At 41.5% G+C, this 72,089-nt stretch overlaps 3 protein-coding genes and 1 non-coding gene across 4 annotated transcripts in view; all 4 read right to left on the bottom strand.

The window, feature by feature from the left end:
* Nucleotides 1-9,872: 9,872 nt before the first annotated feature.
* RPS20 (ribosomal protein S20) lies at nt 9,873-10,922 on the bottom strand. Its single transcript, XM_065895403.1, has 4 exons — nt 10,847-10,922; nt 10,571-10,670; nt 10,231-10,304; nt 9,873-10,079 (listed from the first exon to the last, which is right to left on the bottom strand). Exons 1-4 carry the CDS (start codon nt 10,847-10,849, stop codon nt 9,897-9,899), a joined length of 360 nt encoding a protein of 119 aa, XP_065751475.1. The 5' UTR covers nt 10,850-10,922; the 3' UTR covers nt 9,873-9,896.
* LOC136137410 (small nucleolar RNA U54) lies at nt 10,371-10,437 on the bottom strand. The gene has a single exon (XR_010656742.1). It is a non-coding gene; the product is annotated as a small nucleolar RNA U54 (small nucleolar RNA).
* Nucleotides 10,923-28,555: 17,633 nt separating the features above from the next.
* On the bottom strand, nt 28,556-29,596 carry MOS (MOS proto-oncogene, serine/threonine kinase). The gene has a single exon (XM_065895709.1). The coding sequence runs from the start codon at nt 29,594-29,596 to the stop codon at nt 28,556-28,558; it is 1,041 nt and encodes a 346-aa protein (XP_065751781.1).
* A 42,020-nt stretch (nt 29,597-71,616) lies between these two features.
* The window catches only part of PLAG1 (PLAG1 zinc finger), a 2,030-nt gene continuing 1,557 nt past the window's right edge, over nt 71,617-72,089 (bottom strand). The window contains exon 2 of the mRNA XM_065895606.1: nt 71,617-72,089. This exon is cut by the window's right edge and continues 785 nt beyond it. Within this exon, the coding sequence (XP_065751678.1) occupies nt 71,617-72,089 (473 nt within the window).

A 72,089-nucleotide genomic window follows, 5' to 3' on the forward strand; every position in this document is an offset into this window, starting at 1 on the left:
AATTTTATGTGTCAACTTGACTAGGCCATGAGGTGCCCAGGTGCTTGGCCAAACATTATTCTGGGGGTCTCTGTGAAGTTGTTTTTGGATGAGATTAATAGTTAAATCTGTAGATAGTAAAGCAGATTGCACTCCCTAATGTGGGTGGGCTTCATCCAGGCAGCTGAAGGCCTGACTCTCCTGGCAGCAGGACTCTTAGCCTGCCTGACTGCCTCTGGGCTGCGACATGGATTTTTCCTGCCTTCAGACGTGAACAGAAACATTGGCTCTTCCTGGGTCTCCAGCCTGTTGGTCTTCAGACTAAAACTCTACCATTGCTTCCCCTGTTCTCAGGCCTTTGGGCTCACACTGGAGCTACACCATCAGCCCCCCCGGTCTCATGCTCCCTGACTCACCCTGCACACCTTGGGACACGGCAACCTCCACAATCACACTAGACAATTTATCATGCATTTCATACATTTCAATAAATTTGTTTCAATAAATTTCATATTATGTGTGTGTATATATATATATATATATATAAATATAATTGGTTCTATTTCTCTGGAGAACCCTGAATACATCACTACAGAATATAACCCCAAATTTCATAACCTATAACTACTTTAAATGTTCTATACAATTTACCCATTTCATTTTTCAGTTTGGGCAAGAGACTGAATATCATTTTGGGGTACACACATAAAATGTTTAAGACCGAGTGAATAATCATAGTCAAATATGACCACTTTTTAACCCTTCAAAATATTCCTGAGATTCATGACATAAACGGAAAGGTATTTAAAATCTGTGATTCTGCTTGGAGTGCCTTCATGAACTGGGTTCGAAGTCGTCTGCTACAATTCACGTTTAGACAAATACCAATTTCTCTAGACTATTTAAGGCTCTTCCTTCTATTCTTTCCCCTTTATCCCTCTCTCCCCGAGCAACTCAGCCATGGGTGCGACCCTCCACCCAGGGAGCGTGTCGCGCCCGCGCGGGAAGGTCTCAGTGCAGAAGGGGGGCACACTCGCAGGAAGCAGTCCTGAGTGGTGCTGCAGCCTGAGCAGGGTAAGGGAGGCGTCCAAACTACAACGCTTTGTAGCCTGCACAAGTGCCAAGGTCATGAAGGTCAAAGGGAGACTGGGCTAAATGATACTAAAGAAGCCTTTAACTCTGCGAGATGCCCAATTCTGGTCTGGATACTGTGCTCTAAAGAGCAAAATTAGGACAACTGGCACAACCTGAATGAGACGTGAGGATGAGATCAAGGTGAGCGTCCTAATTTTGGTGGCTGTATTACGGTTGTGTGTGTGGGAAATACACACCGAAGTATTTGGATGATGATGTCATGTTGATAATTGTCACCCAAATGGCTGATGAAATGTTCTTTGTACTGTTCTTGCAGCTTTTATACAAGTTTGAGATTGTTTCAAAGGAAAAATAACATCTTTAAGGACCATGCATCTGTCAACATCATTTTCTGACATCATGGCAACAACTGACTGAATTGGGATCACTGAGGCTTCCTAATTCTAGTGTAACTGGTTTATTTCTCCTTCCTGTTTTAAAAGACAATTTACTTCTTGCTCTCGTGGGTTTTCCCTCGTTTTCTTTAAAGGAAAGTTTTATGGGATTTGTCCTTGAAAAAGATTCCTGCTCAGTGTTGATGCTTTTAGAAATGAAAACACTTGAGACTTGATGATATACAATATGCGCAATCATAAGTGAATAATAAATGATTAAAAACACCTGACAAGCGCTTACAGGACAACAATGTCCGTAGTTCTTTTTTTGTTTAATACACCCTTGTTAGAACTTTTGCTGAATATTTTATTATGGTCTTTTTGTTGGGCTTTAAATAGGTAGTGTTCTTGCTTTCCTCCAGCTTTGACTGAAGTACTGTGAGAATGCAATGATTACCAAAAATAGAAGCAAACAGATGTTTGGAATCGTGTCACCGAGTTGCCTTTGCTGTGTCTTGTCCCTCTCTTCGCTGGCTGTGCGATAAGTTCATTTTAATTGCTACTGCGATGCCTGTGTGGCCTCTCAGGGACACACTTAATCCTTCAAACTTATACATTTACTTCCTATTAACTGCCTACTTAACTGCAAAAGCAGTCACCACGGAACCTAGTTGATTTTTAATCAGGAAAAGAAATTTCTTAAACCTCCTTGTATTCAGGGAACTGTTCCAGATGTGGAGACAAGAAATTAAAGGGGCCATATTTTCAGATCCATTTCATTTCTTGAAATTCAAAGCTATTCATTTTCAAACACTTAAACAGCTCCTACTCTGTCCCAACCATTGTCCTACGTATATTATTAACTCATGTCATTTTCAAACAATTCCATGAGGCATTTTCTACTACTGTTCTTATTTTATTGATGAGAAAAGTTAAGATACAGAAGTATAAATAACTCACAGCCTCAGCTAGAAAAGAGCAGATTCAATTTTTGAGGACAGACAGCCTTGCTTAGGAGCCTCTACCCCACACCACGTTACTCCACCTCTCTTGCTAACGAGGCGTGTCCTGGATGAGGAAGAATCTGTAAGTCCAATGACGCCTGGGAAAAGATAAAGTATCGAGTGTGACCAACTGTTGCTCTTCACTTAAGGGGTGTCTGTTGTGAGGGTCCCCAGTATAGCAGTTGACTCCCTATAGGTGGACCCTACTGGGAATTCCAGTCCATGGAAATCCTTCTAATGGTGAAGAAAGGTATATCAGAGAACCAGGTCCATCTACATATGAGGGAAAATCCAGACCAGTACCAGAAAGAAAAGCTTAATTATAATTCTTAATTATGAATAAAAGAAAACAAAGCTCCCCATAGTTTCAAAAGGAAAAGCCGAAGTAAATAGACAACTGCCCCCAAGAAATAAGAGATGCTTCTAAGACAAGTGCAGGCTGTCTCGGCTTTGCAAGGTTCTGGTAAGCACGAGCTTTGGTTATCACAGCTGAGGGAGACACCACCAGTCCCCACGAACACAGTTCCTGTTAACAGCTACTACAGTATATCATTTGTGAATAATTGCAGAGGATAAACTGTGGCTAGCTCTTCGGTCCACAATTCACTGAGTAAATAACACACACACACAGAACGTCATTTCTTTCAAAGTCTAGTGATTGGTCACCAAGCACGTGTTATTCAGTCTTCACAGAGGCAGCGAAGACAACAAAGCATGCAGTTGTGTTGCTGTGTCTCCCAGCAATAAACCCATGTGACCTTTTACAAAAATGGAGCTAGAACAGGAAATTGGCCAACAAAGACAAAAGCACAGCAAAGAAACAAGTGTGAGAACGATGGAAGTGAAGTGTGAATCAAATGTAAATGGGGTTATGGAACAAACAGTGGACCATGGGCGTGTTGACAGTGCAACACTGAGAGGCTCAGAGATGCAGCCAAAGGGACTTAGTGAAGACAGACTTACTGAGATGAATAAGGAAAGCTGTTGTGATGAGAAGGACGATGATGTCCCAGAGGAGGGATACCATTAAAAAGCTACACATTAAAAAGAATCCAGAAATGTTTCATGACCAAAGTTAGAAATACGACAACTCACCAAGGCATAGAAAAAGATGCTTGTAAGTTATGTGATGAGAAGGCAAGCACTGTTCAAACTATTAAGTTTGAGTTTTTGTTTTTTGCTTTTTTAACAAAGACACAGAATACTTTAATTCTCAATATTACTAATATTTTAGATGATAGTATATTAAATATAAGTTCTACTATTTTACATTTCCCTTTACAGTTATAACTGAAAGCAAAAGACTTAATATTTTGTAAAATTTTATAGGCACAGAACAATCATAATTTTTTCCTATTATTAGGACCATTTTGCATGTTTTCAGCTTGCGTGTTTATTTTCTCTGGTCCCATGCAAAGTAAGGCCTGTGTGTATTTAAATGATTTCTTAGATGGAAGGGGAACCACTAGGATCGAAAGAAATTTGAGAAACACATCAATCAGTTAGATCCCTATTCAAATAAATACGCAATAAAAACATTCAAGGAAATTTGACTACTACTGGATATTCAAGGATATTAAGAGATTACTGCTATTTTTAGCGGTAATATTTTGATTATATTTCAGCAAGAGTCCTTAGGGTGACGTCAGCAAGACAGAGGAATAGGAAGCTCCAGACCCTCATTCCCATGCAGACAACGACCTAGCAGGGATACACAGACCAGTGTCCTTGTGAGAACTCCAGAAACCAGGTAAGAGCTAAGAGCACAAAGCCAAGAAGAGCCACACAGGATGTAAGAACGTTCCTCGCATTTTGCCTGCCCTAGTCCCTCCCATTCCCCCAGTGAGGACAGAAGACCAGAAAACTCCCAGCTTCTCTCCTGGGAGGGAAAAAAAAGAGTGACACATGAGTCCAAAGTTTTGGCTTTTTGAGGGGCTGCCTAAGAGACTAGTTTCTGTCTCTCTGACTCAGGACACTGATGGGAAGGATGCCGGGTTGGGGGGCCCTTGAGAACAGTCACGCTCTGTCCAAGTTATACCGTGGGGAATGCAGTACCACAGACAGACACCAGAGGGAGTAAGAGACTGCAGGCTCCTGAGAAGAAAACAGTGGCAAGTCTAACTAGGAAATCATACACACAAGCCCAGAGAAGATGCATCCCCAGAAAAGGGTTGAAAGGTCCCCCAAATCTCTAGCTGAGATGACTTCCCCCATACGAGGCCAGTCCAGAGACTGGGAGAGGTGGCTGTTTTTCCAAATGCCCAATTCCCAATAAAAGATTACATGGCATACAAAGAAAAGGGAAACACAGCCCAACCACCTGATCAGAATAAATCTCCAGAAGCCAACCCTAGAGGAGAGATCTATGAATTACCAAATAATTCAAAATAATAAAAGGTGGTCGATGAGCTAAAAGAGAGCAAAGATAGGGCTTCCCTGGTGGCGCAGTGGTTGAGAGTCTGCCTGCCGATGCAGGGGACACGGGTTCGTGCCCCGGTCCGGGAAGATCCCACATGCCGTGGAGCGGCTGGGCCCATGAGCCATGGCCGCTGAGCCTGCGTGTCCGGAGCCTGTGCTCCGCAATGGGAGAGGCCACAACAGTGAGAGGCCCGTGTACTGCAAAAACAAAAAAAAACAAAAATAAAAACCAGAAAATAAGTGTTGATGACGATGTGGAGATACTGGAACCCTTCGTGGGAATGTAAAATGGTACAGCCACTAAGGAAAACATTAAGGCTTCTCAAAAAATAAAATACAGTTATACCCTATGATCCAGCAATCCCACTCCTGGGTATATATCCAAAAGACGTGAAATGATCTTGAAGAGTATTAGTACTCCTGTGTTCACTGCAGCGTTATTCACAAGTCAAGAGGTGGAAGCAAGCCAAATGTCCATCGAGGGATAAATGGATAAAGAAATGTGGTGTATGTATACATATGTATGTATGTGTGTGTGTGTGTGTGTGTGTGTGTGTGTGTGTATATATATATATATATATATATATATATGCACCATGGAATTAGCCTTAAAAAAAGAAAAAATCTCATGGCACAGGGATGAACCTAAAGGACATTATGCAGGATTCCATTTACATGAAATCGGAAACACAAATTAGAATGGTGGTTGTCAGGGCTAGGGGGAGGGGAAAATGGGGAGTTGTTGTTTACTGGGTATAAAATGCCAGTTTTGCAAGGTGGAAAGTTCTGGAGAGCTTTTGCAGCAATGTGAATATACTCAACACTACTGAACCGTTAAAAAAAAAAAAAAAGAAGAGTCCTTATGTTTTCGAAGTGAATACACTGAAAAATAAATGTGCATCAAAAATATGTCTGGGATTAAGTTCAAAATAATTTGAGGGTTGATTGGGGGAGAGGATGGAGTTATACATGAAATAAGACTGGCATCAGCTGACAATTCTTAAAGCTGACTGGGTTCATTATACCATTCCCTCTACTACTGCATATGTTTGAAATTTTCCAGAATAAGGGAATTTTTTTTAAAAAATTGACAACATGAAGAAAATCAATGAAAGTGCTAGATGAGAAAGTCCAAGAAATGTCCCACACAATGAAAGACTAGAAGAGCATATGAAAGAAGGCGACACACAGGACCTCCAGAAGGGTTACCCAATCAATAGGAGCCTCAGAAAGAGAAAATAAACAAATGCAGGGCAAAGCTAAAATAATGAGATTTTTTTTGTCCAGCAGATGGACATTACTGCATTTCCACTACTGGTAGGAATATAAATGGGCAGTCACTTGAGGGCATCCATTTCATAGTATCTTAAAGTTTCTTTTATCTAACCTAGAAAAACATTCATATACACACCCACAGTAAATGTTCTTTAATACATGACTTCCTAATTCTTTTATATCAGCCACTATATATAAATATCTACAATTCAATCAAAATTCAGAAATTCAACTTCCAGGAACGTATCTTATATACTTGTACAAGTGAACAAATATTAGAAACGTATTTACTGAAGTGCTTTTAATAGCAAAAAAGCGGGAAGTGTCTATTAAGTCCGTCAAGAGTCCAGTTAAATGAATTAAGGTGCACTCATACAATGCAGTACTCGCTGAAAGAAATGAGCTATGTGCAGATAGAGAAACATCTCCCGGATACATAAAGACAAAAATAATTTACAGAATGTTTAGTATTCTCATTTGTATTTTTAAAAAGGAGATACATTTTATATAGCTAAGAGGAGATAGATAAAAATCACATACACTATATTCACGTGAAAAGTTCTGAATATAGTATTAACAATACCTCTTGGGATGGGTTCTATATAAAGGAAAGCACTTTATAGGACAGAATGTACAGAAGGATCAAGTTCTTTCATTCTGCAAGTTTAATTTGCTAAGAAAGTGAAATATACTGTCCAGAGAATGAAGGAAGTTAAGAACTGACTTAGCTCCTTACTTTCAAAAGGCTGAAATTTTGGCTCTGCCAGGTTCTCCGGTAGAGTTAGACCAGCTCAGTCACTTTTTTGGTGAAGAAGGATGCAGTTAGAAAGGCCAGGGCCCTGGGGAATTCAAGTACACTTCTCAAAATGCCCTTGTAAGTAATCTGACCAATACCACTGGTCAGCAGTGTACCACATATCCTGTGGGAATCAAGGTCCCCGTGGGAGAAATCTATGCACTTGGCAAACCAGTCTTGGTTTTGTTGGAAAATGTCTCCCAGAGACAAAGGAACACCCAACACGCCCTCGAGATAGGCACAAGTACCTTCATTTTGCACATGAGAACTGAGGCTCCAAGAGGAATCTTATCAAGCCCACATATCCAGGCAATTAATTTTGGAACAGATCTGACAGCATGGCCAAGAATTCTACACTCCTGCCCATTCACTTGACATCCCGGATCCTGAACATACATACTTAGGGATGTCGGGTGAAAAATTCTGATCTAGCAACGCACAGCCTATGTTCCTGCCGCGTTTCGTGTAGCCACCGTGTCTAGAAGAGAAGTACTCTGTGACCCTAAAGGGAATGAGGTAAGGACCGCAGAGGCCTCCCATTTTCAACCTTCCTCTCCCTCCCTAACCCATACAAGCTGGCCTACGACACAGAATCACTGGCATCGTCGCCACTATGTAAACTACCTTTACTTTGGTTTGCTACTAGTAACACTTGAAGGCCCTGTAGGGGTTTTATTTCCAAGCAGGCATTTTGAGTGTTTAAGGGACTGAAGATAAGAGTTCCCCAAATCTTAAGTGCCGTATTTTAGCTGTATTAAAGGCCCCAAGTATTGCTTACAGCTTAAATACAACTCCGACTATTTGAGTGTGATAAATCACAATTTGTGAAGCATCAGTCACTTTGGCATGCCATCGGCTAAACTCCAGAACTGTATGAAAGCCTTCAGGCTGTTCTTTCAGTACCTTGACTTAATGATGGCATATTTTGCACAATAATCTACTCTTTACCCATAAGTAGCTTAGTTTTCACAGAACTGAGATCTTTTTACAGCCAGTTCTCAGGATATTGATCACATATTCCAAAGACTTCTGAGTTGCAATACCCTTACGAGTACTGAAACAAGCTTGTTGGAATTTCCATCTAGGGCCACACATTACCAGGTACTTGAATTTTAAAATGATCTTAACCACTACCATAATAGCTCTCTTTGCACTTCTAGTGCAAAGAATCCTGAAAATTGGGCTAGAGGACAAGTTAGTAGTTTTGCTGCCAGGCTGATTTTCTTCCCAACTTCTAGAGTTAAACTGAAAACACCAGCTTCTCTAGGAAAGGAGAATGGATCGCCGCTGGCCTGAGGAACTGAACCAGACTCCTGTCTAACTCTTACTGAAGTCTTTACAGCCCAATGTCTATAGAACAGTTACAACGAAACCTTTGATTCCTCCTGTTTCCCCAAGCTAATTAGTTTAATATAAGTCGATGATCTGGCTCAATGCTGTTACAAATGGTTAACCTTAGCATAGTTCTTCCCAGGTTCTGCGCCACTGAAATCCCTTTTCAAAATCCCATGTTTTGTGCAGACCTGCTAAGAGAAAAAATTAGAATCAAAAGGACCTGGATGTTGGAAAGAACCGTAGGAGGAGGGTTAAGGGATGAGAAGTGCCATTTTGAGCGGCTGTGTGGCACGTGGTGGCCAGGCATTGGGAGAGAAGACAGGAGGGTCTGTGGGCGCTGAGGCGCTGGTGCATGGCACACAGCCGGATGTATACAGAAATCTGAACACTGCACAGATGGTAACTGAAGCCAGTGGACAAGGCAGTCCAAAGTGGACTAGACCCCAGCCCAAAGGAAAGGTGGGAATCTCATTACTGTGATACTACTAAGAGTAGCAAATAGGAGGACATTTTCTGAGGAGAATTTTATCATTTGTAAAATGCTTATATACTTGTCAGAGACACTTCTTGAAATTTTCTCTAACAAAAAAACACGTATTTAGCAAATCCATCGGATTATAAACGAAAAGCAAAATTTTAATACTTTTAATGGGACATCAAGATGGATTCTCAACCCATGGGCCCACTGAAATCTCAGCTATGCTATTAAGCCTAGGACGCCGGGCAAGTTCAACCTCAAAACCAGTTCCTATGTCTACAAAATGGGAACATTCAAGAAGATGTAACACACAAGCAGAGCCCAGTAGTTAAGCAGTGTCATCCGCTACTGTGCCAACGGGGGCCTGAATGAACAGAACGTGACCTATGCGATGTGCTTTTCGGGCCTGAGGCTGACATAAATTTATGAAGCTAATATCTATGTGCAAACTACACGTTAATGTAGCCTCCTACTGAAAGACCTACATATATTCAGTGAAAGATAATTCCAGGAAGATTATGTAAAGCTCGTCTACAGATGTAACCCAACGTTAATCTAAGCACTGGGATCGTTTCCATTCTAATCTAAAATATCAAGGCACCGGCGCCTATAAAATTAACAAAGTTTCAAAAACATTTCGAAATTTGCCAAGTTTAAAAGGAGCCATGACCACCTGGCAGAACCGGGGCTGGAAACCTAAGGTGTTACCTTCCCCGAGCTACTTGCCCTCTGGTGTGTCAGGCTCTTAACCATGGCTGTACACACGAGAATTGCCCCAGAAACTTTTGACAATACCCCGTATCTATCAAGTCAGGTCTCCCAAAGTAGAACGCAGACACGTGTTCCTGGGAAGGGCTCCCACAGGCGGCCAGAGCTGTGCGCACTCACCTCCAACGCAAGGTCTCACACGTTCTGTAGCTAATGCAGTTCAGCGTTCAAACGTCACGTGCAAACTGACTCAGTGGGCCCTGCAAGATGCAACGAGGAAGAGCGGAACCCAGGCTACCCACCTACTTCTCATCACCCTGCTTACAAGATGCAATGAATTCCGGAGTACGACTCCCTCCCTAAGGCCCGTCAGGGTCAGGAATGAGAGCCCACGAAGCTTAACGGCCGGTTATCAATTTATTAGAGCCGCTGGCTCAAGCATCTGCAATGGTGACTTCCACCTCGACTCCGGGCTCAATGCTGATGGAAGTGATCTGCTTGACGATCTCGGAAGGGCTGTGCAGGTCAATGAGGCGCTTGTGGATCCTCATCTGGAAACGGTCCCAAGTCTTAGAACCTTCCCCACACGGGGTTTTCCTCGTCGTTATTCTCAGGGTCTGCAGCAGAAAAGAGAGAACACCAGGCACCCAGGCTGCGGGAGCGCCGCGCTCCGCAACCCCCCGGCGGGGCGCTCCGAACAGCAGGGCTGCGCGCTAGGCCCGAAGCCGCCCGGCGGCCCCCCGCGCCCCGGAGCGCCAAGGCTCTCACCTTGGTGGGCATCCGCACCGGCCCCTTCACCTTGAGATTCTTCTCCTTCGCGCCTCTGATCAGGTCGGCACACACTACAAGCGGGGAAAAGCGTCTGGGCCCTCGCTCACGACAGGGGCGGCCTTACCGGCCTCCAAGGCCGCCGGCTCAGAATAGCGTACGCGACTATCACCGCAACTCAACCCAGTAAGCATCTCCTCATCGCCAGCGGCGGGGGGAGGGCGCGGTCCACGCCGAGGGGCCGTCCTTGCTCGGCCTCCTCGAACCTCACAAGCCCAGCTCGCCGCTGCTCCCGCCCGAGCCCGTCCCCCGTACCCCCCCCCGGAGCCACCGCACTGACCCTTCTCCAGCGACTTCACGTTGCGGCTGGTGAGAGTGATCCGAATCCGGTGGATCGCCACCTCGGGCTCCACGGGAGTCTTTCCGGTGTCTTTAAAAGCCTGTTGTCCCACAGATGAAAACATAAAGAAGCACCTCGGGGGCAGCCTATCACCTCCCAGGCACGAGCGCGCTCACCAGCCCCCTTCCCCGGACAAGCGAATCCCGTCTCCTCCCGCGAGCCCGGCACCCCCCGCACCCACCCCCCCGAAACCCGACCGGGACGCCCCCGACTCACCATGGCTGCGGTGCGGCTTCCTGACCGACTTGTTCCTCCGCGAGAGCGAACAGCGGTGAGTCAGGAGCGGGGGCCGGAGAGAAAAACCCGAAGCCCAGCTACCACCGCTACCGCGTCTTCCTCCAAGAGGCACGCATGCGGCCTGCCGGGCCCTTATATAGCCGCGCTCGCGTCTGCATCCGGGTCCCGCACGCCCCTCCGCGCTGCCCCGGAAGAGGAATCGCCTGGCGGGCTCTAAGCGGAGGCGCGAGCAGAGGGGCGGCCAGGTGCGGCCGCGCGCGCCCCCTGTTGGCCCGGCGGAGTCAGAGCGCCGTCGGGTGAGGCGCAGCCGCGGTCCTCAGGGCACCTGGCGAGGATGATGGGGAGACTGCGACCTGGCCTAAAACTCCACAAACTCCTCCGTCCTGGTGCGCCGACCGCCGGCTTCTGCGGAGTCAGAAGGACTCCTGTGCTTGTGGAGTCTACCCTGCAAAGCTTCTTCCCGTACAAACCGAACCACTCGTGCTCTAAACAAACGGGTAACTCTTCTGAGTTAACTCACGTGGATATTAGGGGAAATGACTGACAACCTGGGTCAGTTTTTATTCTTTAAATTAGCAGTTATTTTTCATAACCTGGAACATTCCTTCGCGGTATTTCATCTTCTGGCTTCCCAGACCGGCAGAAGCATGTGCGGTCTGTTTCTTAAAAGCACCTGAGCGTGGTTCTTCCCCCTCCCGGGACGCGAGGGCGAACACGCCGGGCTGCCGCGCCTGCCCTGGGTGTGTCGTGCAACCCAGGCCCCCCCTGGAGACCCCGGCTCTCCACCTAATTCGAAAGCGTGTTATCTCCGGATAAAGTGATGTTGGATGAGACCCTTGAGGACCTCCCTAATACTCCTTAATACTAGGACAAAGTACAGTGGACAGACCGAGAGCGGGCAGCTGACCTGGGTGGCCAGGAGAGATGAGGACACATATCCTTAAAGATGACGGAGTGGTTACGTAGGACGAAATAGGTGAGTTGGGCTTTGATACGGGGCAGAAGCAAGAGTAAATAACGTCGTATGGTTTTACAGGTGAACCTGAGGGCAGAAGAGTTATTTGTTCAGCGCCACAGATCTGACCCCTCCAATTAGGGGCCTTTCTTGAGCCTTTCACTTCTGTTCCTTAGAGAGGAATTATACTTAAAACGTACATCAACTAATACCGTTGACTTACTTATTTGGTGATGAGCAGGCACAGCTAATACCTGGCTTTCTTCGGCTCGTAAAGAATATCTACTAGATTTTGCTTCCATTTAACAAATAACTTACGGCTTCCCTGGTGGCGCAGTGGTTGAGAGTCTGTCTGACGATGCAGGGGCCACGGGTTCGTGCCCCGGTCCGGGAAGATCCCACATGCCGCGGAGCGGCTGGGCCCGTGAGCCATGGCCGCTGAGCCTGCGCGTCCGGAGCCTGTGCTCCGCAACGGGAGAGGACGCAGCAGTGAGAGGCCCGGGAACCGCAAAAAAAAAAAAAAAAAAAACACTTAAATGTCAAAATTTGGATATTTTCCAGTTCAGTTATTTTAAAATGTCATGCATTGGCTGTAAATACTTTATTAGTAGAATTTGCAGCAGAAAGTCCGAAAACCAGCATTCTTGTTTTACTAGTTGTAACCTCAATGAGACTTCAAAACTTAGGGCTTTCACATCTTGGCATGGCTACCAGCCACAAACAGACAAAAATGCAGTTGCCCAAGCTCCCTGGGCGGTGATCAACCACGGCTGCATTAATACCGAGTACGAATCTTCAGAGAAAGCTTACTTGAGTAGCATTCAGGTTTTACCAGTGCTCAAAAGACAGCCAGAAATTCAATGGTGGAGTGCTTGAGAAGTACATTTGTGGGGTTTTTTCAATAACAAATCTGGTGCATCTATTCTTAGGTTTCCTTGATTATACAAAAAGAACTTCAGCATAGTAAAAGGCAAGATATGGCCCAGCATTTGTGGGAAAAATGATTGATGTGACTAGCACTAAGGAAACAGCTGGTTGAGATATTAGACAAATGCAATGAAAAGATCACTATTTTGAAGTTTATATAAGATTTCATTTCAAACATTTTGTCATATTTTCCTCTTGAAAGTTATCAACTGCGGTAGTCCCCAGATTTCAATTAAAAATGTAATATTCTAACATTAGATGTCAAATATTCACTGGAGAAAAATTAAATATTAACAATAAGCACAAAAGAAGAATAAAATGCAGAACCCCACATTTAGAGATAGACCACCTGTTTACACTTTCAGATACGTACATATCCCTTTAAAATGTGAGCTTATACTGTATATACAGTTTGGTAAGCTTTATCCACAGAATATTTTGCACAATAAATATGCTTCTGCAACATTCCTTTTAATGACTGTACCGTATGGATGGGTCATTCATGATTTATTGAACTAGTCCTCTGTTTTTAGACACTTAAGGTGTTTTCCCCGCTTCACCTCTTACAAACAGTACCATGAGGTACATGCTTCTAGACCAGGATTTCTCAGTCTCAGCACAGTTGACATTTGGGGACACATGAGTCTTTCCTATGCATTGTAGGATGTTTAGCGGTATCCTGGCCTCTGCCCACTAGATGCCTATACCAGTCCCTCCCCTTCAGTTGTGACAAACATGTCCCTAGACATTGTCAAATATCCCCTGTGGGGCAAGACCACCCCCAGATGAGAACCACTGCTGTAGACACATCTTTCAACTCAGCCTTAATGCCTTAGATCAATGACTAGATACACTTATTCTTTGGTGGCTTCATCAAAGAATAAGCATATTTTAAATACTTTGGTATTAAGTAAATTGCCCTCTGGGAAGGTTACGCCCCAATAGATACTTCTTCCAGCAGTGCAGTGAAGATTCCAGTGTGAAAAATAGAATTAAATTTCCGTCTCATTTTAAAATTTAAAAATATTCTTTAGGGCTTCCCTGGTGGCGCAGTGGTTGAGAGTCCGCCTGCCGATGCAGGGGACACGGGTTCGTGCCCCGGTCTGGGAAGATCCCACATGCCGCGGAGCGGCTGGGCCCGTGAGCCATGGCCGCTGAGCCTGCGCGTCCGGAGCCTGTCCTCCGCAACGGGAGAGGCCACAACAGTGAGAGGCCCGCGTAACGCATAAAAAAAAAAAAAAAAAAAAAAAAAAATATTCTTTAAAAAATTTTTATTTAAGTGTAGTTGATTTACAATGTTGTGTTAGTTTCTGCTGGACAGCAAAGTGATTCATACTATATGTATTCTTTTTCATATTCTTTTCCACTATGGTTCATCACAGGATATTGATTATAGTTTCCTGTGCTCTACAGTAGGACCTTGTTGTTTATCCATCCTGCATATCATAGTTTGCATCTGCTCACCCCAAACTCCCAATCTTTTCCTTCTCCACTCCCCCTTCCCCTTGGGAACCACACATCTGTTTAAGAATTATTCTTCAGACCATGACAAAGTCTTTGTTTTCAATATCTGTATCCATATCCTTCCTTCACTAATTTTTGTAGTTCTTTGAAAAGTATCTGGTAAAGCCTTTTACTGCAGGTATTTGTGTCTTTCTGTGGACAGCCATCTACTGGCCTTTCGCTGCAATGACAGTGTCATCAAACTATTACACTTCCAAAAGGAAATTAACAGCAGTTAAAAGTGACTCAATTCATGGTACCCGTGTATATGTGTGTGAAGCAAATGCTAAAGACAGATTGTCAAATGAGTCTGCTTAGACACTATTTTTTTGTATAATTTTTGATCTAAATAAAATTGATGGGAAAACTCATCAGTGTGAACTTTCAGAATAAAAGCCAAAAAGAAAAAGAATAAGAACTTTCTCTTGGGCCCACCCGTGCCATATGCTAAGGGGGTGAAATGTAGAGGCAGTTCATTGGCTTTCCTGGGTGAGGATTAGAGCATAGGATATCCAGCACCGTTGCAAATGGACTACCTGTGTTAACCTCAATCTGTTTGATCCTCGCGTCAACCTTGGGTTCATGTTTTGTATCTATGAGGAAGCTGAGCTTAGGTGACAGGAAGGTCACAGGAAAAGCCAGTGTTTGCACCCCAGAGCCTGCGTCTTGGCCACTGTGCTAGACTATTTCTCAGTATATGTTAGGTCTAATCTTTACCACCAGTAGCATTAGTGTATCTGAGAGGTTAAAATCCTATTATGTTACATAAAATGACATAGAAGGGCTTTATAGATTTCACTTTAGTTGGGATCAGAAATTTCACTGAGCTACTAATATGTGTTCATTTTAAGGTAGAATCCCCATTTTTTAAAAAAAATTTTTTATTGGAGTCTAGTTGATGTACAATGCGGTGTTAGTTTCAGGTGTACAGCAAAGTAACTCAGTTACACATATACAGGTATCCACGCTTTTTTAGATGCTTTTCCCATATAGGCCATTACAGAGTATTGAGTAGCGTTTCCTGTGCTGTACAGTAGGTCCTTACTAGTTACCTATTTTTTATATAGCAGTGTGTATATGTCAATCCCAATCTGCCAATTTATCCCTCCCCACCCCGTCCCCTGCTGTCCCCCTGGTAACTATAAGTTTGTTTTCTAGAGTTCTATCTGTGACTCTATTGCTGTTTTGTAAATAAGTTCATTTTTTTAGATTCCACATGTAAGTGATAGCATATGATATTTGTCTATCTCTGTCTGACTTCACTCAGTATGGTAATCTCTAGGTCCATCCATGTTGCTGCAAATGGCATTATTTCATTCTTTTTTATGGCTGAGTAATACTCCATTGTATATATGTACCACATCTTCTTTATCCATAGAATCCCCATTTCTTAACTCTTTCAATCTGAGTTTGAAGTTCCGTAGACCCACAGTCAACTTAACTCTATTTGCTCATTAACTTTGCTCACTAAAGTAAGCAATGGAACTGGACCAGGGACGCAGGAAGATCTTTTCACCTAGAGTGATCCACATGCAGCATGCACGGGGGTGGTACTTTTCAATCATATTTAACTGCCGAGCTCCCGAAATTCTCTGTAGGGGTGGAGCTGAATGTTTGGCCCTCTAGGCCTCCTAGTACTGTCCTCTCCCACTATAATCCTCCCATTCCCAGGCCTGCGGGCCTAGAGATTCTAAGGTTCCTTGAAATATACAACCTGAAGAATTACACATGCCATTTCCTAGCTTTCACAGGTAAACTGCAGAGGATTTCCGCGGCCACACTTTTTGATTCTGATGTCATGCAGGGGAGCCAGGGCTATATTTATCTATCAGCCACTTTTTCCCGGACTTCTGCTTCCCAGGTTATATAGAATTCGTACGATTTTGAGAAAAGATTCCTACCATTTGCCGTCCTTCGTGAGAAGTTCGGAGCCCCTGGTCTTCACCACACACGAATTCTGACGCGCCGCTTCTATGTGGTGGACACCCTCAAATGCGACCCCATGCCTCCACCACCTGTGATTCCTGTCCTGGTGATTCACGCCCTCTTCTTGATTGTGGGAACCTCGGACTTGCTTCTAAAGACTAGAATTCAGGGAAAGCTCTGGGCTGTCACTTCCATGAATAGATTAACTGAGGCGCTGACCCCTGCCCTGCTGGCCGGCCCCCCCCTTGCAGCTTTGGTGGAGTTTAAATTTGTTCTTTTCCAAAAGTGTTTTGGTTATTAGGAGTCCCTTGAAATGCCCTATGAATTTTAGGATGAACTTTTCTATTTCTGAAAAATTCCCATCTGGATTTTGATAGGGATTGTGTTGAATTTGTAGATCACTTTGAGTAGTGTGGAAATTCTTAGCAATATTAAAATCTTCCAATCCATGAACATGAGATGTCTTTCCACTTATCTGTGTCTTCTTTAATTTCTTTCAGCAACGTTCTGTAGTTTTCAGTGTACAAGTCTTCCACATCCTTGGCTAGATTTATTCCTAAGTATTTTGTTCTTTTTGATGTATTATAAATGGAGTTTTCTTCATTTCCTTTTCAGGTTGCTCACTGTTAATCTATAGAAATGCAAGTGATTTTTGGAACTATTCATTTTTAAATAAATGTTTATATTATAAAGAATTTTTAGAAATTGGAAAAAAAGAGAAGTTTAAAAAAGAAAGAACTAAAGGAGACATCCACAGTCCCGCAGACAGACGAAACTTTGCTTTCAGTCTTTTTCTCTGTATGTTTTAAGAAAAACGTGTTTATTTAAAAAAGATAATAATCAAACTGATACAAAGTTTTGGATTCTGCCCTGTTCGGTTAACAATGTAGTACAGGTATTTCTATGTTATTACCACCATCATAATATTTTAAATCAACTGTGTGTTGTACTTTATTTCGTCATTCTGGACATTTACCTTGTTTTGAATCTTTCTCCAGAATAAATGACCCTTAGTGAACATTCTGTTAATTAAAATGCTTATTTTGTAGTATTTTCTAAGATGGATTTCCAGAGACGTTAAGTTTTGAGTCAGTGAATATAAATGCTTTCGAGAATCTTGATATACGTTGCTAAACTGCAACTGCTTTCCAAAAAATTGTGTTCTGTAGTGTCAGCAGCAGTGTACGGAAGATCCTGTTTTACCACAACTTCATTAGCATTAAGAATTTTGTGCATGTATGTACTTTTAAGACACCCTAGTTTTAATTTGCAGTTCTTAGTACTTGTGAGATAACATTTTCCTCTTTTTCATATTTGTCCCCTAAATTTGTTTTCTTTATTGTGAATTGACTTTTCAAGATTTTTTTTTCCATTTCTTTATTAGGGCATGATGATTTTTTATTATTTATTTATTTATTTATTTTTGCGGTACGCGGGCCTCTCACTATCGCGGCCGCTCCCGTTGCGGAGCACAGGCTCCACACGCGCAGGCTCAGCCGCCATGGCTCACGGGCCCAGCCGCTGCACGGCATGTGGGATCTTCCCGGACCGGGGCACGAACCCGTGTCCCCTGCATCGGCAGGCGGACTCTCAACCACTGCGCCACCAGGGAAGCCCGATTTTTCATTTTTATTTGTAGGTGTTCTTTATAGAAAGAACATTAACCATTTTTTTCAGTCACATTTTGGCTAAATATTTTTCTCAGCCCATTGTCCATATTTTATTTATTTGTATTTTAATATCCAGAAATTATAATTTTTATATAATTAAATCTGGCAATCTCCTTTATACATTTTTTCACTGCTTTTATAAGAGCTAAGAAATCCCTTCCAGGGACTTCCCTAGTGGCGCAGTGGTCAAGAATCCGCCTGCCAATGCAGGGGACATGGGTTCAAGCCCTGATCCAGGAAGATCCCACATGCTGCCGAACAACTAAGCCCGTGCGCCACAACTACTGAGCCTGCGCTCTAGAGCCCACGAGCCACAACTACTGAGCCCACGTGCCGCAACTACTGAAGCCCACACGCCTAGAGCCCGTGCTCCGCAACAAGAGAAGCCACCACAATGAGAAGCCCGTGCACCGCAACGAAGAGTAGGCCCCGCTCACTGCAACTAGAGAAAGCCCGCATGCATCAACGAAGACCCAACGCAGCCAAAAATAAATAAATAAATTTTAAAAACCTCAAAAACTGCTTAAAGAAAAAACAAAGAAAAACAAAAACGAAATCCCTTCCTCCTGCAAATTTGTATTAACTATTCGATTCTATTTTCTTCCAGTTTTACAGATGCTCTCTAATCCATCTGGAAATGATTTTGGTATGTGGTATGTAAAGTATTTATTTAAAAAAATATATAGTTTTAGTAAAACTGTTGGTGGTAGGCTAAAAGCTCCTTGAAAACAGGAAGCATGACTGATTCACTCTTTGGTTTCCTCGACTTTCCCAGACAGAAGAATCACCAAACACAGCTACAGTCAGGAGAGATGGTCACCCCCTTCCCTCTGCTGGGAGACACTGGCTGTCTGTCCTCTGAGTGTCCTGACATCTCTCCAGGGGCTGCCCCCCAACAACACCTTCCACATTTGCAGGCAGGGAAAAGAGTACCCCAGCAGTTAGCCAGCAGCTGTTCTCATTTCAGCTCTTTGTACACCCCTCCACCCTCTCCCCTGGCAGTATTTCCCGGAAGGCGCCTCCATAGAGCTTTCTCCTTCCGTCTCTAGGGTAGCCTAGGCTACTTTGCCCAGACATCCTCTTCAGGGTAAATTTCTTTTCCATTTGAACAGCTCCTCCACAGTTAAGGAGAAGCCATTATTTCCTGGTTACCTTTTTGTCTTTTTGATGGGGAGAGGCAGAGGGATTGTGGGAGGCAATCAACTAATAGTCCCAACTTCTTAGTGATCTCTTCCATGAAGTCTTTGAGCCTTTTTTCAAAGAAAGTACCAATGGGGGCTCCTACTACTCTCATGCATGCCTGAAGTTGTGAGTTCCAACTACAGGTCTGACTCTGGGACCCTCATTAAAGAATTAAGAAAAAAAAACAAACAACAACAAAAACACCTCTTTAAAATTGGATTTTTATTGCCTAAGGAGGAATCTGCAAAATAAGGAGAGTGGGGAGAATGCAGATAAACGTAATCTAAAAGCTGTCCTCACATCCAATTAAAGCCAGTACTGGATAGCAGACCTGTTAGAAAATAGAAGAATAAACTGTTGAATGTCTCTCCATCATTTTCTCTCCTAACGCCCTAGTGGAGGGGCTGATAAGTACCAGAATGCCCAGAATATGGACAGCAAGAAAGCTAAAAGAGAAGTTGCTAAACAATCCACTAATTGCATACTCGAGCCTGAATTTAATCGACTCTGTTACAAATTTGTCTTGGTAATTAATGGGTTATTCTAGCTCAAGTTACAGTAGCAGGAAATTCTGCAATAATTGTGGAAAGATACACTCCAGTGGACAGTGAATGATAGTCATGTGATCTACCCAGAGTAGACCAGCGTGACCCTTGTCATGACATTCATTTGAGAAAACGGGCTATTTTCCTGCCTTAAAAAAGATTCTTACTGTTCATATTGTGTCAGAATTGACATTTCTTAAGGACTTAAAGATTACTCAGTGTTTGACAAATGTTTGGTCAGACTGACTGAGGAGTGTGTTCTGATATGATTCACCATTCCTGAAAGGGGGAAAATCTACTTCCAGTTCTGAAGTCAGGGGAATTCTGTAACTTGACTCCTCTGTAAGGGGACTCGCTCCTGGCACTGGCTGCCATTATTCTGTCAAGCATTTTCCTCCTTTCCCTTTAAGTTTCTTCCGGCTGCGCTCTATTATTCCATAGACCTTTAGGTTTTCCCTCTTTGTAATCTGATGCCCTATTCAGCAGTGTTCAGGAAGCTGTCCTGCCTTAGTCTAGTCCTTCTCAAAGGACTAAGCTAAGCTTCTGCTCTCCTTAGCTGAATGGGTGGCTTGTTTTCTTTCTTTTAGGCTTTTGAGGGAGATGGTACTATTTTATTACTCTAGTAAAAAGAGAGTATGGATTTTCCATAGTGAGTTGATGCACACATATCAGAGTAATCAAAAGGAATACTTAGTTCAATCACTTTGATATTGTTTGTTTCTTAAGATTCTTTTCATAGAGAAAGCACATTAAAATATGTCCCTATCTCCACCTTCTCCTAAGACACAGACACACACTCAATTTCTTCTTTTTGTTTTTTAAATTTTGTTTTGATTTTCATCAGTTATACACGAATGTCAGTTGAAGAGTCAAATAATCGCAGTAGAATTACTGCCCCCCAAAATCCCTCTCGGACGCCACGCCAACCCTGAGAGTCTTGTTAGCCACTTTTAGCTCTCTTGCTGTCGGTTGTGGTGTCTGAGTCTGCACCTCCAGCTAGTGTACTTATGCAGACACTTCTTAATTTTTTTAGTTTTAGGTATTATTTAGTGGTTTCTCTCTTTGGAAAATTAGGACTTAGTTTTTTCTCACTCCTATTCCTGTTACCTATAGTCATAATTCCCCTCCATTGAACCTTTCATCATTTTTATGTTATAGCTTTTGTTAGATCAACATACAACATTGCATTATTAGAGTTATACACAGCTATTTTAAACTGAATCATTTCTTATGCAGCATTTGCTTTTCTTGTGTTGCCCAACTTTTCATGTCCCCTAAAGTTAGTAAACTTTTTGTTTCATTTGCTTTGTTTTCTCTGTACCCATCATTAAGTTAAATCCAAACTCTCCTCAAATTGTGGAAATGTTCCTTCAGTCCATTCAAACACAGATATTCATTTGTTTTATCGTCTTTGAGTCTTCGGACCTGCTCTAATCTGCACTAGTACACAGTTGACAGCTTGTCATCATTACTCACCATCAGCCTTGGAGACTCCCTTTGTCTCTGTATTGTATTGATTTCCTGCATCCTATGTTTTCTTCTTCTTTGGTTTATACTCTTGCTTTAGTGGAGTAAACCCTCAGGTAGTTTCCTGAGAAAGGGTGCATAGTAGTACATTTTTGAGACCTTGCATGTCTGGAGAGGTCTTTGGTCAGCTTGTCTATTCAACTGATAGTTTGGCTGGGTATAGAATTCTAAGTTGGAAATGTTTTTCCCTCAGAATTTTATAAGTAGTAGCCTCTATTATCTTTTAGGATCCTTATCTCTGGTATGTGATCTGGATTTTTAAAAAAATTTCTGGAAGCTTTTAGGACTTTCTCATTGCCCCTACTGTTCTAAAATCTTATCGTGATATGCCTTCTTGTAGTGTGTTTTCATTCATTGTCTGGGAAATCAATATTACGTCTTTTCAATCTGGAGAGTTTTGTTTCCTAAATTGTTGATACTTTTCTCCTATTTTCCATGTTTTCTCTTCCTGGAACTTCTAAAATTTGGATATTAGACTTCCCAGACTGAGCCTCCAATTGCCTTGTCTTGCTATTTTCAATATTTTACTTTTCTTCTCCTTTCTGAGAAATTTGTTTATATTTATGTGTCAATTTTTCTAATGAATTTTAACTTACATTTTTATTGTAGCTTTAACTTCCAAGCGCTCTTTACTGTTTTCTAGGTTAAAAAAAAAATAAAACCTTGTTTTTTTCAAGTAGCCAATAGCTCCTTTTATATGTCTCTAAGGATAGTTAAGATTTTTTTGATCTTCCTCTTTCATATTAAAGGCTTTTTTATAAAAGAAATAAACCAAGCTGCCTGCTCCTGTTTAATAGTGGGGCACTAAAAAGCTGACTGGTAACTGTGCACATGTGGATGTACATTTAAGAACTAAAGCCTCACTGCTGCAGGGTATTCTGCCTGTTTTACTGGGGAATCTCCATTGTCAGTGTCTTGAGGTCTAGTTCCTTGAACTATTCATATTTCCCTGCCTAGAGGGTATTAGCTTGGTTGCCAGATTCTGTGAACTCAAACAGCCAATGCTAAGACTTTGGGGTATTCTATGGTATCACTCAGGTGGCATCTCAGGTTCAGGAGAACCTGAGATGCTGGCTCAGGATTAAGCTTTCTAAGGCATACTGAATTTACCAGCTTCCCAAATTTTGTTTCTGTGATTTTCTCTCTCATCCCCTTTGTCCTTGTGACTAAATGCTTTGAAAAATTTATCTGCTGTCACATATGAGGATATTAGGAGGGAGAAGAGAGAGATAAATGAGTATTTTTGCCCTTCATAATTCCCTGGACATTCCAACATTTTCCAAGACTGTCAGGCAACTTTAAATTTTGGAAATGTATTTAATATTATCAGTAATGAAATTGGTATCCACAACACCTTAAATTAAATTTAGTTTTGCATGACGTCTTCAACTAGAATGTAATATCAACTCTTGGGTCTATACTTTTGCTTCCTCCTGCTGTGCCTGGAGTGGTGCTGAGGATATGCTGGATGATGAAATACATGCATGCTGAATATGTGCATAAGCGTTACCTTATAATCAGGTTTATGTGAAAGAAAGGAATAAGGACACTCTAACTATCTCCTTTTACCAGCATGGGGCACCACATTATTTTTCTCAGATACCTTTTCTGTGTCCCTTTAAAAATCATCCCCAATGACACTATCCTAATATTTGCACCAAGTAATGCCCTCCAACAGCAGTTTTCTTGGTTGACTTTTATGAATTAAGATGAAATACATCGTTTAAACATTTGAAATAATGAAGCTAAGAGTAGGGTATTCCCTGACATCACCACCATCTTATGTGGCAGAGTGGAATGGTTAAGGACATGGGTTCTGGCCCAGTCACTTAGCTGTGTGACCCCGGGCAAGTTCTTAACCTCTCTGTACTTTTCTCCTCAAATTTAAAAAGGAAATAATAATAATAGTAAATATGGGCTTCCCTGGTGGCACAGTGGTTGAGAGTCCGCCTGCCGATGCAGGGGACACGGGTTCGTGCCCCGGTCCGGGAAGATCCCACATGCCGCGCAGCGGCTGGGCCCGTGAGCCATGGCCGCTGAGCCTGTGCGTCCGGAGCCTGTGCTCCGCAACGGGAGGGGCCACAACAGTGAGAGGCCCGCGTACCGCAGAAGAAAAATACAATAATAATAATAGTAAATATGATAGGGTAGTTGTGAGGATTTAATTTGATATATACGTAAAATACTTTACAGTTCCTGGTACATTATACTCAATAAATTTTAGCTCTGATGATGATGACTTTTCTGAGCAGCAAAGATAGTAATTGCAAGAGTGATGAGAGCTGTGAAGGAGACAGAGAGTGGAATCTGGATGTTCATCAGATGGATGCAACTTAACCTGCGCACGTTTTAGTCTTTTTCCTTCAAAGGCCACAGCCCAGTCAGCTGCTCTCTGCTTTGAACCCGAGAAAGGTCAGACAGAAATGAATTTCCCGGCACAGTGAAAAGCATGTTTACCATGATTTAGCTGGCCTGAGGAAAGCTGGCTGAAGGTAATGACAGGGCTTTTATGTACCCGAGACAGGAGCTATTGGAAGAGAGGATTCAAGGTGGTTTAAGGAACACTTGTGCAGATTGAGGTTTGACTTCAGTTTTAAATATTTGTTACTGTTGGGTTCTATTAGTTTTGAATAGGCAATACATTCATAGGGTTCAAACATCAAATTACTATAGAAGATATGAAGCGTAAACTCTCAAGAATATTCCCACCTCACCCACCTCGTTTCCTACCGATAACCACTTTTATTTCATTTTTGTTTTTCCTTCTAAAGTTCTTATGCCAATACAAACAAATATGAACATGTATCCTTATTTTCCTTCTTTCTTTCACGAAAGGAAGCATAGTGTAGCATACTCATTTTCCTTCACCACTGTCTTACACGTTGCTTTTAATTTTAAAAATACATTATGCAGCTTTTTCCGTAACAGTAAAAGCCTTATTTATTCTCTGTGTTCATGTGCGCTGTGTTTTATTATATGGACGTCTTGTCATCTAACCAGCTCTGATTGATGGCTACTTGACTTGCTTTCAATCTTTTGCTGCTACAGAAATGCTGCAGTGAATGAACGTGTGCTTATACCCATGAGTATATCAACAGGACAAATTTCCAGAAGTAGAATTACTGGATCACAGGATAAATGATGTTGTAATTTAAATAGATGTAACCAAGTTACTTTCCATAAAGTTTATAGCAACTTGTATTGTAATTAGCAATGTCTGGGAGGGCCTAATTCCCCATGTCTCACCAATTATACCTGTCAAATTTTTAGACTTTGGTGATGTTTTCATTTTCTGTAATGGATAGTAGTATCTCTAATTAGTAGTTCTTATCTATTTAAGGATTATTCATGTTTCTGTTTCTGTGAACTCACTGTTCGTGCTTTGTCTTTTCCTTATCAAATTCTAAGAACTCTTTTTATATTAGGGAGATTTGCTTTTTGCTATGATTTGAAGTGCTATGATTTGAAGTACAAATAGTCTTCCCTTAGTTTGTCGTTTCTCTTTGACCTTACTCGTACTGTTAATTTTTCTCCATGCAAATATATTCCCTCTTTTTGTAGTTGAGACTCTCAATTGTTTCTTTTATGACTTTGGAAAGATTTTCCCACTCTAATGTTAAAAGGAAATTTCCACTTTTCTTCTGGTACTTCCCATGACTTCATTTTTACACTTAAATCTTTGACCTGTTGAGAACTTATCCTAGTGTATGTTGTGAGACCTAATTTTGGTTCCAGTTGGCCACACAGGTGTCCCAACATAATGCCACTGAAAAGTTCATCTTTTCTCCACTGTCTTTCTTATATACTAATTCCCATATTTGAGTGTTTGAGTCTTTTTTCTGAACATTCTATTCTGTTTCAATGCCCTGTGTATTCATTTCCATTACTTAGTTTTTATACTACATATATATACTACATATTAATATCTGATAGAGTTATGCACCTTTATTGCTCACCTCTTTCTGAATTTTTCTGGCTCTGTTTCTTTATTTTCCATATAAATTTTAGAGTCAGTTTGTCTGGTTTCCAATTACAGGTATATTTTACATATACATATATAGTTTTACATATATATAAAATTGGAATTTTTTTGTTCTTTTCCTAACTTTGACTCATATGCTTAATTCATTTGTTTTTATTCTTTCTTTTTTCAGTTTTACTCGAGACTACACATTTTCTTTGACTTTGTTCTCCCATGGGTTCCAATATAAGTGTTTTCATTATTGTTGCTCTGGAGAGGACCTGCAGTTCTGATTAGCATGTCATTTTGACACACAGTTACTTAAGAGTTTTAAAATCTCCAGAAAAAGGATCTTCTTCTTTTCTTATTTTGTTAAAAGTTTAATTTTATTTCTGTCTACTATTTTTAGGTTTTGGAATTTGAGGTTTTGTTCATGGTATAGGTCAGTTTTTGATGGGTGCTTGAGAAGAAGCTATAGTTATCTTTGTAGGGTCTTGAATGTCACATGTATCCTGTTGATTTTGTAACAATCACATGTATCCTATTGATTTTGTCAGTCTTCTGCATCATCCCTTATTTCATGCCCATCTAATCTGTTTTGGACAGAATGAAGGAAATTAGTCTCCTACGAACAGTGTTTCCATTTGCCCTTACACTGTTTGTTATTTCTAGTCTTTGAAAATTGTTACTATGTTATTTGGTTCACAGTTATTCCTTTTATGTCTTTACTGTGAATTGCATTCTTTAACATTATTAACTCTCCTTCTTTGGCTTCAATTCCATTTCATCTTAGGATAAAATCGTGGCTCCTACTTTTGGAGTAAAAGGAGTTTATCTCACAGCACAGAGCTTTTCTTTTAATAGGTGAGTTAAGCCATTTACAGTTAATGAAATCTGACATTTTGTATTATTGTGTTTATGGTTTATAGTGTTGTCTTTCAGTCTGTGTTTGGTTCTTTTGCCTTTTGTTTTGGTACTTCTGCTTTTGAGGAAGCATGTTTGTTGTATTTTTGTTCTGTTATTTCCCTGTCTGTAATGTCCTCAGGCTTCGACCATCTCTGCGGGCTTACTTGTATGGACAGTGACAACATTGATGACTTGTGTCTGTTTCCCTCTCCCCTCCTCCACCCCAGTTTAAGTCAGTGGTATTTTTAATACTTATCTTTGTTCTGTTAAATATGCTTTTACCTCTGACTTGATTTGTCTACTTTAGATAATTTCCTGTGACTCTTAGCATTTCCAATTGCACAGTCCATGGGCTTATTCTACGTCCTATCTGGGTAGTCCTCCTACACCTCAAAGACCTCCTTTCTCTGCAACCACAAAGACCATATTTGTTTCCTTGAAAAATGGCCTTTTTGTGGGTTTCTCCAGGCAGCCACACCTTTTTCTCCCTCCAAGCTAACTGGGCTCAGGAGGCTTCTGTGTCTCGTGCCTCCTGCCCCACACCTGGTGACCCTCTCATTTTGCTACATGTTTCCGAGTTCTGCCGTGGCTAGACCCTCCTCAGCACTCTTTGTTCCTTCTTTCCCTCCCCACTCTCGTAAGCTCAGCCCCGTTTGATCTCAGGAGTTTCACCCCAACTTTTGCACTCCACGTGGCCATCTGCTCTTCAGAGAATCTATTTTGCTATGTCCTTCTGGGATCTGCCACTGATAGGTCCCTGGGTCCTCCCCTGAGCTACCCACACGGCTCCCTGCGTTCTTTCCCTACAGGGTGTCTCCAGTCATTGGGCATCACTACTGACATTTGGAATCTGTACACTTTCTGCGTCTCCTAGTGTCCCTGACTATGTGGTTTACAAGGTCCCTTGCCTTGTTCTCTTTGTCACTCTGAATGGTTCCCAGGAGAAGGGAAGATATTTGAGTCTAAGCTTTGGCCACATTCATTCAGGGAAGTGAATTCTGGACTTTAATATTTTTAGTAGGGATCCTTCTATAGCTGTCAGTCTGGAATGAGGTATTCAGCATAGTTAGAATCTTCTTTTAACACACCTGGTAGAACAAACTGACCCACTGTGATTTTTTTTTTTTTTAATCCATTGTATTTTAAACTTGCCAACATGAACTCCTGTTGCTACAGGACACTGAGGGAAGCATTTGTTGGTGTTGGTCTATGGCTGGTTTGTCCCCAGCTTCATAGACAGAGCTGATAGCCCTGTACCAATATTATACACAGTCATGACGGCTCCCTTTTGCTTCCCTCAAGAACAGTTCTAAATCATGACCTCACTCTGTAGACCCTCTACCCTTAATCACTCTTAACTGAAAAACAATAGAAGTCCACAGATGAGAACTTCCCCAGTCCCCTTCTTCCTGCTTAAAATCTTACCTGTGGTAGCAGTTGTCCTGCCCTCTTTTGCTCACATCCAGGAGGAGATGCTTTCTCTCCAAGGCTACATTCTCTTTCCCTGGGCATTACTTTTCATTGCTTCCACAAGTTCTTAAACTTCATCAGTTATCTGTCTCCTCTTGCTTCTTTCACAGATAAATTCACTGCCTTTATCCTAAAAGTAAACTAAACCAAATCAACAATTTCAAAACATTTCTGTGTACCTTACCCTTTTAAAGGTTTCTGCTTCTCTCTTCTCCTTAACAGTCCAAACACAGCTTCTCCATCAAGCCCTTACTGAAAGTGCTGTTGCCCAGTGGAAGTCAGCTTTGTCCTAATGACAAGGTCCAGGCACCTCATTCTTTTAAACCCATGTACCAGCAGCCATGGCCTTGATTTCTTGGATGGGCAGTCTGGCTCTCCTTGTCTGCTCTCCTCCATCCCAATGTTAAATTTTACTGTTCCTCGGGGGTCATCATTTCTTCTCACATCATATAATCTTTCTTTGTTCTGTCATCTACTTTTGTGTCCAAATAACAGGAAAAGGGACCCAGTTTCGAAGTATTTTAAAGTATATTTAAGTATTTTATTTTAGCAAAATGTTTCTACTCATGGAATGTACAAGTGCAAAATATCCCAAGAACTCATTTAAAACATTATTCCTTTAAAAATAAATTTACCTCAATTTGTAAATTGTTATGTGTGAAGGTCTTTACAAACAAGTAGCTGTTTTGGGGAGGGAGGAGGAGGGAAACAAGTCTTTTTTTAAAAAAGCTTTTACTTATTTGGTGTGGGAGCAAGTAAACTGTTAATCGTTTAAATTTAGGTATGGAGCATATCATTCGAACTTACAGAAAATTTTGGCATTTTCCAATTCAGTTCTGTTTTGGACAAAGTGGTTTTTATCAATAACAGATTTGAATAAGTGCAATACTATGGGACTGTTGAAGTATCTGTAAAGGGATAAGGTTAGGTCCTGAGTACCACCAGGACTACTATGCTCTGCTGTTTGTCTTAGAAAAAGCATTTGAGATGAAAGGAGTTTTTAGGAACTTTATTTTCTAAAAATTCATCCTACCTATATGTTTTTTTCGTACATCTTGACTTCGTTAAAAATGAATAGAAACAAAGACAAAGCCTTATCTGGATGCAGGTTTAGAGTCAGCCCAATTCAGCTTTTAAAGCGCGAAGGTCCACCAGCAGGCGTTCGGCACTTGGCCGCTGCGAAGCCCTGGCCCCCCAGCAGCGCTGGATGACGTTCTCCAGCCTCTTCCCGGGGATGGAGGCGGTGAAGACGGCCGCCGAGAGGGCCGGGCGAAGGTCGTAGGCCACCACGGCGTAGAGCACGTGCTGTCGCTCCCCCGAGTAGGGCGCCTCCCGGGTGGTCATCTGCCAGAGCGTGATGGCGAAGGAATAGATGTCCGCTCGGGGCGTGACGGGCTCTCCTTTCAGGAGCTCCGGCGCTCGGTGGGTGTAGGTGCCGCCCAGGTGGTGAGGGGCCCGCAAGCACAGCACGTCTTCCAGCCTCACGGAGCAGCCGAAGTCACCGATTTTGCAGACGTCCTGCTCGCTGATCAGAATGTTGGCCGGCTTGAGGTCCAAGTGCACGATGCTCTGTGAGTGAAGGAAGAGCAGGCCGCTGGCCACATCCAGGGAGTACTTGAGACACTTTTCCAGCCCCAGCTGCTCCCCGGCGCCGCAGGCAGGCCCCTGGTCCTCGGGGCAGCCGGTGGCGCCGTAGATGACCTGGTGCAGAGTGACGTCGCCCCCGAACTCCATGATGATGGTCCCCAGGCTGTCGAAGCCCGCGGGCGCGCGCGTGCTGGCCGCCACCACGCGCACTATGTTGGCGTGGCGGAGCCGAGCGATGTTGAGCTCGGCCCAGAAGCTGCGCCGGGAGGCCAGGCGGTTCTTGGTGCGCTTGTTCACCTGCTTGATGGCCACGGGCACGCCGTGGTAGGTGGCCTTGTACACGGAGCCGAAGCCGCCGGCTCCCAGCCTGCGCAGCAGGCGCACCTGCTCCCAGTCGATGGAGCACCAGGCCAGCCGGCGCGGGAGGCGGGGGGCCCGGGGCGGGGTGCCCCCCGCCAAGAGCCTGCCTGCCGGCCCCGGGAGCTCGCAGGGGCTGCTGCAGGGCCGCGAGTCCCCCGACGGGGACAGGTCGCCCGGCAGGTGAGGGCGCCGCGGGAGAGGCGAGGGCATCCCTCCGGCTGCGTGGACCCCGCCGGGGCGCCGGTGAGCGGGCAGGGCAGAGGAGACCCCGCGGGCCTGCAGGCGTCGCTGGCTGCCGCCGCCTCTGCTCCACCCCAGCGTTTGTCTCCTCTGCCGCCTCTGTCTTCCCCAAATGAGCCCCATCTGTGCTGGTACTCAGCGAGGGATTTTATCAGATGGGGAGACAGCCTGAACAAAGCACGACAATCCCATTCAGATGAAAGTATTTCCCTTCAACGCTTAAAGTGCATTCGTATAAAAAGAAGCCCTGGAGAAGGGTGCACCGGATAAACCGCCCCGAGCGGCCCCAGGCCTCACCCCTCCTTTACACAATTTCTTTAATTATTATGAAGCAGGCTTCTTCCCCCCAAGTCTCATCCGCTGAGCGTCATCAGTCCTCAGACTAAAGAGACCACAACAGTGCAATGAAATGTTTTCACACTTTGCAGGCTATAATGATTGTCAGTTTATTCTCCAGCTGCATTAAATCACTTCCAGCAGTTATCGGCAGGAACTGAAACACGAACAGCTGACATTTGTTGAACCGATTACAGGGAAAATGAGGTGCAACGTTCATATAGGGATAAAAAATGGTAATCTGAAAGTAATCGATCCAAACAGAATCACTGATACAGGTCAAAACACAAGCCCCCTAAATTCATCGGAGAAAGGAAAATGCAGCTTACGTAGCAAATTAGCAAGATTTTTTTTTTCACATCTTTATTGGAGTATAAATCCTTTACAACGTTGTGTTAGTTTCCGCCATACAACAAAGTGAATCAGCTATATTCTTAGCAACCTATCAACTCCCTAGCAGTCCTTCAGGTCCACCCAGCCAGCTCACTTGCAGAAGAGATTCTAGGCTTCTCAACAAATGACTTACAGAAGTTTTGAAGCAGTTTTGAAGGTAGAGGAGGAAAAAGCACAAAAATGATTCAGAGCCGTGACCAGAGCTTCAAATAATAACAAATATGAAAGAATCCCAGGAGAGGAAAAATCCGAAGAAATAAAAGCGGCACAGAATCATATAATGTGCCTCCCTATAATGTGGAAAAACAGATGTTGAAATTAAATCCAGGGTCGTGCTGTCCAGCTGTAAGTTCTTCCGTTCTAATTTTTATAATAAAAAAACAATTTTCATTCCATACCTTTGGAACAAAGACTGACAATGTTACGCTGTTCGAGAAAAAACAAAGGAAAATGAAAGGATCTGCCTTTTGAAAAATCAAATGGTAAAGTTCTGTCCTGACTTACTGCACTTAGAGCATGTAGGTGATGTGTAACCACATTTTTCTAATGATAGGTCTATGCTTCTGAAGTATATTTGTTTCAAGAAGATGTTAATAAACACAATCCATTTACATAAGCCATCGAAAGTCCTTTGAGCCCTAGGATAAGATTTCTGTTCTATCAATATATTACCCCTCTGACTTAGCATGTGTTATCACGTATAATATTCAACCTGTTTGAGCCTCAACCTTTTTACTTAAGAAATTAGGATAATTATTAAAGTAAACTTTTTTATTTTGGAACAAAGTTTGGGGAGCCCTGTCTGGAGTAATAACAAAAATCTAAAAAATGTAAACTATGAAATATTTTAGAAGAAATGCAGTTGTGTCAAACCTGACATATGAAAGGATGGCAGTGAATAGAGAAAAATAAGAAAGGAACAAAATTATATTCTATAAGTCTATATCGCAAACTGTATTTAATAACCATCGTATAGTTGGGATTATAATCTAGGGCTCTGAAACTGTTATATGGTATCGGGAATGCTGTGAATATTAGCCAGATAAGAGCAGTGGAGTGCCTTAGCCTTCGTGGTATTACACACAATGCAAAATGATGTGACTTATTATAATATAATCTTTATTTTTAAGATAATAGCATAAACAATTCATTCTTCACAGTTTGACTTTATTATTTACATAAAATGTAAGGTATTAATGAAAATAATGGTACTCTGTCCATTCACAAATCCCAAGTTCATTAGATCCATCATCTGCCAATATGCCCAAGAGTATTTAATTGAATATCCAATCTCTGGGGCCAAATGGCCTGGGTTTCTTACTGTCCCCCGGTTTCCTTGTCTGCAAAATGAGGAAAATATGCCTACCTCAGGATTGTTGTCAAGATTAACAGAGTTCCAAATACTATCAGGGCCTGATTAGTAATACCTAAATGCTAATTATTATTTATGAAACTCATAAAAAGATGTATGTGGGATTATAACAATAAGATCTATCAGACAGTATTGGTTTAAAATGTACCCTACCAGGGCTGAAGTAACATCATTTTATCATGTTAAACCAATTTAAAGTTTAATTAGAGTATTTTTTTCTGCACTTAAGTTTTGTTTGAGGTTAAAGACATAAGGGCATGTTGCCTTATTGTTATACACTAAAGATTTGGAGGGTTCACACTGATCTGATCAAATGCGGTAACTTTGTCATCCTGAAATAAATTAGGCAAAGGATAAGACGTGTTGAAAACAGAGGATGCACTGTCTCCCCTAGAATTGCAGATGAAACACAGGAAAGTCGAGGGACTGGGCACCTACAGGTAAGAAAAGGCTCTCAGGTTCTAAGAGTAAATAGAGGCTTGACATTTTCTGCTCTTTGACTGACAGCCTGACTGTGAAGAGATCCTTCAGCATCTGGCAAGCGACTGCATATTTATCACAAGATGTGACAGCAGGTGACAGAATTAATAGCTTATTGAATTTCATTTCAATCACAGAGACTGAGGGCAGCGCTGGTTGGAGGAGTGTCTGCATACAAGTATTACATGCTTTAAAGATTTTGTTTGAGAGCCTCTACTTGGGGTAAAAATTCTGATATCATTTTGTAAATAATAGTTATTATATATTATCTTATTTTTTTTTAAAAATTATTTATTTGTTTATTTATTTATTTATTTATCTGGCTGCTCTGGGTCTTACTTGCGGCACGCAGGATTTTTGTTTCCACCTGTTGAATCTTTAGTTGTGGCATTCGGGATCTAGTTCCCTGACCAGGAATAGAACCCGGGCCCCGTGCATTGGGAGCGCAGAGTCTCTTTTTTTTTGAATTTTTTGAATTTAATTTTATTTATTTTCTTACACAGGAGGTTCTTATTAGTTATCCCTTTTATACATATTGGTGTACATATGTCAATCCCAATCTCCCTATTCATCACACCACCACCACCACCGCACCACTTTCCCCCCTTGGTGTCCATATGTTTGTTCTCTACATCTGTGTCTATTTCTACCCTGCAAACCGGTTCATCTGTACCATTTTTCTAGGTTCCACATATATGTGTTAATATACGATATTTGTTTTTCTCTTTCCGACTTCACTCTGTATGACAGTCTCTAGATCCATCCACGTCTCTACAAATGACCCAATTTTGTTCCTTTTTATGGCTGAGTAATATTCCATTGTATATATGTACCATATCTTCTTTATCCATTCGTCTGTCAATGGGCATTTAGGTTGCTTCCATGTCCTGGCTATTGTAAATAGTGCTGCAATGAACATTGGGGTCCATGTTTCTTATTTTTCTTTCTTTTTTTTTTTTGTGGTATGTGGGCCTCCCACTGTTGTGGCCTCTCCCGTTGCGGAGCACAGGCTCCAGACGCACAGGACCAGTGGCCACGGCTCACGGGCCCAGCCGCTCCGCGGCATGTGGGATCCTCCCAGACCAGGGCACGAACCCGCGCTCCCTGTGTCAGCCAGCGGACTCCCAACCACTGCGCCACCAGAGAAGTCCCCCATGTTTCTTTTTGAATTATGGTTTTCTCTGGGTATATGCCCAGTAGTGGGATTGCTGGTTCATATGGTAATTCTATTTTTAGTCTTTTAAGGAACCTCTATACTATTCTCCTAAGTGGCTGTATCAATTTCCATTCCCACCAGCAGTGCAAGAGGGTTCCCTTTTCTCCACACCCTCTCCAGCGTTTGTTGTTTGTAGATTTTCTGATGATGCCCATTCTAACTGGTGTGAAGTGATACCTCATTGCAGTTTTGATTTGCATTTCTCTGATGATTAGTGATGTTGGAGCATCCTTTCATGTGTTTGTTGGCAATCTGTATATCTTCTTTGGAGAAATGTCTATTTAGGTCTTCTGCCCATTTTTTGATGGGATTGTTTGTTTTTTTAATATTGACCTGCATGAGCTGTTTATATATTTTGAAGATTAATCCTTTGTCCGTTGATTCGTTTGCAAATATTTCCTCCCATTCTGAGGGTTGTCTTTTTGTCTTGTTTGTAGTTTCCTTTGCTTTGCAAAAGCCTTTAAGTTTCATTAGGTCCCATTTGTTTATTTTTGTTCTTATTTCCATTACTCTAGGAGGTGGATCAAAAAAGATCTTGCTGTGATTTATGTCAAAGAGTGTTCTTCCTATGTTTTCCTCTAAGAGTTTTATAGTGTCCGGTCTTATATTTAGGTCTCTAATCCATTTTGAGTTTATTTTTGTGTATGGTGTTAGGGAGTGTTCTAATTTCATTCTTTTGCATATAGCTGTCCAGTTTTCCCAGCACCACTTATTGAAGAGACTGTCTTTTCTCCATTGTATTTCCTTGCCTCCTTTGTCATAGAATAGTTGCCCATAGGTGTGTGGGTTTATCTCTGGGCTTTCTGTCCTGTTCCATTGATCTATATTTCTGTTTTCATGCCAATACCATATTGTCTTGATTACTGTAGCTTTGTAGTATATAATGAAGTCAGGGAGTCTGATTCCTCCAGCTCCGTTTTTTTCCCTCAAGACTGCTTGGGCTATTTGGAGTCTTTTGTGTCTCCATACAAATTTTATGATTTTTTTGTTCTAGTTCTGTAAAAAGTGCCATTGGTAATTTGAAAGGGATTGCATTGAATCTGTCGATTGCTTTGGGTAGTATAGTCATTTTCACAATATTGATTCTTCCAATCCAAGAACATGGTATATCTCTCCATCTGTTTGTATCATCTTTAATTTCTTTCATCAGTGTCTTATAGTTTTCTTCATACAGGTCTTTTGTCTCCCTAGGTAGGTTTATTCCTAGGTATTTTATTCTTTTTGTTGTAATGGTAAATGGGGGTGTTTCCATAATTTCTCTTTCAGATATTTCATCATTAGTATATAGGAATGCAAGAGATTTCTGTGCATTAATTTTGTATCCTGCAACTTTACCAAATTCATTGATTAACTCTAGTGGTTTTCTGGGTGTCATCTTTAGGATTCTCTATGTATAGTGTCATGTCATCTGCAAACGGTGACAGTTTTACTTCTTCTCTTCCAATTTGTATTCCTTTTATTTCTTTTTCTTCCCTGATTGCCGTGGCTAGGACAAAGTTATGTTGAATAATAGAGACGAGAGTGGACATCCTTGTCTTGTTCCTGATCTTAGAGGAAATGCTTTCAGATTATACCATTGAGAATGATATTTTCTGTGGGTTTGTCGTATATGGCCTTTATTATGTTGATGTAGTTTCCCTCTATGCCCACTTTCTGGAGAGTTTTTATCATAAATGGGTGTTGCATTTTGTCAAAAGCTTTTTCTGCCTCTATTGAGATGATCATTTGATTTTTATTCTTCAATTTATTAATATGGTTTATCACATTGATTGATTTGCATATATTGAAGAATCCTTGCATCCCTGGGATAAATCCCAATCGATCATGTTGTATGATCCTTTTAATGTGTTGTTGGATTCTGTTTGCTAGTATTTTGTGGAGGATTTTTGCATCTATATTCATCAGTGATATTGGTCTGTAATTTTCTTTTCTTGTAGTATCTTTTTCTGGTTTTGGCATCAGGGTGATGGTGGCCTCATAGAATGAGTTTGGGAGTGTTCCTTCCTCTGCAGTCTTTTGGAAGAGTTTGAGAAGGATAGGTGTTAGCTCTTCTCAACGTTTGATAGAATTCACCTGTGAAGCCATCTGGTCCTGGACTTTCATTTTTTGGAAGATTTTTTTTTTTTTTGCGGTATGTGGGCCTCTCACTGTTGTGGCCTCTCCTGTTGTGGAGCACAGGCTCCGGACGCGCAGGCTCAGTGGCCATGGCTCACGGGCCCAGCCGCTCCGCGGCATGTGGGATCTTCCCGGACCAGGGCACGAACCCGTGTCCCCGGCATCGGCAGGCGGACTCTCAACCACTGCACCACCATGGAAGCCCTGTTGGAAGATTTTTAATCACAGTTTCAATTTCATTCCTTGTGATTGGTCTGTTCATATTTTCTATTTCTTCCTGGTTTAGTCTTGGAAGGTTATCCCTTTCTAAGAATTTGTCTGTTTCTTCCAGGTTGTCCATTTTATTGGCATAGAGTTGATTGTAGTAGTCTCTTAGGATGCTTTGTATTTCTGCGTTGTCTGTTTTAACTTCTCCTTTTTCATTTCTAATTTTATTGATTTGAGTCCTCTCCCTCTTTTTCTTTCTGGCTAATGGTTTATCAATTTTGTTTATCTTCTCAAAGAACCAGCTTTTAGTTTTATTGATCTTTGTTTCTATTTCATTGAGTTCTGCTCTGATCTTTATGATTTCTTTCCTTCTACTTACTTTGGGTTTTGTTTGTTCTTCTTTCTCTAGTTTCTTTAGGTGTAAGGTTAGATTGTTTATTTGAGATTTTTCTTGTTTCTTGAGGTAGGCTTGTATTGCTATAAACTTCCCTCTTAGAACTGCTTTTGCTGCATCCATAGGTTTTGGATTGCCATGTTTTCATTGTAATTCATCTCTAGGTATTTTTTGATTTCCTCAGTGAACTCTTGGTTATTTAGTAACGTGTTGTTTAGCCTCCATGTGTTTGTGTTTTTTACGTTTTTTTCTCTGTGATTGATTTCTAATCTCATAGCATTGTGGTCAGAAAAGATGCTTGATATGATTTCAATTTTCTTAAATTTGCTGAGGCTTGATCTGTGACCCAAGATGTGATCTATCCTGGAGAATATCCATGTGCACTTGAGAAGAAAGTGTAATCTGTTTCTGGATGGAATGTCCTGTAAGTATCAGTTAAATCTATGTGGTCTATTGTGTCATTTAAAGCTTGTGTTTCCTTATTAATTTTCTGTCTGGATGATCTGTCCATTGGTGTAAGTGAGGTGTTCAAATCCCCCACTATTATTGTGTTACTGTCGATTTCCTTTTTTGTAGCTGTTAGCAGTTGCCTTATGTATTGAGGGGCTCCTAAGTTGGATGCATATATATTTATAATTGTTATATCTTCTCCTTGTTTTGATCCCTTGATCATTATGTAGTATCCTTCCTTGTCTCTTGTAACACTCTTTATTTTAAAGTCTATTTTATCTGATATGAGTGTTGCTACTCCAACTTTCTTTTGATTTCCATTTGCATGGAGTATCTTTTTCCATCCCCTCACTTTCAGTCTGTATGTGTCCCTAGGTCTGAAGTGGGTCTCTTGTGGACAGCATATATATGGGTCTTGTTTTTGTATCCATTCAGCGAGCCTGTGTCTTTTGGTTGGAGCATTTAATCTATTCACGTTTAAGGTAATTATCAATATGTATGTTCCTGTTACCATTTTCTTAATTGTTATGGGTTTGTTTTTGTAGGTCCTTTTCTTTTCTTGTGTTTCCCACTTAGCAAAGTTCCTTTAGCATTTGTTGTAGAGCTGGTTTGGTGGTGCTGAATTCTCTTAGCTTTTGCTTGTCTGTAAAGCTTTTGATTTCTCCATAAAATCTGAATGAGATCCTTGCCAGGTAGAGTAATCTTGGTTGTAGGTTCTTCCCTTTCATCACTTAAATATATCATGCCACTCCCTTCTGGCTTGTAGAGTTTCTGCTGAGAAATCAGCTGTTAACTTTATGGGAGTTCCCTTGTATGTTATTTGTCATTTTTCCCTTGTTGCTTTCAATAATTTTTCTCTGTTTTTAATTTTTGTCAGTTTGATTACTATGTGTCTCAGCATGTTTCTCCTTGGGTTTATCTTGCCTGGGACTCTCTGTGCCTCCTGGACTTGGGTGGCTGTTTCCTTTCCCACGTTAGGGAAGTTTTCGACTATAATCTCTTCAAATATTTTCTCGGGTCCTTCCTCTCTCTCTTTTCCTTCTGGGAGCCCTATAATGCAAATGTTGTTGTGTTTAATGTTGTCCCAGAGGTCTCTTAGGCTGTCTTCATTTCTTTTCATTCTTTTTTCTTTATTCTGTTTTCCTGGCACTGAGTTCCACAATTCTGTGTTCCAAATCACTTATCCGTTCTTCTGCCTCAGTTTTTCTGCCATTGATTCCTTCTAGTGTAGTTTTTATTTCAGTTATTGTATTGTTCATCTCTGTTTGTTTGTTCTTTAATTCTTCTAGGTCTTTGTTAAACATTTCTTGCATCTTCTCGATCTTTGCCTCCATTCTTTTTCCGAGGTCCTGGATCATCTTCACTATCATTATTCTGTATTCTTTTCTGGAAGGTTGCCTGTCCCTGCTTCATTTAGTTGTTTTTCTGGGGCTTTATCTTGTTCCTTCATCTGGTACATAGCCCTCTGCCTTTTCATCTTGTCTATCTTTCTGTGAATGTGGTTTTCATTCCACAGGCTGCAGGATTGTAGTTCTCGCTTCTGCTGTCTGCCCTCTGGTGGATGAGGCTATCTAAGAGGCTTGTGCAAGTTTCCTGATGGGAGGGACTGGTGGTGGGTAGAGCTGTGTGTTGCTCTGGTGGGCCGAGCTCAGTAAAACTTTAATCCGCTTGTCTGCTGATGGGTGGGGCTGGGTTCCCTCCCTGTTGGTTGTTTGGCCTGAGGCCACCCAACACTGGAGCCTACCCGGCTCTTTGGTGCGGCTAATGGTGGACTCCAGGAGGGCTCATGCCAAGGAGTACTTCCCAGAACTTCTGCTGCCAGTGTTCTTGTCCCCACGGTGAGCCACAGCCACCCCCTGCCTCTGCAGGAGACCCTCCAGCACTAACAGGTAGGTTTGGTTCAGTCTGGGAGCACAGAGTGTTAACCACTGGATCACCAGGGACGTCACTATCCTAATTCTTAATTACAGTGTAGAATTCCAATTTTAAGCCTTTGGGTGTTATATTTCTCTTTGAGCTTGACTATGCTTTAAAAAATTAGGTGTATTTGCTTAAAACCCATTCTTATAATTTTAGCTTTATAGGAATACATATATAGTTATATACATTCCACCAAAGGAGTAAACACAAAGTTGTGTTTTACAGCGCCCCAGTGCTTTTTGGAAGTAAGGCAGTTTTTAAGTTGGTAAAAACAGAATTGCTTACAGTCTTGTGTGTGTGTGTCTGGATGGATGAATAGATAGATGATAGGTTTTGTATATATACATGTAATTCTTTTTAGTGATTAAAAATTGCCTTACTCGCTATCTCTTATTAGATTAAAACTTTAAAAATATGACTTTTTAATCTATTTATATCTATATAAAATATATAATATGTCTTCTCAATGCCTCTTATTAGATTGAGACCTTTTAAATTTGAAATGCAAACAATTCCTTTCTCACCTGACCTTCTGCAATCTAGACTACTCTGAGGAGAGATTTACTTCATGCTCATGTATTCTGAAATACTTAACTGTTCTATAATGGACAAAAAGAATGTTCTCATTATTTCTAGGGCATGCCTCCTTAACAGCATGAGGATTTCAGTGCTAATGCTTTAAAGCTTAATCTTACATGAGATAAAGAACTAGTGCTCCTATAGTGACGATCCTGGCACCACTGGCCCACATGTTTGGAAGTGGAACATCAGGAAACTTGGAACTCCACACAAGATGATTTTAGATGAATCTGGCGGAGGAGGAGCCCAAGTATTAGAAGGTCTTTAGGGCTTGTTGAGATCGGGGAGCCTGGGGTACAGTCTCAGTGGGTCCTATTTGGGCAGGAGGTGGAGAAAGAACCTTCTGGAGGGCTTCCCCTCAATATTTCTCTCAACGTGTTTAGTGTGGTTTTGGCCGCTTTCTTGGTAGCTTGTGTCAGAGCCCCGTCTCCTCTTTCCGTGATACTGTGAATCAATCTGGTTGTCGTGGTGATTTCCCTGGTTTTCTTTCAGATGTTTCAGTATATCATAGTCCCAGGATTCATAAAGGGGAAATTAAAATTTGGGGTCATCTCTAGTGTGACTATTGTGGATTTTAGAGACCACTCACTGTGATGGGCTGGGACTAGCAGAAGAAAGCTGGAAAATCCTTTCTGACATTCAGACATGGTGGTGCCCATGTTGTGTCAATCTAGCCTAGGAAGGAAAACAGGATATTAAATCCCTTTATTGGCTGTCACAGGAAAGATATAAAAAGGGTGTGTGTGTGTGTGTGTGTGAAACAGAGGCTAGACAAAAAGATTTAATTTCTGATTCTTACCTGAGGCTAGAGGCTGCTGAACTCAACAGAGATGAGTACTGGGTCCTTACGTGGTGCCCTAAGACAGCAAAGAGCAGGTGGGGAGGGGAAGACAGAGGCTTCTAAAGGTCAATTCTGCAGCCTCACGGCTGAGCTCAGGCCCCCTGCTGCAACAAGTTCTGCTGACCATGCTGAATGCTTGTGGAAATAAAGATCGCGGTCTCAGACTTTAAGATTCCATCACTTACTACTAATCTGTACTCAGAACGAAGAAATAGAGAAGCATACACACATCAGGGGCTTAACTCCTTGGCCTTCTCTGGACCTTTTGCTTGCTCTTTTAATCACCTTTTTGTGAAACAAATGCGAGGAACTTAATTTAGCAACTTTGGCAACCCACTTACTCGGGCAACTCAGAACATTTCTGAGAATTATTTTTGCGTGTGTGCAAGGGTCGCCTATGAAACAATGAAGTATGTGAAAGGGGGTCCCTGTGTCATATGGGAGTTGTGGGTGCTTCTGGGAGGAATGAGTAGAATCTTTACCTAAACATTTCCTAGAGCTTCAACTCACGATACCAGCGAGCACTTACTAAATGCAGTTGACCCCTGAATAGCATGGTTTTTTGGATGTGCAGGTCCACGTAAATGTGGATTTTTCCCAATAAATACATTCTACAATACTACATGATTCATAGTTGGTTGAATCTGAGAACGTGGAACCTCAGATATGGAGGGATGACCGTAAAGTTATACGTGGAGTTTTGGCTGCATGGGGGTTGTTGCCCCTCACCCCACGACGTCCAAGGGTCAAGTGTATATGTTCCTTTATTCACAGAAACATTTGATTTTAGGCTTTTGTATGTATTAGATCACTACTGTATAATTTTAAACTGTCCGTGGACCGATCGACTGGAGGCTGATTTGGGGTTTATATGTCCCAATTAACACTGACACATTTCAAAGACCATTAATTTACAAATTACCAAAAAAGAACAGCATGGTCTCTTCCAAAATTGAGTGTGATCCCAGCTCTCGCCTACAGACAATGTCCAATTACATGACCAGATGTTATTAATAACTTGCCTTCATATTGGCCCCCGCATTCAGCCCAACCCAAGGAAGGGGGTGGCTACACAATAATTTGTCCCAGATGACCCCATAGAAGATAGCAGACAGGCGGTAACTTGTGTTATTTTCCACCAAAAGGAATAGCGTTGAGTTGGCACGTTAGCAAGCGTGCTGATCCAGGTGAAGTAGAATCGTGGCTCCAACTTCGAACAACAGCTAAAGTCAGAAGAAGCAGGGTCAGGGAAGCATAGTAGAAGATATGAAATTACTATAAATCTTCGTTTTGTTCAATTTTTGTTTTTGTTTTCTGGCCATGCCGTGTGGCATGTGGGATCTTATTTCCCCGACTAGGGATCGAACCCTTACCCGCTGCAGTGGAAGCGCCGAGCCCTAACCACTGGACCGCCAGGGAAGGCCCATATAAATCTTCATTTTAAATGGCTTTGGGTTTTAGATTGTATCGTCCCTTGCTCAGTTCTATGTTTGCAATGCTTTTAACTTATGCTTTCCTATTGTTTGGTTTGTTGCATAATTAAGCCTACACTCTATTTTCCGTGTTTGTACACCGACCCCCAATCAATATATTATCAATGTAATAGATAATTATAATACTTGAATCTAGTTTAGGACATAAGTTTATTTATTTTAAGATTTTTAAAATATCTATTATCATTTATTTTTGGCTGCATTGGGTCTTCGTTGCTGCGCACTGGCTTTCTCTAGTTGTGGTGAGCTGGGGCTACTCTTCACTGCAGTGCGGGAGCTTCTCATTGCGGTGGCTTCTCTTGTTGCGGATCACGGGCTCTAGGCGCATGGGCTTCGGTAGTTGTGGCACGCAGGCTCAGTAGTTGTGGCTCCTGGGCTCTAGAGCGCAGGCTCAGGAGTTGTGGTGCACAGGCTTATCTGCTCCGCGGCATGTGGGATCTTCCTGGACCAGGGCTCCAACCCATGTCTCCTGCATGGGCAGGCGAATTCTTAACCACTGCGCCACCAGGAGAGCCCTAGGACATAAGTTTAAATTCCATTGCACCACCTTATGACACAAACTGGGGAGTGTATACATCAAATTATCATTGCTTTTGGTGGTGTTACAGGGAGAGAGAAGATTGCATTAGCCGGATTCATAAAAGCTTACAAAAATTAGGGGGATTTAGGATAATCTTTCAATACAGAAACAAAATTAGGCATAACATTGACGCAGGAATAGCCTCATTCAATTTACTACAATGCACAGTTATTATTAGTATTAGTTAGCCTTCTCAGGTTCCCCAAAGTAGTAGAAACCAACTTAAGCAAAAAGAAGTCTATTGGAAAGATTTTGCAGGGTCACGGACTCAGTAGGAACCTGCAGAAGCGTGCTCAGCCGTGGGCAAGGACCAGGACTTTTCTGCAGAACCAGGAAACGTGAAGCCCTGTATCAGCCTGGGCAGGAAAGCAGGGCCAGACACCAACTGTTGCGCTGAGCGTCCCTCAGTCATGTTTGTAGTCTTAGGATGGAGCAGTCCACAGGTCAATTTTGTTCACTTTTCTCCCCTCCTGGTGGTACAGCATGGGGAAAACCAGAACATGAGGCTTTGGTTCCCTCTGCGGGAAGCAGGCACCTGGATATACTGTTTCAATCAGACCATGAAACGTTGTGGGGAGAAGTAATTTCTCAAAAGGAAAAGAAACAAACATATGGTTGCCAAGGGGGGAGCAGGGGTGGGGTGGATTGGGAGATTGGGGTTGAGGTATATACGCTACTATGTATAAAATAGATAACCGGGCTTCCCTGGTGGCGCAGTGGGTTGGGGGTCCGCCTGCCGATGCAGGGGACACGGGTTCGTGCCCCGGTCCGGGAGGATCCCACATGCCGCGGAGCGGCTGGGCCCGTGAGCCGTGGCCGCTGAGCCTGCGCGTCCGGAGCCTGTGCTCCGCAACGGGAGAGGCCACAACGGTGAGAGGCCCGCGTACCGCAAAAAAAAAAAAAGATAACTAATGAGAACCTGCTGTATAGCACAGGGAACTCTACTCAGTGCTCTGTGGTGACCTCAATGGAAAGGAAATCTAAAAAAGAGGGGATGTATGTATACGTATAGCCGATTCACTTTGCTGTACGACAGAAACTAACACAACATTGTAAAGCAACCATACTCCAGTAAAATTAATTAAAAAAAGGAAACCAATGTGTTGTTAGGAAAGTCTAGATATTGTGCATCCAAAAGGTGACAGGTCTCTACACTCTCCAGGGGACCCGTCTCTGGCAAACCCAGGGCAATAAGGGGGGCACGGAGGTAAAAACTACCCTAGTGTGTCTACGTCCTACGTTCAGCTGTGATGATGCTCGGTCCTCTGGCACCCTCGTGCTGTTTCATGTTTATAGTTTGGGTTGCGGGAGAGGATTCTAAAGACTGTTGCTCTAGTAACGATCCCTTCCAACTGTGCTCTCCACCCATTCAGACTTTTCAAGGGTAGCCCTTCAGGATTATAATAAATCAGTTCTTATGCTACTCTTGGGAAGGGGAAGACTATCACAGGGTAGCCGCCAGGCATGTCTGAGCCACTTGGAGTGTTAGCACAGTTTAGTCATTCGGGGCACTAACTTCTCCATAAGTTCCAATGGTTAAGGGGTTCTTTTTATTTGTTGGGGTCTCCAGGCCTGCCTAATCATCATATTCTCTTTCTCTTGGCCATAATGATTGATTCCGTGAGTCTCAGTTTAGGGAATTTTCTAGAGCAGTGAAGAAATAGTACCTTTAAGAGAATGCTTACCTGAGAGAGAAGTGAATGCAGAATAAAGCAGAGATGGAGGTCTATGAACAATGTTTGAATGCTTAGGAGTAATTCTGCATGAAGCAGGCACTTCTCATGGACACATCATTTATGTGATTCAGAAAATAAATTACATTTGGGGAAATGGTGGGTGTCAGGATGTCCCAGGAGTGATTGAGATAGAATTTCCCTAAAGGTCGGTGAGATGTGAGTTCACCACCATCTCGCTTTCTCACTTGCTACCCAGGGGCAACCCTTTTCAACTTGTAAAACTGTGTATTGGGGATTCGCCTCCCGTTCTGGAACATGCTGCCGCAGCTGTACTAGGCTAGAGCGGATGGTTGGTCTAGCCTAGCACATAGCTACCGTCTTGGGTTTGCATTTTACTTTTCTTCTTGGAATTCTCTTTGCCTCTCTCTTGGTTTGGATGGACTTCTTCCTGAATCCTATGCCTTCCTCATCTGCTTTATTTTCTTGTTTTGGTGGAACACATCCTCCAATAACTTACTGAGGAAGCTTACGTGGGAGACAAATTTTTTCAGTCCCTGTGTGTCTGATGATGTATTTTACCCTGACATTTGATTAATAATTTGTCTGGTCCAAATTGTATATTGAAATAGATTTTCTCTCACACTTTTGAAAGCAGCTGTTAAGATGTCCAATGCTTTTTTTCTGGGTGCTCTGCTTGTAACTGATTGTTGTTTGTGGAAGTTTTTAGGATATTCTTTGAATTAGATATCTATTGTTGCATAAGAGATTACCCCCAAACGTCGTGGCATTTATATCTTACACGTATTATCTCACAGTTTCTGTGTGGTTAGTAATCTAAGCGCAGTGTAGCTGGGCGCTCTGGCTCAGAGGCTCTCAAAACAATCAGTGTTTCAGCTGGGGCTTTAGTAACGTTTGTGATAATCAACATAATTTTCTTCTGCTTTCACAGATTTCTCATCAGAAAGTATGCAGTCTAGAAGGTAGGGGAACAATCTTTAAATTGCTGAGAATAAAATTAGGCATCAATCTATTAATCTTTAGCAAAAACTGCTCAAAATGTATATAAAATAGATGTTTTCAGGCAAACAAATTGGAGAGGCTTTGCTTCCTGTAGACCTGCACTATAAAAAGTGTTGATGGAAGTACATTAAGCAAAAGGAAGAGGATACCATATGGAAACCTGAACATGCATAAGGGAATAAAGATGATCAGAACTGGTAAATGTGTGGCTAAATGTGAAAGATTCTTCTTATTTAAAAAAAGTTTCTTTAAAATACAATTGAGGGTTTCCCTGGTGACGCAGTGGTTAAGAATCCGCCTGCCAATGCAGGGGACATGGGTTTGAGCCCTGGTCCGGGAAGATCCCACGTGCCGTGGAGCAACTAAGTCCATGCACCACGACTACTGAGCCTGTGCTCTAGAGCCCGTGAGCCACAACTACTGAGCCCGTGTGCCACAACTACTGAAGCCCGCGTGCCTAGAGCCCATGCTCCGCAACAAGAGAAAGCTCACGCGCAGAGCCGAAGACCCAACGCAGCCAAAGATAAATAAGTATTTGAAAAAAACACTACAACTGAATGTTTAAATTTGAATAGATATATAGGGAGAAAATCTTAATCTGCAAAAAAAAAGAAATGGAAAAATAATAAATGAATTCAGCAAGGTGGCAGTTGCAAGGTCAGTATACAAGCAACTCTTTTACAATAGCATCAGCAAACGTGTCGATGGTGATAAGTTTACCAAAATGTGTGTAAGATCTCACACTAAAAACTACAAAGTGTTGCTTAGAGATATTAAAGGAGACCTAAATGAATGGAGAGATGTACTGTGTTCATTGATTGGAAGACTAAATACTAACATGTCAGTCACTTTTCATTTTTACATTGATTCAGTGCAATACTAATCAAATTCCCAGCACTTGTGTTTAGAAATTGATCGTCTGATTTTATTTACTTATTTAATTTTTGGCCGCGTTGGGTCTTCGTTGCAGCGCATGGTCTTTCTCTAGTTGCGGTGAGCGGGGGCTGCTCTTCCTTGCGGTGCACGGGCTTCTCATTGTGGTGGCTTCTCTTGTGGCGGAGCACGGGCTCTAGGCACGCGGGCTCAGTAGTTGTGGCATGTGGGCTCAGTAGTTGCAGCACGCAGGCTCAGTAATTGTGGCTCGCAGGCTCTAGAGCACAGGCTCAGTAGTTGTGGCACACGGGCTTCGTTGCTCCGCGGCATGTGGGATCTTCCTGGACCAGGGCTCAAACCCATGTCCCCTGCACTGGCGGGTGGATTCTTAACCACTGCGCCACCAGGGAAGCTCCTGATCATCTGATTTTAAAACGTATCTATGGAAATGCAAAAGATCTAGAATAGCCAACATAACTTTGACAGAGAAGAACAAAGTTGGACAGTTGACACTGTCTAATTTCAAGACTTACCAGAAAGCAAAGTAATCCTGACTGTGGTACTGGCATAAGGATGGAATGTGGATCAACGGAACATAATAACAAACTCAGAAATAGGTCCAGCTACGTAGAGTCAATTGATTTTTTGACAGAGTATCCAAGGTAATTCAAAGGTGGAAAAGGTAGCGTTTTTAAAACATGGTATTGGAACAACTGGATATCCATACAGAAAAAATGTAACTTTGATCCTTATTTTACACCATCCACAAAAGTGAAATGGAAGTGGATCACACTGTTCATACTGGGTTTGCTGTGGTAAATAAGATAAGTAAGCTTTCTGCCCTTGTGGAGCCTGTGGTCACCGCTGTAGTCACGCCAGCACCTGGCTTCTACTTTCGCTTCTTTTATCTCAACTCTCCTCAGTGAGAGACCCTACTACTCAATGCAGTTAACCAACTGCTGTAATGGGACTTTGGAGCTGCCTCTAGTTGAAAACAAAATAGGATTTTACCAACACTGAAGTTTGGTCAAGAGAGCCACCCATTTTTAAAATGACTTTTGTTTGAGGTCCCTTTAGAAAGACATTGCAGTGAAGAATGTTCATCTAAAGTTAATACATTGATTCAGGGAAGGCTTCCTTTTTTTTTTTTTAATTTTTATTTTATACTGGGATGTGGTTGATTTACAGTGTTGTGTTGCTTTCAGGTGTGCGGCGGGGTGATTCAGTTATACATATGCGTGTATCTATTCTTTTTCACATTCCTTTCCCATTGAGGTTGTTGCAGAACACTGAGCAGAGTTCCCTGTGCTCTACAGTAGGTCCTTGTTGGCTATCTGTTTTGTATATGGTAGTATGTATATGTCAACCCCAAACTCCCAATTTATCCCTCCCCTTCACCTTTCCCCTTTGGTACCTATAAGTCTGTGAATCTGTTTCTGTTTGTAAATAAGTTCATTTGTATCAGTTTTTTTTGGATTCTGCATATTAGCGATATCATATGATATTTGTCTTTCTGAACCACCTTTGCCATACTGGACGGCATGTTGCCGTCTTCATCAATGGGAGTCTGTAAACTATGCAGTCAAGGTGAGAAAGGAAGTCAGATTCAGAGTGGGCTCAAGGTAACAGGTGGCTTTGGGCATGTTCAGGGCTCATACGTAGGTTTCACTGTCCTTGTCCAAAAAGGAAGAATGGCCCTTGACGATATCTGTGGTCCTCTAGCAGGAACGTTTACTGGGGCTATGTCAATAAAAATAAAATATGAAAAAAAAATGAATCACAGACCTCAATGTAAACACTAAAAATTTTATAAGAAAATATAGGATAAAATCTTCAGTCTTAGGCTAGACAAAGATAGGACAAGGAAATCAGGAGTCAATTCAAAAGATACCATTAAGAAAATAAAATTGCAAGCCCTACAGTGGGGGAAAAAGGTATTTGCAATAAGTATGTGCGGTATCCTTCTGGCTGTAGGAGATGAGTGTTTTTATTCTACTTAGGGAGCCCCAGGCCTTCACACTTACAGAGTTCAATTGGGGCTGAAGCAGTCCCAGACACTTCGTCTTTTGTCAAAGAGTCCACTGCCTTTAGCAACTGCCACCCGATTCAACTATTCGTATAGTTACCATTTACTCCGTATTTCGGACAGGATACTGGCAGGGTACCCAGGACCATCCCAGTTCATCACAGGTAAAAGTTTTAACAGTTGCTCTGCTACCGTATACAGGAGCCCATCTGCCTCTCGCTCTTACCAGGAGTCCTAACTCGTTGCATTTTGAGGGGGGAGGGTCTAGTGCCAGTAGACCACTACTGACTCAACTGTGGCCGGGTGGGCTCCCTGGGAGATGGGCTGACATGGAGCTTGTTGTGCAAGATGTTCTTTATAGAGGGTTCTTTGGACCCGTGGAAGCAGGAGGGGCCCGAGAGATGAGCTGGGCTGTGAGGCAGTCACGTGAGGTTGCTCCAGAGCTGGGATGATCCTGCAGAAGTGTTCCAAGTTGAGGAAAGGGGGGCCAGGGACTTGTTCACATACACTGACCAGTTACTGAGTAAGGACTCCCCTCGTGGAAGGGGTGTGATGGTGGACAAGTGGGGGCTTTTCCACTGAGGCAGTCCTGAAAGAAGGCTGACAGTAGAGGGGTCTCCTGGCACATTCCGAGTCCTGAAGAGGGCTACAGGCAGTGCCTTAGTGTCCCCTGGACACCACGCGTGACAGATGCGCTCTGTGGAAGACACACGTTCTTCCAACCTGGTTGTCAGGTCATCCCACCAAGTCTTCTAGAAGTGGAGGGATTCTTGAGCACTGCCAACAACACCTGAGTGCTGAGTTACCTGCACTCTGTTCGTTCATTCAAAGCGTCCTGGGCCCCACAGAGTCCATAACTAGGCACATATCTTGAAGACATCAGTTTCACCAATGATTTCTTTCCTTGTATCCCTTAACAAACCTTTGGATGTATATTTCCATCATAATCTTGACGTGCTAGTTCTCTAACTCTGCAGTGTGAATTCCGGATTAGGGTACTCCAAATTCTAACTGTCCCTAAGGAGAAAATTGGTGTTTTTATAACCCTGTGCTGCATCTCACTCTCTAGATATGAAACTCACAGTTTAGGCATTGGCAGTTCAGAGTGAATTCCCATACAGTAATGTGATGGCAGATCTACATACAGGCCTTCAGAAGTTAGAGTCAGGGAGATGCTTCCTTGGCACCCTTTCCCCCAATGACAGCTGATTGTGTGGAGTTCTCAGGACTCTGCTGAGTAGGGCTCCACCTTTACCTGGCTAGTTGGAACAGGGGCAGGTCCCTAGGCCTTACACCTTAGAAGGATGGAACCATTGGGAACAAGGGGGGAATGACGCGGGTGCCCAATAGCCGAGTTTTCTCCTGGAGCTGACAAAGTAAACTTAGGTGGGTTGCTTAGCAGGTGTCCACTTATGGCGGCTGCTGGTTACTCGATGGTGGTGGCTGGGAAAACAGGAAATTTGAAACTCGGTGGTTACAGAGAGTGTTCTTAAGAGCCCGGGATTCATTTTATAAGAAGCATCTCATCATCTCTCCTGACAGAGCTTGGAAGTGTTGGCTCTCCACCTGCTGGATTATGTGCTTAGATTGGAACTTCCCAAGGGATAATGCAGATCCGTGAGGAGATAACGCCAGAACTGCTCATCCAGCTAAAGAGGCATTTGAACAGTGCTGGCACCAACTGGAACAATTCTCAACCTTTGAATAGTGGTGGCCCAATAATGTGGCCAGCAGGGAGTGCCAAAGATCTGGCAATCCACCCTCTTCCTGTTCTGAAAGCAAATGCCTATGGGGCGTTAGAGGCTGAGCAGAAGCCCAGATCCAGGAGCTCTGACTTCAGAAAATCTCTGCTTCTGAGGAGTAGAAGGGGACTGTAAATGTAACTCTTGACCCGGGAGGGTTGTCTGCTCACTGATGAATAAAACTCCTGTTTTCTCCACGATGCTCAACAATTATTCGAATTGAATTTCTGTAGACTTTTCGAGAGGTCTCAGAAAGATGATTAAGTCTAAGACTCATGAAATCTCATTAGAGAGTGAGCAGTTAATGATATGGCACGTAAAACTTAGAGACTTTATCCATCCCCCTCGCCCTGCACTGTAGTGACGAGGAAGAATCAGGAAAACGAGTGTGCCTAGACCCTCGCACTCAGAACAGGAGCCAACAGTAGATGAATCCATTGTAGCAATTTGTTAGTTCTCAGTATTGGACTTGATGAGTAGGTATTAACTTATACATAGAGCTGGGGAGGGCAAAGCCAGAGCTGCCTTTACGTGTAGTCTGTGGTTTAAACAATGTTTTTTTAAGAAACAAAGTTTATTTCTCATTCAGGCAAAGTCCAGGGGACTCTCAAAGATAGATTTCCTCCTTCCAGGATGTTTCAATATTACGGCATTAAAAAAAAAATGGAAGTATATTGGATTTACAGTGTTATATTAGATTCAGGTATACAGCATCGTGTTGTTTATACTCCATTAAAAGAAGTTATTAAGGGATAATGGCTATAGTTCCCTGTGCTATACAATATATCCTTGTTGCTTCTCTATTTTATACATAGTAGCTTGTATGTCTTAATCCCATACCCCTAATTTTCCCTCACCCTTCCCTCTCCCCTTTGGTAACCGCTAGTTTGTTTTCTATGTCTTTGAGCCTGTTTCTGTTTTGCATATATATTTGTTTGTTTAAGTGCTATCATACAGTATTTGTCTTTCTCTGACATATCACTAAGCATAATAATCTCTAAGCCCATCCAAGTTGCTGCAGATGGCAGAATTTCATTCTTTTTATGACTAATATTATATATATATATATATATATATATATATATATATATAATTTTAACTTTTGAATGAACGTCCCAAGATATTTCTGGGGCATCTACCAGATTTTATAAGTGAATGGAAAAGTAATGGGGGCTATTCATTATCTAGAGTTGCTGGTTTAGCACAAGAAACACAAAGACTGAGGAGCGTGACCCCTTAGGGCGGGTTCAGGAGGCACACAGTTGTCCCTGGACAAACACCGATTCTGTCAAACATCCGTGTGACACATGAGGTTTTAGTGCTACGCCACTGACTGACGCTGAAAAAGGGCCACCACCACCAACTGGTCCTTAGTTGTATTAATGACAGGAAGTTTATGATTTAATAGCCATTATAAGAGGTTTTAAAAGGATTATTCCCCAACTTTTACACCACTCAGAACTTCACTGGGATTCATCACACAAGGGTGGTGACACTGCAGACACAGCAGTGCACACTCCCCCTCTGCTCTTTGACCTGGGGGAAGACTGGGGGCGGGGGGAGAACCACGGAGGATGCTCAGGGCGCTGTCCTGTTGAGTGCAAATCCCGAATTTAGCCTCCCTGATTCTGTAAGTCCTTATTACCCGTGTGGATATCAGCTTTGAGGGGTCCTAAAACGAGGAAGGGGAAGGAAGAGAATTCGAGTTCATCCAATCAGAATTGTGCAACTCCCACATTAGAATTCTTGTCCCTTTGAGGATCCTGAGTTACCTGTTCCCAGATATGTGAGGTCATGTATCAGCATGAAATGCTTTTTACTGCGGGTAACAGAATAGCTAATTAACATCGGTCTAAGTAACGAAGGATTATTTCATGTAACGTGAAATATAGAAGGAGATGGTCAGAGCTGTCAGAGGACTTAATGTTACGTTAGTGTGCCGGCTTCAGCATCACAGCTGCATCCGGGCAGGATGTTGGAAAAAGCCAGCCATGACTGTCATTTTGCTAGGAAAGCAGAAGCTTTCCCAGAGGGAGCTTGGCTTTTATCCTTACATGCCTCCCATTTGCCACAAACGGTGCTGCCTGACTACCATTAACTGCAAGAAAACACCCACCCCTCAAAAACAACAACAACAAACAAACAAAAAAAAAAACAAAGCAAAAAAACCCAAACCAAAACAAAAATGGATCCATAGCTTTCTTTTCTTTGCCTCTACTCCAGGAGTAGAATTTTTGTTTAATAAAAAACAACTATTTTGCAAAGCATAACAGTTTAGTGAGAAGAGTGGCATTGTTTAACATTTTTGCAAGTACGTTTAACTGAAGGTCAGGCTTAATAGAAGACAACCAGATTCTCACACCTGTTTCTGCATTCAGTGTGTTGTGAGATGTGGTTTTGGATGAAATACATGGAGAAAACTAGTGTCACAGAGATGTGCACAGTTGCATTTTTTATTAGTGTTTTCAAATAATTGTGGATATTCTACTTTGATACTGTATCCAAACTTGGCAAGTGGTAGTTTCTTACATGTTAGTTGCCATGTGGAATTTGAAACTGTAACAATGTACTTTTTGTACTGTATTACATTAAAATCCAATGGGGGGCTTCCCTGGTGGCGCAGTGGTTGAGAGTCTGCCTGCCGATGCAGGGGACAAGGGTTCGTGCCCCGGTTCGGGAAGATCCCACATGCCGCGGAGCGGCTGCGCCCGTGAGCCATGGCCGCTGAGCCTGCGCGTCCGGAGCCTGTTGCTCCGCAACGGGAGAGGCCACAACAGCGGGAGGCCCGCGTACCGCAAAAAAAAAAAAAAAAAAAAAAAAAATCCAGTGGTATCTCTTGAACACTGAATGGATCTTTCACCCAGGCATGAGCTTGTAACATTGGTCATTTGAAAAAAATAATAGTTCACTGAGTTATGCAAACCTTCCAAATGTTGACACATTTCATTACACAATACCAAAAAATCACATTTGTTAATATCACCCCTGATCTCATCATACTGGGAAGCCACCAAATCAAGGTGGTAGATAAAACGTTTCCAAAATTTCACTTTTCTCTTGAAAGCAAATTTTATCAGAAGAAACAAATGCCGTCAGTTGTTTTTCTGGATGTGACAGGCTTGCTTCACTCAGTCTTAGAGACAGCGTCTGACAAATACCCAGGATCCCATGCAGGAAACATTGCATTTAGTTGTCATGGCCACTTAGGCTTCCCTTGCCTGTGGCAGTTCCTCAGACTTCCCTTGTTTCTGATGACCTTGACTGTTTTGAGGAGTACTGGTTAAGTATTTTATACAATGTCCCCCTTTTGGGATTTGCCTGGCGTTTTTCTCATGATTAGATTGGGATGACGGGTTTCTGAAAGGAAGACCACAGAAGTCAACTGCCATTTTCATCACATCATTTTGAGGGTACGTAATATCAACACGACTTCCCCCTTTCGATGCTGTTCTTTATCATTGGCTGAGGTCGTATCTGTCGGGTTTCTCTTCTATGAAGTTTTTATTTTTACCCCCTTTTCCATGCTATACTTATTAGAAAGAAGTCCCTACGTGCAGCCCTTTCTTAAGGGGCAGGGAATAACGTGGTTGTGTTTGGATTTTTCTCTCCAAGAGATATGTCTCTTCTCCCCCACTTATTTTTCATTCACTCATTTATTTATATCAGTAGGTAGTCATGGATATTTACTTTATACTTCGGGTTATAATCCAATACTACTTTATCTTCTTGCTAAAATTGTTCCGGCTTTTTGGCCATCGGAAACTCCTTCAATTGGCTACTGTTTCCCTTTGACATACCCCCATCATCATGGAGCTTTTCTTTCTATTTTTGAGCACTAATTTACTTTCCGACCCTACAAGATGCTCTAGGTTCATTTTAAATATTTCCCGTTCCAGTCCTAGAATCAGCCACTTATCCAGTGCAATTTGTTTCTCTAAATTTATTTTTTTATCTTTTTAACTTTAAAATATTCAGAAAAAATAAATGTACAGTTCAGTGAATTATTGTAAGGCACACACCCTTCCAGTGTTGCGCTGGAACTGGCTCATACAGCCTCCTAAGAGCTGTTTGTGTAATCTCTTCCCAGATCCACATAAAATGACATCATGTTGGTAGCTTGAAATTGGCCATGGTGGTAGTATTTACATGATGGAAATCAGAAACTGCTACAAGTCAGGGCTTTCTTTTCCCCTTGGAGAGTCAGTTGTTAAATACCAGCATACCACTGCTCGTAACCACCACCCCAGGAAAGAAATAAAACCACAAGCTAATAAATAAAACTTTGCCTGCCACCCCAGTAACCCTCCATGTTTTCCATCACAGCCCTCTTTCTCCAAAAGTAACCACTACCCTGACTTTACAGTAAGCACTTCCTTGTGTGTGTCTCTGTGTGTGTGTGTTTTAATACGTTTAATCATCCATGTATCCATCCCTAGACACTATGGTTAATATCACACATTATTAGGACTTCCCTGCTGGTGCAGTGGTTAAGAATCCACCTGCCAATGCAGGGGACACGGGTTTGAGCCCTGGTCCGGGAAGATCCCACATGCCGTGGAGCAACGAAGCCCGTGCGCCACAACTACTGAGCCTGCGCTCTAGAGCCCGCGGGCCACAACTACTGAGCCCGTGTGCCACAACTACTGAAGCCCGCGCACCTAGAGCCTGTGCTCCGCAACAAGAGAAGCCACCGCAGTGAGAAGCCCGCGCACCGCAACGAAGAGTAGCCCCCGCTCGCCTCAACTAGAGAAAGCCCGTGCGCAGCAACGAAGACACAACGCGGCCAAAAATAAATAATAAATAAACAAATTAAATAAAAATCACACGTTATTTACACTGATGTATATTTAAGGCCTGTAATCTACAGACTGACTCTCCATCGCTTTCTTTTCTTTACAATTTATCTGTTGAAGCAAGTGGGCCACTTTATCAGTAGACATTCCCCCATCTGGATTTTCCTGATGGCATACTTATGGGTGTATTTCAACCTGTTTCTTTGTCCTGTATTATTTACCACATCAGATTGACATTGATAGGGTATCCCACCTAACACATTCTCTTCAAGTGTCCATGAAATATATCAAGACCACATCCATAAAACAAACCTCAACAAAGAACTGAAACCAAACAGAGTGTGTTCTCTGATCACAATGGCATTAAACTAGAAAGGAATAACAGAAAGGTAACAGGAAAATCTCCAAACACCTGGAAACTAAGTTACACACTTCAAAATAACCCAGGTGTCAAGTGGGAAATCTCAAAGGAAACTAAAAACAACAACAACATTGAACTGACATGCATATAGCATATGAAAATTTGTGGGACACAACTAAAGCAGTGCTAAGAAGGAATTTTTTTTTTTTTTTTTCTGGTAATGCCACGCAGCTTGTGGGAATCTTAATTCCCTGACCAGGGATCAGACCGAGGCTCCAGCAGTGAAAGCACCGAGTCCTGACCGCTGGACCACCAGGGAATTTCCAGAAGGAAAATTTTAACACCAAACACTCACATTAGGAGAAAAGTCTCAGATCAGTAGTCTACATCCTCACCTCAAGAACTTAGAAAAAGAAGGGCAAAATAAATTCAAAAGAATCTTAAGGAAGGAAATAATAGAGAGAAAAAAGCAGTGAAATGGTGAGCAGAAAAGCAATGGAGAACATCAATGGAACAAAATCTAGCTCTTTGAAAAGATCAACAAAATTGACAAACCTCTAGCAAGACTGTCATGTAAGAGAGAAGACACAGATTACCAATGTTAAGATTGAAACAGGGAGTATTACTATAGACTCTGCAAGCATTAAAAAATAAGAGATACTGCAAACAACTCTATGTAAATTTGGCAAATTAGATGAAATAAACCAATTCCACAAAAAAATACAAACGACCATAATTCACTCAATATGAAGTACATAATTTGAATCTGGAATACATCAAAAACTCCTCAAAACCCAGCAGTTAAAGAACCAAACAATCTACTTTAAAAATGGGGAGAAGACAAGAAGAGACATTTCACCTAAGAGGATATGCAGATAACAGACAATCGCATTCAAAAACATGCCATTAGGGAAACTCAGTGTCAGTACAAGTGCTCACTATATCTCCCCACCCTGCTTTGCTTTTCCCCACAGCATTTACCATCACAATATGCAACATGTATTTATTTGTGTGTTTATTTATTGTCTGTCTCCCTCCAGTAAAATGTCATCTCTGTGTGAGTGGGGACTATGTTTTGTTCACTGCTTTTCACTGGCTAGAATTGTGTCTGGCAGGTGGTAAGCACTCAGTAGATATTTATAGAATGAATGAATACATGCTTTTGCAAGTTTAGATGGAACTAAGCTATGAGTTTTATCCATGGGATGCTGGTCTTTTCAAACAGTCGTTTTAATCACTTTTCCATTCTTGTATATGGTATTTGAGTTAGTCCAATTTTCTGCTCCTTCTTGAGTCTTAGTAATTAATATTTTGTTAGAAAACCATCCATTTCCTCTAAACTTTTTGTTAGAAAATCATCCATTTCCTCTAAACCTTCAAAATAACTTCATTAGATTTAGATGTACTAGTCTCTTACAGTCCTTTTATTCTCTTATCTCTTTTTTTCTTTAGCAAGGATCACCAAGGGTTTATCTACCTTATTGATTTCCTTTTGTTGCAGAGCATTAATTTTGCATGTATGTTTTGCTAATTTTTACCTCATTGAATTCACCTTTAACTTATTTTATCTATTTACTCTCTTCTGACTTACTTTATTGTCCTTTTCCCCCAAATCTCTTAAGTTGATATATTAGTTAGGATGAAGGCTACATTGCTGTAGCAAGGGGATCCCAAAGCTTCTTGTTATTTTTCTTTCATGGAACAGTCCTGGGTAGGTAAGTGGTCTGTTCCATAAAGTCACTCAGGACACAAGCAAGTGGGAAAACCCTGCCATTCTCTAGGGCAGGGGTCAGCATACTACAACAGAGGGACAATTCTGCCTGTTGCTTGTTTCTGTAAATAAAGTTTAACGGCAACACAAAAATGCTGATTGCTTTACATTTTGTCTATGGCTGCTTTTGAGATACAGTGGCCACCATGAGTAGTTATGACAGAGATCAGATGACCCACAAAACATAAATTATTTTCTCTTTGACCTTTTTCAGAAAGTTTGTTGACACAGCTCTAACGCAGTGTCCTGTGTGCACAATCAAAACTGGGTCACCACCCTGCCCTCATTCCAGCTGGTGGGGAGGGGAAAGGAAATGTGGAGAAGTCAAGCCCCCCCGTAGCTACACGTGGCACTTAACACTGTCACTCATATTTTATTGGTGAGAACTTGGTTACATGGCCACATCTAGCTGCAAGGGAGTCTTGCGGGTGTAGTGTAGCTGGGCACTAACTAGACACGCCACGTTCCTGGCTACTGTTCTTTTACTGTGGCAAAAGGAGAGAATGGATTTTGGAGGCTAGCTACCAGTTTCCTCCATAGATAAACACCAAGTTCCTTTATTTTCTATCTTTCTCTTTCAATAATGAAGGATTTTCAAGTCATAATTTTTCCCCTGCACAACTTCAACTTTGACTCGGGGCTTTGGATATGACACATTCTTCTTTTCCACTGGCCTTTTTTGGGTAGTTCGTAATTTCAGTTTGGATTTCTTTGTTAAGTTCAAGGGATATTTAGGATGACGTTTCTTAGTTTTCAAGTAGTTACATATTTTTTCAAGTCATATTTTTGTTGTTTATTTCTAATTTTATTAACAGAATGTGGCCCTAATATTTATCCTTTTGAAAATGCGTTTACATTTTATTTATGATCACTTGCATAAGAGATTTTGTAATACCTGGACATACATATGAGGGTGTATGTATTCCTTTTGCAAATGACAAAGTTTTTTTTAATATATACATCAAGTTTGATTATATTATTTTATGTCCTTATTTTTTTCTTTTATATTTCATTCTGAAAGAATTACTAATCTCTCTCATTGTAATAGGATTTTTGGAATTAAGTTCCTGCATTTCAAATAGTTTCCATTTATATATTTAGCTGCCATGATTTTTGGTGCAACAAATTTATAGCTATTACATCTTCCTTTTAAAATTGTGCATTTCCTATTACTTTCTCTTCTTTTTCCTTTTTGAATGTTTTAATCTTAAGTCTATGTGTTCTGATATTAATAATGCTACTTGTGATGTCCTTTTTGCTTGTATTTATTTAGTACCTATTTCTCATCTATTTTTTTCCTAAGAGTTACTTCTTTTTTTGTATTTATTTAGTATCTATTTCTCATCTATTTTTTTCCTAAGAGTTACTTCTCTACTCTGTAAAATGAAGATAAAAAAAAAATGCCCTGCCTTTTGTGAGGATAAAAGAAGATAATGGCTGTGTGAGTGTTTGTAAACTGTAAAGAACTATACATATGAGTAGTATTCTTTCTGCTACTGGGCCTAATAATTTGCCTATGTTACTGGGAGAGTCAGATCCACTCTATCTATCTATCTATGTTTTTCATCTTTCTATCTTTCCATCCTGGTTATTGTTCTAACCAATTTAATCATTAACTAGTGGACTGTCTCTACTATTCCAACATATATAGATAACTGTACCAGGCACTTGCCAATTTTCATTGCCGATACAAGGAAGAATATTTATACTAATACTATTTTTCCATATGGCAACTTCTAGGCAGCCAGACGTCTACAAGCCAGCCCAGGGCACTCAAAGTTGTGTGTCCAAAGAGAGGGACTGAGCCAGGGAAGGTTTATCATTTCACAACCTAGCCTTATAGGTCTCACAGCAGCATTTATGCTGCATTCTTTTTCTTAGACGTGAGTCATTGAGGTCAGTCCATATTCTAGGGAAGGGGAATTAGACAGCATCATTGGATGGGAGGAATATCAAAGATTTTGTGGACATGTTTTCAATTTGCTATAATCTGGTCTCAAATTATTTACTTTTTCCCCATATGCAGATTACATATAACCTTCCCAATATCCCTAAAAATTACAGCACAGACTCAGGTTTGAGGTCAAGAATCTTGTTATTGGAACTTCCCTGGTGGCACAGCGGTTAAGAAAGAATCTGCCTGCCAATGCAAGGGACACAGGTTCCTTCCCCAGCCTGGGAAGATCCCACATGCCATGGAGCAACTAAGCCCGTGCACCAGAACTACTGAAGCCTATGCTCCTAGAGCCTGTGCTTTGCAACAAGAGAAGCCACCGCAATGAGAAGCCTGCGCACCGCAATGAAGAGTAGCCCCCACTCGCCGCAACTAGAGAAAGCCTGAGCACAGCAACAAAAAGACCAACACGGCCAAAGATAAATAAATTAATTAATTAATTAAAAAAAAAAAAAGAATCCTGTTATCTAATTCTGGTCCAGATATGTATGTGGCTCCTTGGGGACGGTGTCTCAAATGCAGCTCCTTGATACAAATCTCCACGTACAGCTCCTCTCAATCTGAGATCTGAGAACTAAAAAGACTAATGATCGGCACCCCAAACCTCCAACATACAATGGAGGGACAGGCATAATAACTGCTATATGGGAGAACAACTCTCATTCATAAAGGGAAAAATAGGAGGCACACAAGGAATCACTGGTCTATACAGTTCTGAAATCCAGCTAGGCACATGTTGCTTTCATTAGGGCTCAGCCCACCATCTGGGGTGATTCAGCATGGCTCTAGGTTCTTGGTCCTGCCTTCTGAATTAGTCTTCCTTTTTCATAAAACATAGCTATGTTGGCAGCGGAGGAAATTTTGTAGCCTGCTTCTTGCCCAAATTGATTTGAGGGTAAAAATCCCTTTTCATTTCTACTGCCCCTGTCCCTTTCAGTCACGTTGATACTATTTCTTTTAAACCTTTGTGGGTTTCCTATGAATCAATTCATTAAAAAATTCACACCCTGAAACCTTGTTGGCTGGGCTGCAAGTGAGGCTGCTGAGAGACAACAAACGTAAGATTCTTAGAAGCCCTTCTGTTTAATGGAGAAGGTCTGTGAGACACGCACTTCTCCATTTTGTATTGTCTCTGTCCCTTTCATGTCATGCTGATACAATTCCTTTAAAAACGTTGTGGGTTTTCTATAAATCAATTTACAAATCCATTCCATGAAAAAACACTCCATCCACAAGAGTCACTGAGTTCCAGTCGGGCTGTTTAGAGACAACAAACTTAAGATTCTTAGAAGCCCTATTGTTTAGTGCAAAGGATCTTTTAGGCATGCCCTTGAGAGCCGTCGAGGGCATTTTGTCTGGCTGAATGGTTCTCTGAGGTACCGTCTTAGATCTTTCTGAGATATTAACAATGGAATTATAGTCCTACTTTGAATTTGATCTCCTCTCCGAGCCCTTTGTCAAATTGAATATCTTGGAACGAATGAAAATAATAATAGTTTTATTTTGAAGCCAGCAAGTCCTGGATCTTGTAGATCTTTCCTGAGTTTATCTCTCTTTTCTCTTATTTTGTGGTAGCTCGTTATAGCAGCAACAGAAAGCTCATCCAGTTACCAAGGCTCTTTGGTTTTCTTTAATATGAAACAGTTCCTCAGTCTTTCTTTGTCTTTCATGACTTTGACACTTTTGAAGAATATTTTATAGAATATTCCTCAACTTAGGTTTGTTTGATATTTCCTCATGACTAAATTCAGGTTATGAAATGTTGGCAGGAATACCAGTGAAGTGAATGCTGTTGTGTTCTTCTCAGTGTAGCACATTAGGAGGTCTATTGACTTGTCCGATTACCGACGAGGTTCACTTTGATCAGTTGTTTAAATAGGTGTCCGCTGGTTTTTCTAATGCAAAGTTACTCTTTTTGTAATCAATAAGTATTTTGTGGGAAGATACTTTAATCCTATGTAAATATCCTGTTTTTCATCGTAGCTGAGCCCACTACTTCACACCCATGGATGATTCTCATCTGAAGTAATTATTACTCTGATAGTTGCCAATTCATAGTTTTCTAATTTCATTATTCTTTCTCTGCAGTTATTACTTGTTATTACTTCTCTAGTTATTTATATTTAATCATTTTATTTTTATCACCATAACCTCATATATCCTTGTCAGTCCATGGATTATAATTTATTACTGTAACTATTTATTAATGCCCAAGTTTCCCAAATTAGGCCACTGGGTACCCATTCACGTTGGCTCCTGTGTCATTTTTCACATGGTCTTTAACATTCTTTGAACATTTCCTTATTTTCTGGTAAAAGATGTTCCAGGATCATCTTGTATTTTCCTAGCCCCAGGTCGTAGAAGCAGCCATTTTTCCAAGGAGCTCCAAACGTTTTGGTGGAGAATGGTACTTAGAAACCAAGATCTGGGCATTACTGTGCTCATTGCTGTAAGTATCACTACTTCTAAGCCCTCTCAGGAGGCAAGTTAGGAAACATATGCGTGAGTGTGTGTGTATTTACATATACATACATCTACCTGTATACCACACACACATACACTCTACAGAGTTTGTTGTGTTTTCCTTGTCTTGGTGGAACAGACATTTTGGTAGTCCTGTCCGGGGAGAACTTCTCATGTTATTTTGGGAGTATAGTCTCCCGAACTCTCAATTTCTGCTTTCTTCTCTCTTGTGGATGCCCGGATACTGGCTCTCCTGAAACTACAGTGATAAAGGGCACAGGCCCTGGAGTCAAATAACCTGGTTTAAATCCTATCACTTCCTAGCAAGTCAATCTCACTGAGCCTTAGTTTCTTCATCTGTAAAATGAGGACAGTAATAGTACTGACAAGGGAGGCAAAGACACATGATTTTCATTATCTTCCCAGAATTTGAAAGTTTGAGGTAACACATGAAACTTTAAAGAAATTTCTGCTTGTAGCCTTGCACGTTAAATTATGCCTCTTCCTTCCAACACAGCTGGCTCCGGTGGGAAAACTTCAGACACCTGAAAGCAGAAGGAGCCCGGGATTGTGTCAGGAGGCCTGGGCCCTGGTCTTAGTTGTGTGGCTCTGTATAGCAGCTGTAACTGCCTGGTCCCATCTGTAAAAATGGGGGGAAAACCTTAGAGGTCTATTTTGGTTTTGATTTTTTTTTTTTTTTAAAAATTGGTTTTCACTGTGTGTGTAGAATAAGCAATCAAAAAGGTTCCCCTTCAGTGGTTTTTTACTCATTGGCCTAACTGCTAAGGAGAAAAGGCAAATTAAAATTTAAGTAAGATCTAAGGAGATTTCAAAATGATAATTTCTGTTAATGAGAACTTACCCTAGTACTTGATGAAATAAAATCTTAAGAACCCTACCAGGCTTCCGTGGTGGCATAGTGGTTAAGAATCCGCCTGCCAATGCAGGGGACACCGGTTCGAGCCCTGGTCCGGGAAGATCCCACAGGCTGTGGAGCAACTATGCCCGTGCGCCACAACTACTGAGCCTGCGCTCTAGAGCCCGTGCTCCGCAACAAGAGAAGCCACCGCAATGAGAAGCCTGCACACTGCGAGGAAGAGTAGCCCCCGCTCGCCGCAACTAGAGAAAGCCCACAGGCAGCAACAAAGACGCAAGGCAGCCAAAAATAAATAAATAAATAAATAAATTTTTGAGGAAAAAAAAAAAAAGAACCCTACCTACTGATGCTTATCTCTAGTCACTCAAGTTCCAGGAAGTTTAAACAGAGCTAAAGACTCCATAGTTAGAAGTGTTGAAGTACAAAGTTACAAGAATTGGGATCCTCAAAAGCTCTCTAGGGCTTCCCTGGTGGCGGATTGGTTGAGAGGCCGCCTGCCAATGCAGGGGACACGGGTTCGTGCCCCAGTCCGGGAAGATCCCACGTGTCGCAGAGTGGCTGGGCCCGTGAGCCACGGCCGCTGAGCCTGCGCGTCCAGAGCCTGTGCTCCACAACGGGAGAGGCCACGGCGGTGAGAGGCCTGCGTACCGCAAAAAAAAAAAAAAAAAAAAAAAAAAAAAAAAAAGCTCTCTAATTTTGGTCTATTGCAGCGAAAGCATTTAGAGGGGTTTATTTCTGAAGAAATGGTGCTGTATTGTAGAATTTGCTCATTTTGATGCAGGAGGGCCAAACAAAATGTAAGCTTACGTATGATCACACAATCTTTTTGGCCGTGCCCTGCAGCATTTGGGATTTTAGTTCCCCAACCAGGGATGGAACCCGTGGCCCCTGCATTGGAAGCACGGAGCCTTAACCACTGGACCGCCAGGGATGTCCCCACGCAATCTTTAGTATATCAAATAAGACTTTCTATAGAACAAAGATAACCCAAGCATTAAAATTATCCTGTAAAATTATTTCTAGGTTCAACTTTTAAAAGAGTATTTCTTTTAAACTATGTGTCCTAATTGTTAAGATGGTTGAGAAAGGTAAGAGCCATCATTGCCCTTCAGGCAACAAATATGTGTTGATTTTCTGTCGTGTGCAGGGAACCACGTGGACAGGGCTTTCACCTCCAGGGCTTAAAAGAATTAAAAAGGACAGACACATCCCTGAGAAGATCTAATAAACGTTCATAGGGAAAATAATATACTTTTCAGTGGGTGAGAGCAAAAAAGGTATTGTGAATGGAAGAGCTATCACCAAGAAAGGGCTAGAGGATGCTAAGCTCTTGGCATGTGGCATTCACAGGCAGGAACAGAGAAAGCAGGCATTCCAGGGATGGAGAACAGGACAGAGGGATGCGTCGGCACAAGGAACAGCGAGTGACTTAACATGAAAATGACAGAAAGAGGAAGAGGACCAAACGGGCAGACGCTGTCAAGAATGGAAGAGAATTTTCAGGGTCCTTCAAATCACTGACTAGTACTAACCTGAAGCTCTTTTAGTAAACATCCAATTTAGGAATAACTATGGAAATAGCATATGAAAGAATTTATCATAGAAAATACAACAGTAAGTGCACTTTACTCCTGTGAGAGATAATGTAACTTAGAAAACTAGGGATGAGGTGAACTCAGCTGCCTGTAGTCTGTAAACAAAATGGTCTTCGAGATGCTTATAAGGGTGTATATTACAGCCGATGATCACCACTAATTCTGGGTGGGAAAAGCTGACATAGCTTAAAATCTTAAATAGGGCATAGCTTAGGCTATTGACCTACTTCCACAATGAACATTCCTAGGGCATGAAAGTCTGGTTACAGGAGCCGTCTTAGAAATGTCACCAGGTGTGTGTGGATACTAATAACAGATCAATTATGTGTTTGTAGAAACAGAGCAGTTTTGCAAGAACGACACTTCGAAAGGGGCCCCAAGAAAAAGATTAAAGTTCTCTAATTACAGCTAGAATAAACCAAAAGGTAAACCTTTGCAAAAATTCTACTACCATAAAACAGGAAACTTCCACAGCTTATGTGAGGAGCCATTGCACTTCCAACTCTCATCTCCCTCAGGATCTCAAGACCTTGACTAAGGTATTGCTATAAATGGACCATGTTTTCAAAAAAGATTCAATCTACAAATGTTTCCACTTGTGCATTTAGAATAAACATTGGTTTACATGCCAAGTATGCCTCTCTTGGGCAGAACAAGATTAGCCTGTTTACATTTTTTTTTTTTTTTTAAAGAAAACTTGCTCAGTAGGAGAAAACCATTTTCATCTGCAATGATGGCAACCGACAACAAGGTCCTACAGTACAGCACAGGGAACTATATTCAGTATCCTGTGATAAACCATAATGGAAAAGAATATGAAGAATGTATTGGGTTGGCCAAAAAATTCGCTTGGGTTTTACGGAAGATGTTACAGAAAAACCCGAACGAACTTTTTGGCTAACCCAATATATACATGTATAACTGAATGACTTTGCTGTACAGCAGAAATTAACACAACATCATAAATCAACTACACTCCAATAAATAAATTTAAAGAATAATTGCAGTCAAAATAACAGTATGGAAAAGGAGAGTCTGAGAAACCCTTTATAGGTACCATCTCCATTAAGTGCTGTGCTCGTTTTCTCTTTCTTTTCTAAAGCAGTCGGAACCTGGGAATTTATGTTCTCTGCTATAACAGCATATCAGAGCAAAAGATGTTTCTACTTCTTCCAAGGTAAAACCAGCACCTCTAAAGAACGGCAATTGGAACTAGCTGTGGTAGTGTTTTCCAGAGAAACTGAAGCAACGGGGTATGTATACCACAGAGATAGAGATTTATTTTAAGAAATTGGCTCACATGACTGTCGAGGCTGACAAGTCCAACACCTGCAGGGCAGGCCAGCAGGCTGGGGACCAGGGGAGAGCTGGATCTTGCAGCTCGAGTCCCCAAAGGCCGTTTGGAGACAGAATTCCCTTTGGCTTTGGAGAGCTCACTTTTTTCTCTTAAGGCCTCCAGCTGATAGGATGAGGTCCACCCATATTATGGAGGGCAGTCTGTCTTGTTTGAAGTCAGCTGATGATAAGTCACACCTAAAAAAACACCTCCACAGCCGCATCTAGACCAGTGTTTGACTAGACCGGGCACCCAGTCTGGGTACCATGGCCTAGCCGAGTGGACACATTAACCATCACATTAGCCAAGAGTCAAACCTCCGCAGGATGGACAGATTTATTATTGACCTTGTGTTGAATAGAATGCAGTCAAGACCTTCTGGGTCTTCTTGTTGTTTTGTTTTAGTTTTAGGCTGAATCGCCAATATTTGACCATTTTTGATCTACAGAAATGGGTAACTGGGTACAACTCGATACAATATTTACACTTTCCACAGCTGCAGTGATGCTGTCCTCTTCACTCTGATGTTTGATCAGGAAACAGCCTTCTTTCTGTAAAGCTGACTTCTTCGGAACAGCCCTAGGGCTCAGCACGAAGCAGTGCCTTTTGCTTAAGAAATGCTTACTTAAGGAAAAGTGGCAGTAAAACTCAAGCCGTCTATAGCCAGACTGAACCTTTTCCTCCCCTTAATGGTGAACCATCAGTAGGAACTTTTCAGTTAACAAAAACATGAATGAAAAAGTCTTTTAGCCCCACTGGGTCTATGGTGCAGTAAGCAAACTGCATTTCTAATTACTTTTCCATAAGTGAGAATATTCCTTAAGTGAATTAATCCCAAACATCCTTTTTCAGAGTGTTCTAACTATAAAAAGCGATAGCATTTTTCTTTCTATAAATAGTCCTCGAAATATTTCATATGTGTGAATTTCAATGAAAATGTATTTAGTGTTAATGCCAAGAATTAACAAAGTAATGCTTTTAGATTTGCTGGAATTAAGTACGTAAAAAGAGGAACTGCAAAATTTGGGGTCACTGTGCATTTTCTTTACCTCTCTGAAGGTAGACAGCCTTAAGACAGGAAAGCCAAAGGTAAAGAAAGAATTTTTTCCTATCATACTAAAAAAGGCGCTATGAGATACCAAAAAAACAAAAAAAAATTCTACCGTTGGTTCCTGGCCAGACTATTAACTGAATTTTCAGAACTAATGTCTCTCTTTCGAAGCTGCATGACTGTTTGATGAATTTTAGATGAAATTGTGTGCTCATCATTTTGGTCCAGATGAATAGTCAAGGGAGGCTTTTCAGCAAAATTTTAGACAAGTAGCCCAAAGGGAACTTCTAAAAAGATAATTTACAGGCAGGACTGACAGACAATAAGGGCTAAAGGAATGCTGAATGCCAGCTTTATCTCAGGTGAACAAGAAACATGATCAATTTATACATCCCTACAGCCTTTGGGGGGTTTTTTGAATTCTCACCTGGATTAAAGTTTTGATGCATGATGTTTTGACTTTTTTATTTACAGTTTCTGTCCTTCCTTTAAAGGTACAAAAGTTATAAAACAAAAGAAACCCTAGAACGTTACGTTTCATTTCAGCAACCAAGTATTGACCTAGAGGCAGCTATTAGAATCTTGTATTTATCGAATGAGAAAATATTTAAAATTCAAAGGGAAAAAATGTGATACCAAATAGAAATTTATCATCTATTAAAATTTCAGGAAGATCTACATTATCTAAAGCCATTCTATAATTTTTATTCATATATTTTGTGGAGTTCACATATCTTTTTCTTACAGCAAACATAACACTGTAGGCCACAAGAAGCGGCAGCACTCTTGTTTAATTAGCAGCAAATTAATATTTTATATCTGGGTAACTGGACAATAAATAGCTGCCCCTTTGGGTGTGGATGTTTAAAATGTAGTTATCACTGCAGCTTCATAATGTGACTGCTAATTTACAGAGCTTATACACACACAAAAAATACGATCTTTGTCTATATTTTATACAAATACAACAGTAGTTTGTGAATACATTTTAAGTACATGATATACACGATAAGCCACTTGATTTCCCATATCACAGAAGAGCAATTTTAAATGCAATAAAAATATACAAAATTCAGCCTGGAATGCAGAGTTTTTCTTTTCTATTTTGACTCAAAACTTTATCATCAGAACATTTTTAGAGTACTAGTCCAAACACTTTTTCCGTCAGCTAAAAATACAATCTCAGCAGTCCAGCTTATGTTCAGGCATGATGCAATCCATTTCCGCATGGATTCCCAGTTTTCGTTAAATTCAAAGGGCTGTTAGTAACATACAGCATGTTCTTCACGCCACACCATATCGTAAAGCCCACGTTTCGTTCTGAGTTACAGTCACCTCGTGGACAAAGCTGGGTTTTGTTCTGGTAACATCTGCACGTCCGAGATTTCCTTTTGCAAGTGTACATGAATACGTTGTTGTGGGTGGTGTTAAAGTCTTGTTAAAGACAAATGAAGTCACAGTATAAAAATATATTGTACACCTTTACGCCTAATGCAGTCCTTTTTTTCCTATGGATAAAAAAAACACGACTGAATGAGACAGAGAAGTTTGTAGCACCATGAAGAGTTGTATCCCAAGTTACATTAGCAGCATATGATCCAACAGAATATTGAAGGAGTGCTTCTGAGAAGATACACATTCATTCTGGTTCATCTGTACCACTGAAGCTTATACAATGAAGTGTTTTATACATTAGCAATAGTTCTGTTATTTCTAAGCTAGATAACTTATCAAAAGACACTGCCTTCCATCCTCAGAGGGCTGACAACGTTCGCGAAGGGCCTGGGGGGTGATCTGAGCGTGGCTTTACCATTGTGGGTGGGATCATCTCGACTTAGATGATCAGAAAGGAGCTCTGTATGGGTTTTTAGCACAGAACTACACAACACAACTTACGTGGCTCTATGGGATCACGACAGACTATCTGTGTGGTAGACAGCTGCGGACGCAGTATGAGAAAAATAAGACAAGGTCAACGTAGGCACTCACTTCTCAGAGATAACCGTCTGCCACTGCTAATGAAGAATACTCAGTATCTGAAAGATCTCCTCCAACGCCACGTGGATCTCAGTAGGCTAGAAGCAACTTGGGTGAACTGGTTTTTTTTTTTTTTTTTAACTTACATACTGGGAAGACAGTGTGTTTTGAGACACGTAAACCTTGTAAAAAAATAAACCATCGTAAAACCTTATGAAAAGACACACACTGATTCTGTGCAACATGGCAAATTGATAAGAAAACACTGTAAAAATGTACCTGTTTAAAATACCATCTACCATTTTTGAACACAAAGCATTATATATCAAAGGCCTACATATATATCATCTAATGGCACTTGGAACAAATTATAATAAGTCTTAAAATAAAAGGCATAACCTATAAGAAAGTTTCTGTAAAGGTTTAGATTCGTTTTGAAAGTGCTATATCTTGTAATATGTGTAGTATAGAGGTTGACCAAGCTCTATTTTGTAAAAAAATATTGGCCTATATATGTGTATTGCTTTCTAGATGAACGATCCTGAAAATATGTACTCTTTAACATTCATTATTAGCTTCATAAAGCAATCAGCTCTGGCTCATGTTTCAGTCAGTATATGGTTTTCAAAAACCGCTACTGTCCAAATTAACACAATATGTCACTATATTCCACAAGTGACTAAGAATAGTAAAAGCACAAGCAACGAATAGGCAAAAATACACAGCTTGGAAGAAACACGAAATGAAATGAAGAAGCTGCACAAAGAGTAGTGCATGGTCAGCCAGGACAACGTTCTGAAAAATGGAACCTGCTCGTAGGATTTTAAGATGCATGTCGTAACAGTGACCAACAGCTGAAAAGATGGTATTTGCGTCCATCGGTGGAGAATATTGCTTACGGTGTCAAGATCCTTCCACGCTCATGCTTTCTGTGTCTGGTGATCTAATTTGTACCAACACACGGAAGGTCAAACTGAATGAGGTTCAATATCTTGTCTGAGGTCCAAATTCTAAACTGAAATATTTTTACTTAATGATAATCCCTTTTTTTTTTTTTTTTTTTTTAAAAACCAAGCAAAGGCACTACTAGAAATTCCAGGGATGATGATTCTGGCCACCGGAGAATGAAAACAGCATTGGCAGCAATTATTTTTAATCACATCCAGTTGACATAAAAATGTGTCATTTTTTTTTTTTTTTTTTTTTTAGGAAAAAAAAAAAAAAAAGAGCCAGTTCGGTGTTACAGCCTTGTCAGACCATTGTGCAATTAAAATAAATGAGTCAGCCTCATGTTTAATATAGATTCTCTCAAAAGGGGTTTAGTGACCGCTACGGTCAATTTAAAAAACAAATTAGCTGAATTCCCTCTTACTTGGAAGTGTTATTTCAAGTCTGTGGGGCAGCAACAGGCAAAGGGGTGTACATATGAAAATATGAGTCCACAATTTTAGCACTGGTGCCCTGGAAGATATGCCTCCACGTATTTGAATTCCACGCAGGGCGAGAATTAGGCTAAAAATATATATACCTACGTGGCGCCATTCCCCATTTCCAAAATGCTTTATTTAATAAATCATGGTACTCCCTTTTTAATTTTTTTTTAATTAGCAGTGAAATACAGCCTACTAAGGCCAACGTCTCAGTTTGTCATTCTGACTTCTCTTTAAGCAAATTTTAGACAAAATAAAGTAGTGCTTCCACACTTGTATTTGTGATTTCTATTTAAAAATAGGTTTTCTATTTATTTGTGCTCTGTCACCGGATTTCTTTCTCCTTTTTTTTTTTTTCCAATGGTGATTAAAGCAATATTGAACACTAATCATTCAACTAGTGATTTAAGTAAGCAATCTGTTTCATAGAAACTAAAGGAGGCGGAAATAAAGCAGAGCTAAACGCCTACTTTCAGAGCAAATATTCTCCTAATCAAAAGCTTAGGAGCAGTTTGAAAAATTTTAAAATGCATTTCCTTATTAACATATATAATTTTAATGCCTTTGGAACACACTTTTTTTTAATAAAATGTAACTTTTAATAATAAAATTTAAATACATACGTATAAAAACTACTGCTCCTAGGATTAAAAACAAACAAACAAACAAACATAGGAGCATGATAAAATAACAGGAGCCCAAGCTCCTTAAGAGCCACTTTGATTCTATGAAGTGCGACGTGTGTGTACATACATATAATATATATAGTGAAACCCCCATTTACATTATTACAATTTACATTTCTCCACAAATTATACTACTCCCCAATATTTTAAATAGTGTATTCTATTCAGTAATCCGCACTCATTTTTAGGAATTCTTGGTAAACATCGAAATCTGCAGTGATAATTGGCCCTATAAAAGGGAAAAGAAGCTTCCACATAGGGCAGATGAGTGCTCAGAAATATTTTCCTCTCTTTTTTTTAAAGAGATATATACTCTTCTATAAACCCTCCCTCCTCATACCCACCCCAACAGACAGGGTCCCCAAATAAGGTGTTAACAAGTGCTTACTCGACATGTTTCTTAGGTTGATGCCCCAACTGATTATTAGCAAGACAGAATAATAATGCGACCTTTGAGAACATACGCTGGTTGCCTAACATGAAGAAAGCCCATGGTAACTGTTGTATTCGTTGAACACAATGTTCTCGATTGTTCTTTTCACAATCACTAAGAGAGCGCTTGTTTTGCTTTACTTTTCTCCCTCCCTCTACAAATTCAACTCATTTGCAACGTTCCTCCTATTTCCCAGGGACGTGTAAAAGTGGGGTTTTACTGTATATATTTTTAGTCGCTTAAGACTTTGTGGTCATTCCTCAAATAGTTTTCGAATGCATTTAACATTGAAGTCTCCGTCCAAAAATAGCAAGGAAAGATGAATTAACACTGAATAAGAAAGATGCCATGGGAGCAGGGCTGTTGTTTTGTTTTCTGTTTCTGGTGCTTAGGGACCACGAACTGCCTCAGAGTCAGCAAGAAGTGACATAAGCGATGTGCTTTGACTGGACTCCTAAGGGATCTCGTTTCCACCCTGGCGACAGGGGACGCGATCCCCAGACAAGTTCCCAGGCAGAGCTGCAGGTCTCTCATCCGTCTCCCTGCCTAGGGTCTCTCACCCTAGAAGCGGAGACACGTCCCCTCCGCCCCCCTCCCCCCCATCCCCTGCCGGGATAAACACACCTGTGTTCCCCAGCGGCTCTGGACTCTGGACCGACTGTACAATGACAATCCAAGGAAAACTGCTGGCTGTGCTTCACCTACCCTCTGGCCATGTAAGGTGGAAAAGACGAAAGAGATCCATCCAGAGACTGACTGAAGACTCTGACGCCATACACTATTCGTGTGAATCGAACGAAAAGAGAGCAAGAAGTATAAAACGTGGCAAACATCCTGTGTACTAAATTAAGGCCAACTCTTAAGTAACGTGGAATGCCGTGTCACCTTACTAGGGGTCTCCTTTTGCTACAGATACTGGTGCTTTGTGTTTCGGTTTCGTTTTCCTTATACGTGCATAATAAAGACGGCAAACGTTTGAGCCAGACGATAGCAAGTCTTCAAAATATACTGACCTGAAATTATGGTCTATCTAAGAAACGTATGTCATGTCCCCAGACTGGATTCTTAATTCATTTGAAGCTTTTGATTATTAATCCATTTAGAGGCTAGTAGAAATTTTACAACTCTCGGGTCATTCATATACATTTTAGAAAATTTAACTCTCTTGCAAAATTTTTTAATGAGCCAAATGTCAAAAGGTAGAGCCATTGTTATTGGACAAAAAATGAAAAATTTAAGATCTAGCAGTAATTGGAACACGGGGTTGGTAAGACTTTACTACTAATAATGGCTTTCCTGTATGAGAAATCATCTTAAATTGTGACAGTTGGCAGTGAGTCAGGACAAAATACCCAGGTAAACATAACTGAACACAAATGGTTCCCAAGCTCATTTAAAAAGCTAGTTTCTATTTTATACTGGCTTAATGAAAACTGGTACTATACAGAAGCAGAAATTTGTATACTGTCTGCAAGTAGGCACTAAAATAAAAATGGTCACCTAAGGCAGGGCTACACACACACTGCTGTACCGGAGCCGCATCGTGGAACCTACTGAAAAGCTTGGTGGAAACGTGGCAGCGTCGTGCTTGTGCTTAAACTACTGGTGAAAGCTGCTGACAGCGAGTGCAGAGAGCCCAGGCCTATGGTGCCGGCAGGATCCGGAAGTTCCTGGGTTTGTGGCGGGAGCTGAGCCACAGAAGAATGTGCCTCCTCCTGCGGAGAGCTCACCCCAAGGCTCCCCACCGATATGGGGTTATAGGGGGGACCGCTTAATGGTATGAAATTAAACAGCTGAGAAAAGTCCAACGCTGCTGTGTTCAGGGGCTCGCTGATAGAAATCGAGCTTTTGGACAGGGAGAGGTCCCCCGTGCCGTCATCCAGCGACCCGATCTGCGGCTCCAACGCTAGTTTAGACGACGAGGCTTGAGAGTCCTGGGAGGAGGGGGGCACGCTGCCTTGCAGTTCCATCAGGTAGCTCTCGATCTCCCCCTTCAGCGGCTGTTCCTTTTCGGGGATGGAAA

This window comes from Phocoena phocoena, chromosome 17, assembly GCF_963924675.1.
Source record: "Phocoena phocoena chromosome 17, mPhoPho1.1, whole genome shotgun sequence".
NCBI lineage: Eukaryota > Metazoa > Chordata > Mammalia > Artiodactyla > Phocoenidae > Phocoena > Phocoena phocoena.

Excerpts from the sequence above, each read along its gene's own strand:
- MOS (XM_065895709.1), bottom strand. The coding sequence starts at position 29,596 with ATGCCCTCGCCTCTCCCGCGGCGCCCTCACCTGCCGGGCGACCTGTCC.
- RPS20 (XM_065895403.1), bottom strand. Across the intron at positions 10,305-10,570 it reads CGTGAAGTCGCTGGAGAAGG|TGTGTGCCGACCTGATCAGA; the intron begins GTCAGTGCGGTG and ends CCCCGCTTGTAG. Across the intron at positions 10,080-10,230 it reads CGGTGCGGATGCCCACCAAG|ACCCTGAGAATAACGACGAG; the intron begins GTGAGAGCCTTG and ends TTTCTGCTGCAG.